The sequence below is a fragment of the Mytilus galloprovincialis genome, chromosome 5, assembly GCF_965363235.1.
Source record: "Mytilus galloprovincialis chromosome 5, xbMytGall1.hap1.1, whole genome shotgun sequence".
NCBI lineage: Eukaryota > Metazoa > Mollusca > Bivalvia > Mytilida > Mytilidae > Mytilus > Mytilus galloprovincialis.
In genome coordinates, this window is record NC_134842.1 from 33,553,235 (window position 1) to 33,625,323 (window position 72,089).

Below are 72,089 nucleotides of genomic sequence, written 5' to 3' on the forward strand. Positions count from 1 at the left end.
GTACTCATATATATATTCTTTATTCTGCGTTTTCCCCCGTTTAATTTGGTAAAGTAGATTGTTAACTGACTGAACAAGGTTTGGGAGTTTTTTACCTCTCAGATTGCCGTATTTTTGCAGCATACGAAACTATGTGACGTTATCTTTTTGATGGCTACGCAATGTGTTAAATAAAGGAAACAGTAGTATACGGCCGGTGTTCAAAAGTCAAAAATCGATTGAGAGAAAACAAATTCGGATTACAAACTTAAACCGAGGGAACACATCAACTATAAGAGGAAAACAAAGGACCAACAGGAACACTGAAGTGCAACAAAAAAAATCCAACATATATAGAAACGAACTACTAGGGGTTGTCTATAAAACTCGTAGGCACAACAACGAACATCTTCCTTCAAATATAGGCACCACAGATAATCACAAACATTGACGCATTTACGTAACGAACTTGTAATCTCGTTTTTTATATGATTATTTTCACAATACCAGTCCAAACAATTTTTATGACAATGATGGTATTGAAAGGTAATTTTATAATAAATTGGACTACAGACGATAAGACATAACACATTATCCGACCGAAAAATAATAACAGAAACATCAAAAATAAAGTGATTGTTGGATGTACTAAATATCGAGTAACGTCGTATAGCAATGCAACTCCACACTCGGTATAACAGTCATATTCGGGAATAGGTCACGTTTGGCAATTTTCAGCCACTGAAGTGCGATTGACAACATAAATTATATTTGCAATGCTTTTAAATTCGATGTAGAAGCAAATGACTCTTATCCAGTCATATACATAACAACATAAAAATATTTTACAGAAGATGAATAATTAAGAGTTTTATATAGAGATGTGATCTTTATAGAATAACTAATCAAAGCATTCAAATATCGAAAACTATTTAACGAGTGACCGGACAACACATTTTTTTAAGAATGCTCATATGACGCCAGAAGAGTGAAATTATCGAGTTTATTTCACATGTATGTGGAATTATCGTTTTGTTTTCACTGGGATACCGGTAATTCATTGCAACCAATGTAATAAAAAGCGTTACTGCGTCAATCGTCTAAATGGGTATCTGCATTAAAATTAACAATTTGGGAATACACTTATATTAAACATATGAAGCAAACTCTCATATTAAAAATCTACACGTGCATGCTCTGTTTCAAGTGACAGAAAAAGATGCAAATTTTTCGCATTTTGCATTTGTAATAGGTAATATTATGGCCATTTAATAACTTAAGTCTTATGTGATACGTATTTAATTTTACAAGATAATAATATATGAATGGAATAAGGGTTTGTTTTGGTTTTAAAGACATTTTATCCATTCACAAATAGTTTATACATAGAACGGTAGGCATAGGAAGTGTACTGTACAAATATTTGATGGGATATCAGATACGACATAGTAATATTAAAATCTGTTTGTTTATATGCTCTTTCACTTCCATTTATAATAACCTTTATTTGAACTATTTTATTGCACAATCATTAAACACGTGACTTTAGTTTTATTAAATTGTTATGTAATAATAAAATCATGCACGTGACAAAAGAGAGGAGAAAGATACATAAGGGAATTTAAGTCGAAAACAAATTGACAAAGACCTGACGAAAAACAAAAACGAACAAAACGACACCAAAATCAGCATAGAAAACTGAAGACTGGGCAACAAGGCAAACCCTACAAAACCAGAGAGTGATTTAATAAGCTCCGGAACGATGAGCATATCCATCCTGCTTCTCATTTGGCACCCGTCGTATAAATCAATACATTGACAAATTAATAAATAAGCAAGCTGGTTCTTATAAACAATGCATGTAGCTAAAAATGGCCATCCCTGGAATATCGTATTAGGAAATTTGAATTTTGGTTCCTACTTAAAATGTAAATTATATACAAATCTGCATTTCAAAAGTCTCAAGACCACATTTCTTGTAGAACTTTTAAAACTTTATATTAGGCTTATATCAATAATGTCTTAGATGAGATGGGAATTCAGCGAGGTTTGACTATTATTACAGGAATCAAATTTACAAAAATATATTTTGAAAGACAAATTATATGGTAAAATGGAATAGACAATTCAATTTGACGGGGGATGAGGAAATATAGCACTAATTTATATATATCAACTTTAGGTCACACCATGATGAAATCGTTTAGCATGTTTTAAATCACACATAACTCGAAATAATATATCTCATTATAAATTATAAAACAAAAACTCATGCTGTAAGATAGTCTTGGTACACATATGTTATATCTACATTACATATGTATCCAATCCATTCTGTTCCAATGGAAAAGATAATGAAACACTTTGAATTATAAACTCAAAATTCTTCAAGTAATAGATAATAGCTTTTAAATATAAATTAAAATTAGATCAAACTAGATATATATATACAAAGAAAAGTAATACGAGCTGATATTGTAAATACAATATGAGATAAACTTGAATTGAAAGCCGCATTTTAAATGGGGAATTTTGAGCGTTTGTTGGTCTGTAAATAGATGTTTTGGAATGTAAAAAGATGTGACAACTTACATGCAAACATGAAAACGCCTACAATTACAAAGCCCTGATTTCATTCCCGATTTAGGCAGGAGTTTGTTTTGTCTAAGATTGAGTTAAGTGCATGTTTTATTTTCTTGTCATTATCATTTGGTGTATCTTCTTTCGTGGGAGCATCAAATGTTTTAATTCAAAGAATGACGGATAGCTGACCTTGGTTTATCTGCATATTAAACAAAGGACACACATGGATTCATGACAAAATTGTGTTTGGTGATGGTGATGTGTTGGTAAATCTTACTTCATTGAACATTCTTGCTGCTTACAATTACCTCTATCTATAATGTACATTGTCCAGTAGGTTCAGAGGAAAATATTTTGTGAAAGGAGTAGGTTCAGTAAGACCCCTTTTTGGCCCCAAAATATAGCAGGTTTTCAAAATTGTTAAAATGTAAACTATTAGTTATTTATTTGACAGTAGAATGCTTCTGCTACATAAATATGGGCTGTTTTTTACAATACAATGCACTTATATCGGGTACTAGCACCATTAAGTCATGCTAAATTACTGAAATCTTCACAATTCTAGCATTTTTGTTAAATTTTAGACGGTTTCCGTGTAAAACGAAAGTGGCCGCATTCGTGTTCATCCTTGATATTGAAATGTAAGTTGTATTTGATGATAATACATAACATATATAAAGGTTGAGGATGAACACGGATGCGGCCACTTTTATGTTTGACAAAAAACATCTGAAAAGTAACACTTTTCGGCATATTTGGTACATTTTTCATATTTGAGCTTGAATCGGGTCGTTTTAATGACTTATTCAGTTAAAATATTTCACATAAACTAATTGAATCAAATAAAATAGAAATTTACGTGTTTAAAAAGTGGTCAAAATCTTTCGTCAGATGGACCTGAAATTTGAGGCCAGAATCGGTCCTAACCGGACCTACTCCTTTACAAAAGATTCTGAAAATTGCTATAAATGACTATAAAGGGCAATAGCTCCAAAAGGGGTCAATTGACCAGTTTTGTCATCAGACTTATTCGTAGATCTTACTTTGCTGTACATTATTGCTGTTTACAGTTTATCTCTATCTATGATAATATTGAAGATAATAACCAACAAGACTGTGACACTGTTGCAAACACTTGACAAAACTAAAATTCATATTCCATCATCAGTGTTATAAAAATAATGTTCAGTCTTGTTACATTCTACACTAACTAGCTTTGTTAAAAAAATGCAATATTAAAAACTTGGATAGACAATTCTTTGAGACAAGGAAATCGCTTCAAGAGAACTAGAAGTGTCCAAGCGACACGATTGGCCCAGTCTCAAAAAAATGAAAAATCTGCAATTTCAATAACACATGGGAACACAAACATGATGATAGTCTCGCACACTAAAAATCATCCCAATATCTGAAAGCGTTTAGAAAAAAAGTCCGTATAACTGTAATTTTCAACAAGTTATCAAAGTCCATAGTCCGAAATTTCGGCAAAAATTAGCCGAGCGGAATAAAAAATAAACTTGATCTGTAACTCATCTTGGTTAACTCACATGCCAAAAATCATCCCAATATCTGAACGCGTTTAGAAAAAAGACCGTATAAAAGTCCAAAGCCCGTTTTTTCTCGACAAAAATTAGCGGAGCGGAACGAAACATAAACTTGATCTGTAACTCATCATGGTTAACTCACATACCAAAAATCATCCCAATTTCGGAAGGCGTTTAGAAGAAATCTGTATAATGATTTGTTGCAGAATGACGGAATTTTTCGAAAAACTAAGGATTTTCTTATCCCAGGAGTAGATTACCTTAGCCGTATTTGGCACAACTTTTTGGAATTTTGGATCCTCATTGAATGCTCTTCAACTTTGTATTTGTTTGGTTTACAACTATTTTGATATGAGCGTCACTGATGAGTCTTATGTAGCCGAAACGCGCGTCTGGCGTACTAAATTATAATCTTGGTACCTTTGATAACTATTTACGGACAAGGGTAAAACTATATGGCACCGAAAACTTCGTTGCGGGGCCATAAAAACTGCAAAATTTTCTTAAAATTACCAATTCAGTGGTAGAGACCCAACAACAGGTTATCTGATTGGCCTGTTAATTTTAGGGCAGATAAATTTTGCCCTAATGAACAATCAAACCCTCATCAGTTTGCTTTAAATGTTTGGTTTCAGAGATAAAAGAACCAAAAACTGCATTTTACCCCTATGTACAATTTTTAGCCATTTCTGTCATATCTAGGCATCGGACACACTTTTCAAACAATTTACCCTAATGATGATTGTGGCCAAGTTTGGTTAAATTTGTCTTATTTGTTTCAGAGTGGAAGATTTTTGTAAAGGATTACAAAAATTTTCGGAAAATTGTTAAAAATTGACTATAAAGGGCAATAACTCCTAAAGGGGTCAACTGACATTTTTTTTCATGTCGACTTATTTGTAGATCTAAGTTTGCTGAACATTATTGCTGTCTATCTCTATCTAAAATAGTATTCATAATGCGGCGTAAAGCAACCAACAATCAATCAATCAATCAATAATAGTATTCAAGATAATAACCAAACACGGCAAAATTTCCTTAAAATTGCCAAATCAGGGGCAGCAACCCAACAACAGGTTGTCTGATTCATTTGAAAATTTCAGTGCATATATATTTTAACCTGATAAGCATTTTACTCCGTCATATTTGCTCTAAATGCTTCGATTTCAGAGATATTAGCGAAAAACTGCATTTGACCCCAATGTTCTATTTTAGGCATGTTGGGGCAGGGTCGTCCGACACATTTTTATAACTAGATATCCTAGTGATGATTTTGTCCAGGTTTGGTTAAATTTTGCTAAGTAGAGTCAGAGGAGAATATGTTTTTGTAAAAGTTATCGGACGACGGACACAAAGTGATGAGAAAAGCTCACTTGGTCCTTTGGGGAAGGTGAGCTAAAAAGATGAGCTATGATTTATGATTTATGTACAAAAAAATAACGAAAAAGAAATATGTAACACATTAACAAACTACAACAACTGAATAGCAGGTTCCTGACCCGAGACAGTCACATACATACAAAATGTGTCAGGGTTAAACATGTTAGCGGGATCCCAACCCTCCCATAACCGGATACACTATGTGTAACATTGCAACATAAAAGTAGTAAGTCTAGACAAGACAATAAGGGCAATTAAAGATTTATTAATTTTCTAATAAGATAACTATAAATATCTAAAAACACCTAATTTTCTCAAGGACAAGGAAAATAATAATAAAGTACCCACCCACTCATAAATAAAATAGGTGAAGTTGCTCAAAGGATGAGTTGATCTTTTATTACATATACTTCCGAGAAAGATAATGTATTATATAATAAGTAAATCATTTCAGTTAGTCTTCATATCAGAAAATCGGGGAAAACCCACATCGGTAAATATAAGATTAACAATTTCAATATAGAGATGACATAATACAATTAACGAAGAACCTTATGAACTCTACGACTCGTATATCAAGAGTCTAAATTCGTTTACTAAAATGTTTTTCTTTTGCATCTACTGTGAGTTGTAATGGAAAATATAGTTACAAAGACACGACGATTCGTCTTGAAAACAATTTTCATTTTGTACTGTAACATGAATAAACTGTTATCACAGAGATATGTCTCGCCTTTTTGTAATTTTGATTATGCAAATGTTGAAATCAAAATAGCAATACTTTAACATCTAACACAAGTTATGAAAATGTTCAAAGTCAATATATAATCTCCATGGAAACTATACTTGCAAATGCCAATAAATTTGCATACCATATATTATTGACTTAACATTTATTAGCAGTTCATCTTAGGTAGCACAATACAAAGATTTTGTCACTCCCAATCAGACAACTTAAAACTGATGTAATTCATTGCATCCTTCTTTATATTTTATAAATGAGGTACCAAAAGAAAGAAGAAAGATTAATCTTTTAAATTGTGATAATTTCATTATGATTAATTAATTATTATGCAATTAGTTGCTATATTGTGATGTCCATACTTGAATGAATTTAGCTTCTTTGTTCTTCATAGCATCCAAAAATATTTTATATATTCTTGTACCTGGTTAACCTGGGACCAATGGTTAAAGAGACTTAATACTTAATCCTTTACTTTATCTCCCAAAATAAACCTGTGAATGGTAGTTTTGTGGGCATGTTCTCGATTCTGTGTTTATACATTGCTAAGTATAGCTTATTAATTTTGATTAATACAAAAATATATAGCATTAAAGATAAAACTGAGAATGAAAATAGGTAATGTGTCAAAGAGACAACAATCCGATAAAAGAGCGGAAAACAGCCGAATGCCACCAATGGGTCTTCAATACAGCTAGAAAATTCCTCATCCGGAGGATGCATAGTTGACAAAGGCTAATTTTCACATTAATAAACTTAATGTTTCTATTTTGTCAACTTTCTGTTTGGGAGGCAGGTGCCTTCGTAAAAAATTGGAATAATTTTTAATCTGTTCAAAAAACGTAATGCATGTTGGCTAATATTAAAATATTTATTCATAGGCAGTATATTTATCACTTTTGCCGTACACCTTTTTGGCGGGATATTTCTGTCTATTCTGCTTAAACTTTTGTAAAACAGCTGCCGGGAGGTCAATTTTACACCTGTCAGCTAATCGGACAAGGTAAATCAAAACATCACTCATTTCTTGGCCCACATGCTTCTTTTCTTCTTCCGTAAATTCTGAAAATGGTCATTCAAACAGATAACATCTTTATATGCATTTAGTATATTGTAAACAGTCCTTGGAATAATACTGTTTACATATTATTCAATTATAATCTATACAATAGTGCAGACTTAATATTTTTAGATAATAAAAGTTTCGTTAACAGAATCTTAACGTTAAAATTCTTTTTCTTGAAAGAAAAATCCAGTTTGTCCTCAAGATTTTCCTCCAAAATGTATCTACTTCCAAGGATGAAATCAGAAGACTTAGATGAAAAACTTAATTTGTATGTCTGTAAGTAATGTTATATGTATACTGGCAGCAATGTATGGATTGGATAGTCTTTTGTCTACATCGTCAGGACAAACACGTATTTATGCGACATAGATTTTACTCAATACCAACTTTTGATACCAATATTTGTGAATAAAATATCGCAATCAGTCAAAGAAGAAAAACAATGAAGAGGGTTTTTCAATAAAAATGAAAGTGATAAGATAGGAACCTCGAAATTTTATTTTTGGACAAGAGTTGAGGGTCATTAATATTTGTATGTCGATTTATTGCATGTACAGGTTTGTTTCGCGTATTGGGTGTATGGGTAATTTGGGAGAACCTTCCTATCCAGTTGCTATCAATTTAATTTGCTCTATAGCTATTTGTAAGAGAGTTTAAATATGCCGTAAATGTCGTAAATTGAATGTATATGTAAAATACATCACTCAATTGAGTAGAATATTTAACTTACCAGGAAGACCAACTTTAACTTCTCCTTTCCACTGACTGAAAACAAATCAATAAATATGTTACTTTTATTTTTAAACAATTTAAAAGACAGAAATCGTCACTGACAGAGTTTCTATCTGTATGATTACCTATATGATGTATATAGCTAGCATTGTAGATTTCTCACTTTCGTAAATTTTTGGTCACAAGTGAGTAGTGATTTATTTTATAAGAGGTCCTATAGCTACATAAACGTTTTTGGGGTACTATCAAATGCTACTTTTTTTTCTTATTTATAAATATTGACATTCAACAATCTTACCTGAAAAACTTTATCTCATGAACTGTTATTGAAAAACAGAATTAACACTAAGAAAAATGCCGACCAAAGGCCGTCATGTAATTGGTCACATCTTGTTCTATAGTTTATGTAAAGTTGTCTGATTGGCAATCTTATCTCATCTCCTAATTTTAAATACTTGTATTAAACTGCTCTCAAAGCAGCAAATTCAACTTTCCAACATTGATGATGGGTGCCACTGGCAGAGCAGGATCTGCTGAATTCCCTTCCATAGCCTGAGACAATTCTTATTTTTCTTTTTGGGGCTTTGTGTTTCTTAGTCTTTAGTTTTCTGTATGATATTTTGTATATAAACATTTTTTTTGCTACGGTATTAACTGATAAGACATAATCAATGGATTTTTTCGTTTAGATGTCTTACAAAATTTCAGATAGCTCTCCAACTTCTCCAACTAAAGCAAGAAGTATATTTCTAGGAGTATGATACTGGTTCCAGTTTCTTTCTGCTGAAAATTCTTCCTGGAGTGACCTTCTGCAAACAAACAAACAATACTTACAATATGAACCATGTACTTCAGACTAACTACAAAAATAACAAAATACAATTGCTTACATTAATTAGATATAAGAAGATGACATGAGTGCCAATGAGACAACTCTCCACAGTGGCGGATCCAGCCATTTTAAAAAAGGGGGGGGGGGTTTCCCAACCCAGAGTAAAGGGGGGGGGGGGTTTCCAACTATATGCTCCCATTCAAATGCATTGATCGGCAAAAAAAGGGGGGTTCCAACTATATGCTCCCATTCAAATGCATTGATCGGCAAAAAAAGGGGGTTCCAACCCCCGGAACCCCCCTCCCCCTGGATCCGCCACTGCTTCACCCAACTGGCAATTTATAAAAACTTAAAAAGTAAAACATTCAAGGCCAAAGTACGGCAATCAACACGGAGCGTTGGCTCACACAGAACCGCAAGCTATAAAGGCACCAAGATGATTGGTGTTAAACCATTCAAACAGAAAAACCAACGGTCTAATCTATAAAAAAACGAGAAACGAGAACCTTTATAATGCTTATGAACCACATCAACAAATAACAACTACTGAACAACAGGTTCCTGTCTTAGTACAGATGCAAACAAATGATGCGGGTTAAAAACGTTTTAACAGTCGCCAACTTTCACCCTTAATAGTAGTATCATAATAGTAAAACAAAAAAAAGACAAGCTTTAAAATATCGAAATGATGATGTAACTCGATCAAAAAGAAGTAAATATCATGATCATACACTGAACGAATACATTTGATCGATGGCACACAATCAATATAAAACCATTATAGTTCAAATGAGGAACCAAATACGAAGATTTATAAAATGACCTCCAATAATCCTACTTTACAAAGCTATTAACTTTCAGCATTAACCAGATGATATTTCAGTCATGATGGTGTATCTAGGGAAAACGTTGTCCTTTACCTGAATGCTTGCTCCATGACAGCAAATTTCTTGATAACAAAACTTTGTATTTTAATTTACTGAAAATTGGTATATGTTTTGGTATGTTTCCCTAAACTGGGATAATTTTACATAGAAATAAATAAAACCCCGGTGACGATGTGAAATGCGTGCCAATGAGACAACCCTCCATCCAAGACACAATATGTATCTGTATCTGCATATATGTTACACAGTGCAGGATCCGATCGTCGATATACATGATATATATGCACACTGTCCAGAAGGAGATCTGCTTTGTTAGTCCAACTGTTAGAGGACAGCCGTGGAACGATGCATCTACTGTCGTTTTTTGAATGCCGCGTTTATCTCTTCCAGATGGTCAATTAGGATATCGTTTTAGGAAAAGGGGAGTTCTTGCGGATGCCTGTTTTGCAGTCTGTCATCATTATCATTTAGAATGCTCTGCTATTTCGTGTGTCTTGTCTTTCTAAGATGTTCGTGTACTAAAAATCACTAAAGTTTGGCGTTTGTTTCTGATTTCTTGCAAGTAGTTTCATGGTTCAATACATGGCATCAATCCCTCAACCACTTTGTAGAACATAGTCAGCCTCTGATATTTCCTTCTTTCTTGGAGGGGTGGTATTTCCAGGTTTAAAATCATATTTTTTACGCATCCTGTTTCTCTGTATCTGTAGTCGTGCAGGATGAAACGTGCACCTCTTTTCTGTATGCTTTCTAACATTTTTATTTCCCATGTCCATGGTGAATTGGTCCCAAATGTCAGCACCATATTCTAGTACAGATCTAACCATGGCTTAGAATTTAGTAGGCTTGTTTTTCTGCGCTATTCACGCAGTGGAGTTATTAAGCAAAACTAGAGGCTCTAAAGAGCCTGTGTCGCTCACCTTGGTCTATGTGACTATTAAACAAAGGAAGCAGATGGATTCATGACAAAATTGTATTTTGGTGATGGTGATGTGTTTGTACATCTTACTTTACTGAACATCCTTGCTGCTTACAATTATCTCTATCTATAATGAACTTGGCCCAGTAGTTTCAGTGGAAAATGTTAGTAAAAATTTACAAATTTTATAAAAATTGTTGAAAATTGACTATAAAGGACAATAACTCCTTAGGGGGTCAATTGACCATTTCGGTCATGTTGACTTATTTGTAAATCTTACTTTGCTGAACATTATTGCTGTCTACAGTTTATCTCTATCTATAATAATATTCAAGACAATAACCAAAAACAGCAAAATTTCCTTAAAATTATTAATTCAGGGGCAGCAACCCAACAACGGGTTGTCCGATTCATCTGAAAATTTCGGGGCAGATAGATTTTGACCTGATAAACATTTTAACCCCATGTCAGATTTGCTCTAAACGCTTTGGTTTTTGAGTTATAAGCCAAAAACTGCATTTTACCCCTATGTTCTATTTTTAGCCATGGCGGCCATCTAAGTTGGATGGCCGGATCATCAGACACATTTTTTAAACTAGATACCCCAAAGATGATTGTGGATAAGTTTGGATTAATTTGGCCGAGTAGTTTCAGAGGAGAAGATTTTTGTAAAAGACTACTAAGATTTACGAAAAATGGTTAAAAATTGACTATAAAGGGCAATAACTCCTATATGGGTCAACTAACCATTTCGGTCATGTTGACTTATTTGTAAATCTTACTTTGCTGAACATTATTGCTGTTTACAGTTTATCTCTATCTATAATAATATTCAAGATAATAACCATATAACGGCAAAATTTCCTTAAAAATGCCAATTCAGGGGCAGCAACCCAACAACCGGTTGTCCGATTCGTCTGAAAATTTCAGGGCAGATAGATCTTGACTTAATAAACAATTTTATATCATGTCAGATTTGCTCTAAATGCTTTAGTTTTTGAGTTATAAGCAAAAAACTGCATTTTACCCCTATGTTCTATTTTTAGCCATGGCACCCATCTTGGTTGGATGGCCGGGTAACCGAACACATTTTTTAAACTAGATACCCCAAAGAAGATTTTGGCCAAGTTTGGATAAATTTGGCCCAGTAGTTTCAGAGGAGAAGACTTTTGTAAAAGATAACTAAGATTTACGAAAAATGGTTAAAAATTGACTATAAAGAGCAATAACTCATAATGGGATCAACTGACCATTTTGGTCATGCAACCTTATTTGTAAATCTTACTTTGCTGAACATTATTGCTTTTTACAGTTTATCTCTATCTATAATAATCTTCAAGATAATAACCAAAAACAGCAAAATTTCCCTAAAATTACCAATTCAGGGGCAGCAACCCAACAACGGGTTGTCCAATTCATCTGAAAGTTTCAGGGCAGATAGATCTTGACCTGATAAACAATTTTGTCAGATTTGCTCTAAATGCTTTGGTTTTTGAGTTATAAGCCAAAAACTGCATTTTACCCCAATGTTCTATTTTTAGCCATGGCGGCCATCTTGGTTGGTAAGCGGGGTCACCGGACACATTTTTTAAACTAGATACCCCAATGATGATTGTGGCCAAGTTTGGTTAAATTTGGCCCAGTAGTTTCAGAGAAGATTTTTGTAAAAGTTAACGATGGACGACGATGGACGACGACGCCGGACGCCGGACGCCAAGTGATGAGAAAAGCTCCAGGTGAGCTAAAAAACGTGAAAAAAGACATAATTTCACGTTGAACGTGAAATAATTTCTGTAATGAACGTTGCACGAAAAATACCGAGCACGCTAAATAAGACTTTGAAAATCACGATGTACTAGTAAAATTAAATAAGCAGAACACGTTGAACGAGGCACCCGTCTTGCACGACTGAACGTCAAATAAAAAAGTAAAAACACGTCACAAGTGAACGTGAAATAAAAAACGGTGATCACATTGCACAAAAATAACCCTTTACCACCCTCTTTTGTGAATATCTAAATATGTTTAATTTGTTGAAAGACGTGCATAGTATCAAATCATAAAAATACAAATTGTTTCATGTAAGTCTCTTTATAGGTGCAATTTGGGTACTTGGTGCAATTTGGGTACTGTTACGTTAACCTGATAACATATATGACTTCGCATTCTTAAATAATCATGTAATTTTGAACCTTTTTATACTGATATTTTCATTTTTGATCTCGGGTGGCACATTAATTGATAGTAAAAAACAAATATCAGAAACCGTAAATAGAAATAGTAAATAATGCCCCCGAGGTCATATATGTTATAGGACAACGTGGATATGTTCCCTAGTCCAAATAATTATGTCGTCTGGCAAGGCTATTTCAATTTTTTTCTAGGACGCCTTCCTACATGTATTTGGACTGCCCAGCGGACGCTAGTCGGCTCGCTACATAAATAAATCATTATCTTTGATTTGAGTACTTACATATCTTCTAGTGTTGGTTTTTCACTAAACATGTTTTCAGAAGACACGATTTTTTCTGTTGATCTTTCATTTTCAAATGGTCCCCCCGAGTTTTTACTTTCTTCAGTCATATCGAAAGTTACCGGAAACACATGTTAGACGTCATGTGTACGCATGTTGTAGAAAACATTGTTTACTTCCTGTCAAAACGAAATTAGATTGTGTCAATGACGACATAGGTTTAAAGTCCAAACTATTTATTGTTGTTGAACATCAGCTGAGCGAATCCTATCCAAACAGAATCTAGATGTTGTATGTTACCATGTGACACCGGAAACATACACTGTATCAATAAGTGTCATTAATCATCATCCTGCAAAATGTACATCTATCACGAATTCGTTTCATTATTGACAATATCAGTTTTCTTTGTTTTGCTGCTTGTGTTTGTAGAAGGGTAAGAATTTTCAGTGATTCACATATGAAAGAAAATTGCTTTTTTAAAAGAATATTAGAAAACTAGAAACTAATAGATTCCCTTTGTTTACAGGATGTATCCTTAATTAATTTTTCAACTCAGACCTAGTCCAAATAATTTTGACTCTTAAAAGACTATTCTATTTTGATGTAGAGAAAATGTAAGACGTCATCGAAAATAGTATAATAGCCTTTCAAGAGTCATAATTATTTGGACTAACTCTGGCAGAATGGTAAGGGTTCATAAATAAAAGATTGTACAAAAATATTGAGTTTTCAGATTTTTCATCACATGAGAGACAAATAAATTTTAGTGCATACATTTGTACCTGATTAAAATTGAGTAACACAACAAACAGGCTTTGATTGGCTGGAGAAGCAGGTAATGAATTCCTATCAAATGTAAAAGTTAATTCAATACCTGCTCTTGATTTTTACATCAAGATTACTGTGAGGTCATTCCGATTTATTGGCATTGCTGTCGCCGAAAGTTACATTATGCAAATTAGTTTTGGGTTTTCAACCGATCTATAAATATTATAGATAGATCCGCAGACATTATCTAGTGCAAAATAACATTCCTTATCGCTTGTTTTAAATTCATTTTTTCAATGGATACTCCTATCATGATAAATATTTTTTTTAAAACAGAAATTAATAATATGAAAATGTTTTGTTGTAAGATATAAATATAAAAGTAAAAAATCATTGATAATATCTATGTACGTACCGAAAATTTTTGTTAAAGCTTGCAGAAGAATATCTCAAAAACGTATTGCGACACTCCCGGCAAGGATCAGTAACTCTGTAATTGTTTTTGGCAATTTGCAGGAAAATATGAATGGATTCTCATATTTAATCTTTTTGAAAAACTGACTTTTTACACAAGAGTGTTCACCATGCACTTGCACTGCACTATTATTTATAGAATATTAGAATAGAATGATATACAAATGGATGAAAATCATATATACATTACATGCAACTGTTATATTAATATACATTTTTTTTATATATAACAACAAACCAGTGTATACTCTGGGACAATCATTATATTAGTATAATAGTCCCAGGACTGAGGTACATTGTATACTGATTTGTATCACTACATTATAATAGTTATTACGGTGCGGTTGAATTTTCTCTCATTAATGCGTCATCCACTCACTCACTTGTTTCAGAAAAAAATATATATCTCTGTACATTAACCTCAATTTCAGGTATAGAGATGTGATCTTTTTCTGTAACATGTGCTTTTGACCATCCACAAGAACTTGCAGTCATCCGATGTTCAGTACTTCAGTACTTTGATTTATTTTTATTTCAGCAAATCTTTAATGACAATAAATTGCATTTTAGAAATGAAATTGAAGAAAGTTCATCAAATCACAGATGTAATAAAGTCAAGAGGACAGAAAAAATAGCTCAAATGTATGAAAGTGGACCATGTGTTCAAGCTTATAAGGCTCGTTGTGGATGGTTTAGTTTAGATCTGTGTACTTTTTACAAGTAAGTAATGATCATCATATTTGATTTTATTTGTTTTGAAAAATTAATTTATGTACATTGCATGTCACCATGATCAACCGACCAATTCAGAAATGGTGTTATATTAACAGTTCATCTATATTTTGGACATCTTATTAGTCTATTTGTCATTCAGAATCATTTGTAGCAAGCCTATCCAATTTTATCAACCACAATTATAAATCTTTTTATAAATTTTAATTTATCTGTTCAAAAACATACACTCATTATGCGTTTACTTTTCTGCATTGGCTAGAGGTATAGGGGGAGGGTTGAGATCTCACAAACATGTTTAACCCCGCCGCATTTTTGCACCTGTCCCAAGTCAGGAGCCTCTGGCCTTTGTTAGTCTTGTATTATTTTAACTTTAAGTTTCTTGTGTACAGTTTGGAGTTTAGTATGGCGTTCATTATCACTGAACTAGTATATATTTGTTTAGGGGCCAGCTGAAGGACGCCTCCGGGTGCGAGAATTTCTCGTTGCATTGAAGACCTGTTGGTGACCTTCTCATACCTGTCAACCTGTGACGATGAAAATGCAGGTCATGACCTGCATTGAAGAATGAAATCTCAGGTCATAACGCGTACGAACTTTTTCGAGCTGAATTTCAGTAATTAGGGAACATTTTTTTTATAATTCAAATAAAAGTTTCCAAAACATGTTCACTTTATTAATCATTATTTCATTGCATTTTGAAAAGCTTTTGATAACTTTGTGACACTTTCTCCTCTTCTTTGGTTAATGTTATTTTTAATATTTCTACATTGTTCTATATGTATAATATTTCACCCTCAAGTTGTGACTGGCTTTTTATTAATTATTTTTAGAAAGTTGTGACTGGCTATTCAGTCTTTGCTCATCAGCTGATCCAATTTCCTTCTTAATTAGAGTATAGTAAAATAAAGTTAAACAGTTAAAGGAAGTATAGATGAAAAAATAATGAATTAAATGAAAAGTCATATTTCAATATGTATTTAAATTCTATTTGTAGTAGATTTGATCTTTTTTACCCCAAAAAACGTAAATATAAGGAACAATTTTGAATGGTGACAAAAAAGGGGAAGTAACTCAGTTGAAAAATGTTTGTAAAACGTGACAACAGTGAAATTTTTATACGACCTGAAGCTAAGGTAATTGGTGTTAATTAACAGTGTGTTTGACACCAAAGCTGTCAAGTGAAGCCATGCACTTGATGGGTCACTTAATTTGACAGTTTACACAGGTAACTGAACTTCTGTTGATGGAAGAATTACGAATTTGCCGGTATTTCAAAGAAAAATCACTAATGAAATCATTCTCTAGGCTTAGAAATCAAGGTGAAAACGGGTCATTTTCGGAATTCCTGGGTTATTCAGTGACCCGGTGGGTGTCGCGGGCGATCTCTCAGAATTGTTAAAATCTCGGGTCACACCCGCAAAATACGGGTCAGTTGACAGGTATGATATATATATGTATATATAAAGTAACTTTTGCCTTCTGCTGTTGTCTGCTCTATTGTCGGATTGTTGTCTCTTTGGCATATTCCCCATTTCCATTCTCAATTTTACTCAAACTACTACTATTCAAATAGAGAACAGAATTAAATAACTGTTTTACAATTTAAATCAGAGCAGTAAGTCAGTATGTTAAATGCAATTAGAATAAACAACATTCATTTATCAACAGTTTTTTAATGTGGAAATTGAGAAAAATGATTTATTTTATAAATCTTTTTATAAGTGAATATATCAAGAAAATCTAATACAGTATGAACATGTAGATATATGTATATATAAAGTAACTTTAGCGTGTTATGTGTTACATATTTTTTTTCGTTCATTTCTTTATATGAATAAGGCCGTTAGTTTTCTCGTTTGAATTGTTTTACATTGTCATATCAGGGTCTTTTATAGCTGACTATGCAGTATGGGATTTGCTCATTGTTGAAGGCCGTACAGTGACCTATAGTTATTAATGTCTGTGTCATTTTGGTCTCTTGTGGACAGTTGTCTCATTGGCAAAAATACCATATCTTCTTTTTTTCATATTAGGTAAAAAAATATAGCTTTTTCTGAGCAGATATTCTGATTTTAACATTTTTTATTTCAGAAAAGAAATTTGTGATAAAAATAGCAACAGAACACAGTATTATTATTCCACTGTGAGTGTGTGTTGTGATGACTATATTGAGGCTCCCAATGGGACCTGTATAAGTAAGTATAGTGAACTAAAAAATCAGAAAGAGAAAGTTTTAAATTTTAAATGCACTAAAAGGAACATGTTGTTTTTAACTAGATTTTCAGAAGAAAAATAGGTTATTGATTTTGAGATGTACAGCGGGCAGGTGTATTTTCATCTGCCAAACAGTGTCCATTCTGATTAATTAACATGAAAAAGGTTTGATGATTTTTTTTCAAATTTGGATATGTTGTTTCTTGTGACTAAATAAAGTTGAAATTAAATTTTCACGATTTTAGCTTTTCTCGCTGTTGAGTTGTAAACCTTTCAATAGCCAAAAGTTATACTTATTATATGAATTTGAGTTATTTCCCTTTAACAGAAATGGTGAAAAGTGATTTCAATTATAGGAATTTGAGTTACATGTATTTCCCCTACACATAGGGAGTTTGCTTGTCAAGTTTTGGATATTTTGTCAGATTTTCCGAATCCTCTGTTTTTGTCTATTTCAATGACTTAAAAAAATTTGCCTATTGACAACCATTTTTCTTTTTGTAAATCTTTTACATGTATAATGATGAGCCATCTGTGAAAGTATTGTAAAATTTTAATTATTTTTTAATAGTTTTTGAGAAAAACTTGTCAATGATAAAGCTATGAAAAGTCAAGAGAGAATATTTTCTAGCCAAAATTTCAATGGCTAATATCTCAAAAACAGGCACATTGATATTTTTATTTATCCCCTATCAATATAAACTAGTGTTTTGAAAAGTTAATTATTTTGAAACTGAGAAGAGAACCATAACAGAAATAGAGTTATTTATATGTATTTACAAAAAAATAATTCTTCAGGTTCTTTGATATGCTACATGTAATTCTAACAATGTACTCAGATTTTGAATATTTGACCATACATGTAAAAGGTAAATGTTCAATTTCAAATTATTGAATTCTTTGACCACATTCTTGTTTGTGTCACAAATCTATGCTGGTCAAATATTCAATCACAAACCAAGTTCAAAGCTGCTTTAAGCTTTAAAGTTTTCCATACTTGCACAACTGTTCAGGGTCTTTACCTCTGCAAGAAAATTCAGTATACTCTGAGAGCCTCTTGTTTCTTTTATCATATAAAGCACTAACAGTTTCTAGTAGCGCTATCTACAGCATGCAATAATTTGACTAAATTTTGCAGGTGTGAAATCCGCTGATCCAATATGGGTTTTAGACAAAGAAAATAAAACAGGTAAATAATATTAAAATTATTTTTGTATTTATACATGTATGATGAATGCTGTCTGCATATTATTTCAGTTTTCGATAAAAACTAGTCTGTAGTTCCAAATAATGATATCTGTTTCCTAACTTAAGTTTGCCATATCTTAATGTAACGAAACTTATATACAATGTGAATTACCACAAAACTCAGATCCAGTTCAAATTTGGAAAGCGTCAGTGTTACCATTTTGGAATAGGAAGATGTGGTATGAGTGCCAATGAGACAACGCTCCATCCAAATAACAATTTATAAAAGTAAACCATTATAGGTCAATGAAAGGCCTTCAACACAGAGCCTTGGCTCACACCGAACAACAAGCTATAAAGGGCACCAAAATTACTAGTGTAAAACCATTCAAACGGGAAAACCAACGGTCTAATCTATATAAAAAAACAAGAAATGAGAAACATGTATAAATTACATAAACAAACAACAACTACTGTACATCAGATTCCTGACTTAGGACAGGTGCAAACATTTGCAGCGGGATTAAAAGTTTTAATGGTACCAAACCTTCTCCTTTTTTATGAAACAATAGTATAACATCACAACATAGAAAAACACAAGATAAAATATCAATTGAAAGGCTTAACTCAATCAAAAAACAACTGACTGTCCAAGGAGGGGGCCCACTCTAGTCATGCTTCAGTAATTCCCTATATAGTCGACCAAACTTTTCTCACAACAGAGGAGGGGGTCTGAATCTACCTATGGTAAACATGCTTCCAGATAGAATCAGGTTTTCATATAATATGTCATTATGAAACACAACACCATGTTACAGCACCATTATACATATGATTTATTAAAAAAAACCAGATGTGATCATCATGTGAAGAACAGACGTACTGTTTCCCATCTTCACAGAGACTATTTTGAAATTTTATTAAGTTCTTGATGTATTAATTAAAAACAATGCAACTTATTTTACAAGTACAGACATGAATGAATGATCTTTATTCTCATAAACCAAATATCGATAAATAGTAACAGAGAAGATAGTAAAATTTTAAAATAGCATGTGTGAAATACAAATTATTGGTATTCAATATTATTTATTACATACAACTTATATTCACAATATTTTTCTATCCCAAAAAGTTGCTCAAGGGAAGTAAGTTCGTTTTAATACAGTATTCATGCAGCAAACATGGTGCCAAATCTTAAATTCAAATATTTCAGATATTGTTTATTTTTCTTTGTACTTTTTTATGAAAAAATATAAACCCTTGTACACATGTATATTTTCTGTTATACTTTTTAGATGTAGTTTATGTAAATATTGAAGATATACCAACAACAACAACACGTGCCAATCGTCAGGCTCAGAAAGGTCAACAAATAGTGCATTCTAATGAGGAAGAATCGGTTCTATCTAAAGGAGCAATAGCAGGTGCTGGCTGTGCAGTAGTATTCTTGATAATTGTGATAGCTTTTACAGTCATAGGTATACGTAAAAGGTTAGTATTATTATCAGTATTTTGATTATCCCATTTATAGGAGGCTCTGACAATAGAAAGAAGAAGTCAATTATATATATTTCCTAATAGCATTAAATAGACGAAATTTCATGTGAACGTTTAAAGTCTGATATCTTAGAGCTGTTACAGAATTAAATGCATGGGGGATGGGAGGTACGTTTTTATGTCCCAACCACCATTAATATAAAATTTTGATTTAACATACAATTCTTACAAAATTCTTAAGGAAACCCAACCCTTCACAATCAATTAAATAAAATGCCTCTTATCCCCCTAATATGATCAAGTGAATTTTTGAACAGCCCTTATAAAGATTTATGATAAAATCTTAATTGAAGGAAAAAATATGATGCCTTATCATAACTTCCTTCTGTTAGTTACTGCAAATACTTTATAAGAAGTATATATGTTTTGGAATTTAGTATAATGTCCATATTCATTAAACTAGTACACATTTTTTTTTAGAGGCTAGCTGAAGCCCGCCTTCTGGCACAGGATGTTCTCGCTGTGTAAGAGACCCATTGGTGGCCTTCAGTTGTTTTCTGCTCGTCAGTCAAGTTGTTGTCTCTTTGACATATTCCCAATTCACATGTTAAATTTTATTTATCTTATTACAGAAGATTAAGAAGACCCAAGAAGAAGCCAGAATTAGATAATGAAGGAGAAACTATGCTGACAAGTTCAACGTGATAATGAGAGATAGTTACTAATTTTGTCTACAGAAACTTTCTAGAGAAGCACATCAGGGCTTAAGCAGCAAGCAATTTCACACATGATGTATTCCTAAATTATATATATGTGATAGTTAGATTATCTTTCACTTTGAAAGCAGCATCCTATCTTATGTTTATCTTAATATTGTGCACCAAGTATTTTAACACCAAATCCCAATTTGGGATATAGAAAAAAAATTTGAAACAAACAAACAAAGAAAAGAATTAATGTTATAATACTCACTGTAGTGCAATTTAGATCTTTTGAAAACTTAGTCATTTTCTAGAAACAATGGTCTGTAGCTCCACATTTACGTATTGCATTCCCTAAATGGCAAAGATAATGTGCTCATACACCATACCTTATAAATAACAGATCAAGCTTGAGTTACAATTCTCATTTTATAATTTAAACATTTTTTGGTTGTATGTTGGTATCTTGTCATTGTCTTCCTTGTCCGAAGACGGATGATTTCCGGATAATAACTGTAGTATAAGTAAATAGAAATCAATTAAATTTTAACACAAAGTTTATAACCACTTAAGAAAGTTGGGATTGATTTTGGGTGTTTTGGTCCCAAAGTTTGGGAATGAGAGGCCAAAAAGGTGCACAAATAAGCATATTTCTTGGTTTTCCTACAATAGCTTTGTATAAGTAAATAGAAATCTTTGAAATTTAAATACAAGGTTTATGACCTCAAAAGGAAGGTTGGATTGATTTTGGGAGTTTTGGTCCAAACAGTTTAGGGCTGAAAGGGTCCAAAATTAAACTTGATTTCATCAAATATTTAATTATTGGGGATCTTTGATATGCTGAATTTAACTGTGTATTTAGATACTCAATTTCTGGTCCCGTTTTCAAATTGGTCTACAAAGGTCCAAAATTAAACTTAGTTTGATTTTAACAAAAATTGAATTCTTGGGGTTCTTTGATATGTTGAATCTAAACATGTACTTAGATTTTTGTTATGGGCCCAGTTTTCAAGTTGTTCCAAATGGGGGTTCAAAATAAAACTTTGTTTGATTTCAACAAAAAATGAATAAATGGGGTTCTTTGATATGCTAAATCTAACCTTCTTTGATATGCTAAATCTATCCATGTATTTAGATTTTTGATATTTGGGCCCCTTTATCAAATTGGTCCACACTGAGTTCTAAAGGGTCCAAAATTGAACTTTAAACAGGCTATTATTTGAACTTTGAATTATTTTTAATTATGGAATTTGCATAATTTCTTGTGCTTGAAATTTTTTATAAATTCCATGTTTTTTTCTGTACTTTAATTTTCTGTGCTGCGCACAACACTTTTCTATTAAAAAGAAGATAGTACATTTTCAATAGAATGAACTGTGCCGCACACAACACTATCTATACAAAATACATTGTATGAAAATTTATATGAACTGCTCAAAACACTATAATACCAAATCAACATGGAATTAATTAAAAATTTCAAGCACAAGAAGTTATGCAAATTCCATAATTAAAAATAATTCCAAGTTCAAATAATAGACTGTTTTTAATTGATTTCATCAAAAATTTAATCCTTGGGGTTCTTTGATATGCTGAATCTAACCATGTATTTAGATTTTGGATATTGGACCATAATAGGTAAATGTCCAATTTAGTTTTTTTTGTGGCCTTATGTCCCACAGGGGATGAAGAGGATAAGTAAGTAAGTAAGTATCAAGCTTCAATGTTTTGTCCATACTTGCCTCAACTGTTCAGGGTTTAACCTCTGCGGTCATATCAAGCTGCGTTTTGCCGAGCATCTGGTTCTAACATGTTTCTTAAAGTGTGAATACTTTTTCAAAAGCATTCTGATCTGTTTATTTATTAAGACTGACATTCTAATCTAAAATGCTTATTTTTATGAACAAACAATCTTGCTGTAATCAATACCCATTAGAATAAATGTTTTACATAGTATACATGTGTATATATTGGTTGGAAATATGTCAGTAATTTATTTTAAGTTTTTGATAGAATGTATTATTAAAATTTGTAATTTAAATGAAAACAAGGTGTTTGTCATATATTTTTTAAAACCCTGCACAATTTCGTTTGATTACAGCTACTTCGGTATTAGATGTTATATCTTTTTCTGCAATATACAATTTGATGATGGAGAAGTAATGGTTGGCTGAAACGAGAACATTTCCCATCATTTAAAACTATAATTCATAACTTAAAAATAGTGAATTACATATACAATATCCATTTGTTGATTTCAGGAGAAAGGTTGACCTTGAATTAAAGTGTTGGACTTTATAGCTAAAGGTTTGTATTCAGAATTTGTAAAAGTCAATAAATCTAGTATCCATGAATATGCAAATTTTCCTCAAACCATGAAAATAAATGATTTACACAGTATAAATATTGGTTGTTGATATGTCAGTATTTATTGTTTTTGTGCAATAATTTAAATTGTTGATATTTTGTAATGAGTGTTTGTGTAGTCATTTTGTAATTGTTTATATTTTATTTACTCTGAAGCAATGATAGTGAATTAATTCATATCTTTTTTTTAAGATTTGGGTCTGTTTTGGTTTTGCCACAGTAATTACATGTATTTGAAGATAAAGTCTATTCAAATGGTTCTTGTTCAAGATGCTACTGTAAATTCAGAAATTATTGTGTGTGTCACACCAACATATGAGGGGTATTTCCCAATAATAAAAACATTGCAATAATTTCTGAATTTATAGTGCTATAATTAAAATAAGGTAACCTGTGCCTAGAATTCAAGATTAGGATTGATAGGAAAGGGGAGATAATTTACTCATTTCTCTAAGTTTTATCCTGAGATCACAGAGATGTGTTCACAGTAATAAGATGTCAGCACAATGCATTGTAATCTGACATCAAATTTAGATGTATAGCAGGGGGTGGGGTAGGTCTTGTTGTAAACAGTATTCAAAATCTACCAAAAGGTTGTAAAATATAAAATTCTAAACAGACAGGTGAACTGTTGCTTTGCCCTTGCACCATACAACATAAAGATTGTGTCAGGACCACAGGCTACAAATGTTTATATTTGATATTCAGAGTGAACAACCAATTAAGAACAAAGTATTATAGGTGGTTAATTTTTGATGATTTTTGTACTGATAACTTATATTTATTTTGTAATTGTGCTTTAAAAATTTTTGATAATCACATGATTCAGCCAAACTGTGAACAAATAAAATTGAGAATGGAAATGGGGAATGTGTCAAAGAGACAACAACCTGACCAAAGAAAAAACAACAGCAGAGGGTCACCAACAGGTCTTCAATGTAGCGAGAAATTCCCGCACCCGGAGGCGTCCTTCAGCTGGCCCCTAAACAAATATATACTAGTCCAGTGATAATGAACGCCATACTAATTTCCAAATTGTACACAAGAAACTAAAATTAAAATAATACAAGACTAACAAAGGCCAGAGGCTCCTGACTTGGGACAGGCGCAAAAATGTGGCGGGGTTAAACATGTTTGTGAGATCTCAACCCTCCCCCTATACCTCTAACCAATGTAGAAAAGTAAATGTATATATTAGTTTGACACTTAAGAAGTTGTGTATTTGTTAATGAGTAAGAAGCTACATATTTGTTATATATGTATAGATTATCGGGTTTTCTACACATTGGTATTTACAATATCTCTACTAAGAAACCCTGATTATCTGTTTATCTTTATATTACTGGTCTTTTCCCTCTTCCTAAGACAGTTTTACGCTTGACGAAAGCAAGCTTGATAACTTCTCCTCTCGCATTGTGATGTCGCTGATAACTTCTCCTCTCGCATTGTGACATCGCTGATAATGCCTGGTCTCGTTTGGAAGTCTTGATACGAGAATTATATAGCGACAGAGCAGGGTGATATAGGCATAGGGAAGGACAATAAGTACCTATAGGTATGCACTGTCCATTGACTCTTTTAAAGATATTCTACCAATTGCAACCTAAACCCCAAAACTGAAAAAATGCATGAATTCAAAACACAAAGGTCTGTCATCAACAATGAATGTTATAGTGGACAAACCAGCCTTGGGAAAGGCACCTGCACATGTGTTCAGAGTAATAGTTGTATATGAATTCTAATGTATTAGATTTATTGCTTTCTTTAGTATGACTTATTAATACTTAAAAAGCTTACAGTTTCTGTGTTTCAGTTCATGTTTTAATTAAATGTAAAATGTTAATAAAATGGTTTAATCCTTGTATTTCTAAAAATTAGAAAGACCATGTCATAGGCAACATGTGTACTAAGTTTCAAGTTCAAGTTCAACTTCATCAAAAACTACCTTGACCAAAAAGTTTAACCTGAAGCAGGACGGATGGATGAACAGACACACAGACCAGAAAACATAATGTCCATAAATGGGGCATAAAAACTTCCTGTACATACAACAAGCAAAAGAAAAAAAAAACTGTTTAATGTTTCACTGTCATCAAGTCATAAATATTTTTTCACTTTGAAGGCACACATTTTGTATGGTCATTATAGCGGAAACAAAGTGTTATCCTTGTTCATCTGAACGCTGTTAAATGTACTTCTGTATGTCCCAACCAAGTGCATGAAACTTATACAAAATGCTTATTACCACAAAACACAAATCAAATTTACTTTTCTAGAGTTATGCTCCTTTACAAAGAAGAATGCATCACTTCTGTTCCTGTGTTGAAAACTTGCTGATTTTTTCCTTTCCTTTCTATAGCTCCAGTTTGCCTCAACCAAATGTAATGATTCTAATATACAATGCTTATTACCACATAACACAGATCAAGTTTGAATTTTGGTGGTGTCACTATTACCGTTTTTGAGTTATGTCCCTTTATAACATCATATGCAAGCAGGGGCATCATTGTCCTATGGACAAATTTTCAAATATTTACAATGGATTTTTGTCAGCAATGATTTCTTAATTTTGAAGGTTGATCATCAATAGACAACTTTTGAGTTCGATGCATTTCTGTCAAAAACTTTGGTTTTAGTGAACATTATTTGTGCGTTATGGACATCGTCACTTCTGTTCCTGTGTTGAGCAAGAAGTGGTAGGAAAACTATGCTGTTATATTGCACAAATTATTCGGCAAATTGAACTCTCTTGTCATTAGGTAGATGTGATTAAGTACTTTCAGAACAAACATTATTTCAAGTTTATCTTGCACAATGATGATCACTAAGACGCTGGATGAATGTTAAAAGTGCAGGGACAATAGTAACTACTTGGCCATTCTGGCTACACTGTAAAATAGGTTATTTTTGCAGAAAGACTGAGTAAATCCGCTTGAGTGCAGGGATACAGGTGATCCCCTCTATCTGGTAAATAACGTCCTAAAGGCGCTAATATAAATTGACGAGTTTTATTCTGGTGAAGGACAAACTTGAAAGTGGTCTACTGAGAGATTTACACAATTTATGAAGTTTAACTTCAAAGAGGGACAAAATATACCAGAGAGATTTTCAAACTCATAAGTCGAAAATAAGTTGTCATGCCAGGGATAAAAAAGGGCAATCAATAGTACGCAAAGTACAAAGACTAGGCACATGAACCCCCGACCTAAAAATGGGGGTGATCTCGGGTGTTCTAGAAGATACTGCTTCATATGTTAAACTTGACGTGTTTTACATATTGGTGAATGCTTGTTTTGTTTTCATGAAAAATTCGTAAGGGTCCCGCGGAACCCAGTGTCTCACCTACTCTTTCTGATAATCGCAGGCTCAACAAAATTGAGGAAATAAATCAATAAAATATTCCTGTTGATACTATCTTTTGATTGTAAGAAGCTTCTGTCCATGTTGGGTAAAAATCCAGGATAGTTTATGAATCTAATAAATGTTTAAAAACTTTACAGACTGAATGTAATGTTAACCGAAAGAAAACAAAATTTTCTTCTAGATACTAGCTTTTGATCATAAACAAGCTTCTGTCCAAGTTTGCTACAAATCCACAATAGTTTGACGTTACGCATGATATTGGTGTCACTTTTGGTAACGTCGTATGTTTTAGCACATGGGTTGGTAAATGCCGTCAAAATGTAGTTTTGCATAAAATTTTAATGATTTTTTTATTGGCTAACCGATTTATTTGTATGTTGAGAAAACCACTATTAAAAATATATGTATATGAGCATTGGAGAGGATGGGTATATCTTAAAGGCAGTAGGAACGTTCTTCGTGTATTGAGCCCGAACACCAACAATTCTGGAACTATCATGTAGCTACAAAATGTATAATGATTGATAAAATGTACATCACACCAAAGTTTTCGGTATCACATTCAGAGTTAATTTTTTATATTGTTTTGTAGAGTTTTGAAAAGGTTAAATGGAAGACTAGTATGACGTTTTGAACTTAACTTTTACGAATTATATAATTTTAGGAAATTTTTATGTTCTTTTTTAATACAATTTTATTGGTTATTAAAGAACAAATTTAGCGTTATGTGATTTTATCGTTTTGGTTGAAATTGTAAGCTTTACAAAAATGAAATAGATCAACACGAAACAGTAATTGCTTTTCTGTTTCCTTAAATAGTAAATGAATGAGAAAATGACGAAAACATCTCGTGTTTTCAAAACCAATAAACGTTAAGTATAGGAACAAGTATAGGTTTAGCTAGCTATAAAATCGGGTTTAATCCACAATCTTCTGCATAAGAGAATGTCTGTACCAAGTCAGGAATATGACACTTGTTATCCATTCGTTTGATGAGTGTTAGCTTTTGATTTTTTCATCTGATTTTTCGTTTTGAATTTTTCTCAGAGTTCAGTATTTTTAACTTGACCCACGCTTTAACCGAAAATTAATTGATTAAGTGTTGGTGATTTACTCAATTTCAGCAGTTCACTTAAGGGGAAGCATATGTTTATTTCTATCCAATGGGCCAACAAAGAGCTGATAACATGTACAATAAAAGATATTATTTAAGACACCAACAGAAAAAAACAAAAGAATTGCGTCCAAAATTTGTTTTGTTTGGAGAGGAAGCCGCAGTGCACAGAGAAAGCAACCGATCTTCGCCCGGAAACCGACACTTCCTAGTAAATAAGGTTCATCGAATATATTTACAACCTCGATGTTGACATCCTAGTGATCAGTATAGATATACTTCTTAGATCGCTCGGAATACAAGGCCTCGGAAATTCTTTAAATAATAGAAAAAATATGGATACGATTGCTGACAATTCTCTACCAAAGAATTTAACTATTATACAAATCACAGAACGGCTGTCAACAATGAGCAAACTTGATACCGCACAGTAAGCTATAAAAGGCCCAGAAATAAAATAAGGTAAAACAATTCAAACGAGAAAAGTAACGGCCTGATTTAAATACATAACAATAAACGGGAAACAATTGATATAAAGCAACAAACGACAGCCAATGAATTTACAAGCACCTGACTTGGGACAGGCACACACAGAATGTGGCGAAGTTAAACATGTTTGCTGGCGCCAAAACCTCCCATTACCTGAAAGTGAAACAGCACAACGCATACACTCGCACATTCAAAACTAGTATCTTTTCTTCTTTAATTAAATTCAATGTGTCCCAAGTCGGATATTTTCTTGTCAAATAAATTGAATCGACTTTGCAATAATGTAAGTCTCCTTTGTAATTACTTAGATCGGTAATGAGACAATTAGCAGGCAAGTTTGGGACAGAGTTTGGTGTTGTCTCACATAATTTGTCCATTCGCTCAACTCGTAAAATATTACTGTTTGATTTAAAAAAAAACATAATGAGCAAAAAGACTTTACCGATGTTTGCTGGGTTTGTACCGTAAGACAGGAAATATACGTGTACTTATTTTAATTAAGAAACGTGAAATAAAATATATGGCAACGTATTGCATTTATCATTTATGATGTCACTTGTTGCAGATATAAAAAAAAAAAAAAAAAAAAAAAACACCGAATTTGAGTCATTGCTGTTGTGCCGAAGTTTGCATTAAATTATTCTAATTGATACGAATATTATTCAATTGATATTTAAATTTCCTCTTTGGTCTCCGGAGGATTTGTGTAAGTATGTTAAATATTTGTTGTTGAGTTGCTGTCTCATTGAAATGTACTCAAATTAGATTTTATTGAAATATTATGGTATATTAAAAAGAGAAACGCATTTCAACGAGGTGAAATCAATTATAAATTATAAATTCATTTTTTATATATATTCTCTTAGTAAAATAAATACGTTACAAAAAAGTTACACATTAACGCATACATACGTCGCCTTACAAGAAAACGTCAAAAACGTCAAATTAGCGATGCTGTGACATATTGGTAGACCACCATGCGACCGCTTCGTTTTGATGATTTTTCGATTTCTCTTTACTTTATATACATCAATATGTTCCTTTTGCAAAGGAATTTGACTTTATATATATATATATATATATATATATATATATATATATATATATATATATATATATAGTGATGTTTTTCGAAACACTTATGTTGTTTATACTCTTTTTTGAAGATTAGTAACAACATGTCCTTAATAATTTTAAGAAAAAATGAAAACGCTTTCATTGTGACATTTTGGTAGACACCCTTTCAACACATCGATATTCGATACTAATCGATTAAAATATTATTTAAAGCATCGAATATTTTCTTTTTTATTTGGAATTTATCATGCTGGCTTCAATTCTCCGATCTAAAATGCAAAACACATTATTTTTCTTGTTTTCTACAAACAACACCGGAATTACTAACGTAAAACGTTGGTTAAAAGTTTTGTGACGGGAGACCTTTGAGGATTCATATTCTAAATATTGTTTTGTTTAATGCTATAAATGAGATTACTGTCCGAACAAATGCCGTTCAGATGTAATAGATAAGGAGGCATGTTACATTTCATGACTAGTTAAAAAGTTTTCACACATTTTTAATCAATTTTGATAATTTCTTTATAGAACAAGTTTTTTAAAACGTTGTTGTGACAATGTACTTTAGGCTAGGTTTTTGGAAATGATGTCGAAGTTTTCACGGGATTCGCTCATTTACATTGAATTTCTTTGCTTTCATATAATTTTCCAAACTTGTTTTACAAAAGGATATGCGCTATCATGAATTTGAGAATATACTCTTCTCGCTATAAATGTATAAACTGTTGTGCCGTAAGAAAGTGATATTTTCCCTTGGTGTCTACAATCAAAAAAGACTTCTTTCAAGGCCTACTCGGTCCAAAAATTGTGTTATTTACGTTTTAGACACATGTCACCAAAAGCCCTAAAGCTCCTCTTCCCAATGGTGTAGCAATATTATATTTTATATACCTATAAGTACCCGAAAAAAGAAGAAATACTCGAAGAACAACATTATGATGTCACCCGTCTACACGAAAAATACAAGATTTTTCTTGTTAGTATTAGGTAAATAGATTGACAAAACTGAATAAAAACCGATTAGCCATCTGTAACTTAATTTTTGTAGTGCTTTAAATGTTTTTTTACACAAAATAACACTTGATCTTTCCTTTATTTTTCTTGTTTAAGGCCAATTTTTAGTGTCCGGTAACTTAATCTGAAAACGTCACCAACATTGTGCGTAACGTCTATAAGAAAGTTATTAAAATTTCAAAAAGTTTAACCACACAGTGAATGTGTTGTTTTCCTGGCAGAAAATCTAAGTCCATCTATAAGTAAAATACGAAAATATGGAACTTTATTTTTACAAAATTTACTTTTGGATACTATCTTATGATCATAATCAAGCTTCTGTCTAAGTTTGGTAGAAATCCAGGATAGTTTAAGAAAGTTATTAAAATTTCAAAAACTTTAACCACAGAGTTAATATTTGTGGCCGCCGCCGCCGCCGCCGCCGACGACGACGGAATGTCGGATCGCTTAGTCTCGCTTTTTCGACTAAAGTCGAAGGCTCGACAAAAACAAGTTAACAAGTAACTTGGACCTGAGACTACATATGTGTTATAGTAGTCTCAGCCTGGACATACAATAGTTAAAAATCAAGACATTATGGAAAGTTACACAATGGATTGTACGGGAGTAAATTAATAAAGGAAAATTAAGTAAGTAGTGTAAACAAAATTATATGTTTAGTGAATCGGTCTATGGAAGAAGCGATTCGATAAAAACTTTTCTTATATCAACGAGCGATATTGTCTTATATCAACGAGTTGCATTGTGGGAAATTTCAGACGAATGTTAGCATTTGTACGAAGAAAGGCAGATTTCTAGGTATAAAGAAATGATTCTTTTCTTAAAACAGGGCGACATTTAACACGACATACGTCTGGTGTATAATTTCCATGAATTATTTTATGTAATAACAAGCAAGGTGTATTTAAACGAGAAAATTGAATTGTGGAATAAATGAAACATAAATGCACGATTATTCATTTGTAGATGTACATATTCTATAAATATCATGTAAATATCATGTAGCAAATTCAGTGGCATGCAATTGAGATGAATTCAATTGTTTGCTAAGCCAAAATCACCTATAAGTCAAAGATACTGCTATATTTTATTATATCAATGCGATATGTGTGTAATATCATAGCGATGATTTTTTAACATCAAAAATTTATGAACGCGATACTTTTCTAATATAACTGCAGCTATAGTTTTCTAATATAAAATGAATACGATGACACGTCACAATGCATGTCAAGAAAACTGCAAACATAATTCACAAACTTAGATCATGACCGGTTTAATGTTTTAGGATCAATATCACAAAAATTTCGTAACTGTAACAAAATTTACGCTTACACGAACTTATCATTTCGAAAATGTTGCTTGACCCTATTGATTATTTGATAGTTGAAGGTGTTAACAACCTGTTCAGTCTATTGTTTTCAATCCCATTGTTTAACCAACTAATTCTATTTGAAGTGATGATGCAATGGCGGAATTTAAATGCGGTTGCAAATAGTCTACCGACCTATTAGATTCTAATATACTGGTCACATTGCTATTGCCTATCCACCTTGGTAATATCGAAATAGACAAAAATATCATTACTTAAAAGAAACATCCATTCAAACAATCCAATCCAATACAGCTCCAAATTACTATGAATATTCAAATGGTAAAATAAATAATCCAAACAAATTAAAATGTACAAATGCTGATGTCCCGAACTTTGAAGATACCAACTGAGTAGCCTCAGACTATAAATTGGACAACTTCAGATACAACGAAAATCAAAAATCTTGTCAAACAGAAAATGTATTTATTATTAACATAGAAAAAAATATTGAGAAGGAAAACAGTTCTTTTTGGATATCAAAGACTTTTCCCGTTGGTAAATCGATATCTCTATGAACATAATCAGCTCCCCGTGTGGACGATCTTTTACATCGCGATGTCCGTGAGGGCATTCCGATGTATTGTTGCCACAGAAATTTGACTTTTGTTTTTGACTAGTAACCGATCGTATAAATACGCGAACATTTCTTAGTGCAAACTAACAATCCGTATCGCTTGTTATAAATTCATTTCTTCAATGAGTACTAATAAAAAATGTTTAGAACACAAATAAATAAGATGTATATGTCTTTTGACGTTAGAAATGTGTATATATCTTTTCTATATTTATAAACTTAGATCGTTCAGTTGGAGGACTGGAAAGCATTTATTTATAAGGGGAAATTTTAAAGATTTATAGATATAAGAAGATGGTGCATGAGTTCGAATTAGACAACTGTCCATCAAAGTAATAATTTGTTTAAAGTAAACCATTATAGATCAACGTAGGGCCTTAAACACGGAGCCTTGGGTCACAGCGAACACCACGCTATATAAGAAGAAAAATATTACTAGTGTTAAACCATTCAAACAGGAAAACCAACGATCTAATTTACTAGTATCTAATTTGTATAAAAAAGGAGATTCAAAAGAACAGGTCAGATTTTGTTGAATCAATCTGAACGAGAACAGTATGATTCGTCTTTGTCACAAGTTAGTTTCATTGTTATCAATAAAGAAAGTCTTCCATGCGTGCGTTGCGAGCATATCTATATTATTTCGGTGCGTTCATTATAAAATTATCTAAATGTTATATATGTGAACAATCATTTTGATACTTAGCTATTTGATAACGACGTTGTTTATTAAACCCTTATTTGATTAGTTTTGCTTCCAAAACCAATCGAGAAATTTGTAAGATGTTACCAAAAACAATTTGAATTGAAGCAATGGTCATAAAACTGCTTATTTACATACAATACTACTAAGAAGTAAAATCATAAAAATACTGAACTCCGCGGAAAATTCAAAACAGAAAATCCCTTAGTAAAATCAAATGATAAAACACACCAAACGAATGGATAACAACTGTCTATTTCTGACTCGGTACTGGCATTTTTAAAAATTTGAAAATGGTGGATTGAACCTGGTTTTATAGCACTTGATAACCTCTCACGTGTATCAAATTCTGTCATATTTACAACGATGCGTGAACAAAACAGACATAATAGGTAAAATTGTCAAAATATGGGTACAGCAGTCTAATACTAATACTAATTAGTACTAATATTGATATAACAAAAACACCGCTATGATATTTTAAAAGTATCGCTATGGTATATTTAAAGTATCGTATTGATATATAAGAACTGATAGCATTTGTTTATTTATGTATATAAGAAAAACACAGCACTTCAAGTTTTACACGGACATAAATTTAGCTTCTAACCAACTTCTGAATTTATATTTAGACTCAGTTGTTGTTCATATTTGAACAATAAGTTTTTAAGTTAGTTTTTTCTTAATTTTTCGTTGCCGAAAACAACATTTTCCGCATAGAATGTCTGCATATTTACAATTGATATTGTCTCATATTATTAATTCGTATATTTTAACAAATTTGATTCGTTTAGGGATAGTCACATGTTAAACTATATTTTCGAAGGTAGAGAGAAAACGGCGGATAGCAAAAACCATATTGACCGGCAAAAAGCATATTGCATGGTTATTTTTAGAATATCTAAAAACCGATATACTTTGTGACGTCATGTCCAAAAAAAGTAAATGAAATAACAACTAATATGTTGTTATTGTCAAGGAGACAATGTTATATCTATAAAATTCCAACAAACCTAAATGACGATTTTCATACAAACATGGTCGGAAATTAATAATATAACAAATATAGCCTTTGTGTGAGGTCAATACAGGATTTATCGACCTAAAGAAGTATATCGATCTCGAACTTCGTCCTCAGTCAATATACTTCTTTCAGGTCAATATATCCTTGTATCGACCTCATGCAAAGGCTATATTTGTATAATATCGCTATGTGATATAAGAAAAGTTTTTATCGATACGCTTCTTCCATAGACTGTGAATACAATATTGATATCCATTACTGATCACTCTTGTGGGTGTAACTTCTACACCATAACGTAAAATGTTTATTTTAGTGCACACACCAAAGACTTTTATTCATATAGTAGGGAAATAAAATAAGTATTTAAATAAAATAATGTTGTTGTTTTAAAATAACCTAGCTATCAGTCTTTGAATTTAAAAATTAAATGAAGGATAAGAACTTGGGACCAAGAGACATTATTATTCATGTGAGTCCTAATGATGGTCCCAGATGCAACAAATTGTAATTAAATAAGTTAACCGTAAACTTGTTTTTGACTGATGAAATGTTATTCATGTAAGTGTAGTCCCAGATGTAACAAATTGGCATTAAATAAATTAACTGTAAACTTGTTTTTTTTTACCGATAAAAGTATTATAGATTTGCAAAAAACTGTTAGTGGAAATAGATCAGCCATATATGACCAAGAAATAAGTTAATTAAGATAATCTAATTAGAAATCAACTCTGAAACATTAATTGTCCTTAAAAAATGATTTTTCTCCCATTTTGCGTTTTTTGGTTTTATTTTAAGAAATATATGAGTGTGGACACAGATCAGTGTGGTTAATATGTTTGGATGTTTGACAGTGTTTTCTGACAAAAAGGAGTTCTTTGTTTTCCCCCAATAAGTCCTATGTAAAACTGTAGCACAATGACAGCAAACCTGCACTAAACATAATGTTGTCAAAGAATTTCTTCTGAAGTTCATTATTTACCCAAAAACAAAACATGTACGTAATTTTATGTAAATATGAATTATGTATATAAACATGTATGTAAATTGTCGCTTCTATGTTAGTCGGACTCCCAAATTAGTTTTGACGGCTTGGTCAGTGAAATCAGGTATGCAAATATACTTTGTTTGCATTTTGAGATATTACAGTAAATCTAAGAAGGACTGATGATCTTCAACTCTACTGTGTTTGTTACGTTTTTTTAAATTACCACATGTATACATTTTTGGCTTTCCAAACTTCTGGTACTGAGCATAAACCACATGGAACAAAGCACGCCTGTTGCTTTTTGATTGTCTTTTACACTAAACATTTAGGGTGTTTACGTAGTGTTTCCGTTGATATTTAGCCATTCTAACTTATTGGTACATTTATGTATTTAATAGTAAAAGAATAATTTGCAACCTGTGATGCTAGCCCCGAAACAAAATCGCAAACGACAGTAACATTTATTTCAAAATTTGTAAGGATATAAAATATTCCAAGTATGAATCAATTTTTTAGAATCAACGAGTCGAATCATATGATCTAATCAGTATGATTGTTTGATTGGTTATTCATTATGATTGTTAGATTGGTTATTAATAATAATGATTGTTAGATTGGTTATTAATAATAATGAGTGTTTGATTTTTTATTCATTATTCATTATGATTGTTTGATTGGTTATTCATTAACGTCTAGTGACAAATATTTCGTACATTTCAGGAAGAGCTCTCTCAATAAATTCTGTTTTTTTTTTGTTTTTTGTTTGTTTTTTTTTCTATTGTTGGGTTGTTGTCTCTTTGGCACATTCCCCATTTCCATTCTCAATTTTAATGATTAAATAGGTCTCGGCAAAGGCCTCTACGGACCCTTCAGTCAGGTGGTACATTAAGTTTCTTTGATATGCAGGTAGCATAAAACTCGCTATACGAGGTATAATGGGTTTAACGGTCTAATCCCGATTGGGCCCGACTGCTTATTTATAAATCCAGCACAGCCAAACGGACGCCCATATACATGTAGCACAGGTTTCACAGCCGATAGTATACGTGCATACCATATTTCTATACCCGTCAACCTTTATGAATGTCTCTATCTGGCCATTATTTAATTTAGATAAAAATAACACATTTGAAAATAAGGTCATAGATATAAGAAGATCAAGAGACAACTCTCCATCCAAGTCAAAATTTATAAAAGTTAACCATTATAGGTCAAAGTACGGTCTTCAACACGGAGCCTTGGCTCACGCCAAACAGCAAGCTATAAAGCCCCCCCCCCCCCCCCCCCCAAAAAAAAATAAATAAAAAAATCCTAGTATTACTCATTTATACATGCAAAATACTGTTTTATTGAAAAACTAATGATAACGTTTTTAAGGTAAGTATATATAGTCCAGTCGATTTGTGCAGATTTTTGACAAAATTGCTCAGATTGTGGTAAAAGCATGAAATTTGGAATAGTGGTAGTATATGTCATGGACAACATTTTAAGCTATGAACCCACTCTGAAAGTCGAAATTTGCGGAAGAGGCGGCCATTTTAAAATAGCGGCCGTTTGATCTCTATAGATTAATAAAAAAAATTATGAAAATAATATGAGAGAAGATATTGACATGAAACCTGGGTAACAGAATAACAGTGCTGATTCCAATTGTCTTGTTGAACAAAGTTTTTTGAAATATTACCCATATTGAATGGCGGCCATTTTGAAAATCTTTGTTTTTTTTAAGCCAAAAAAGGTAGTCATTATTCGATGAAAATTAAAAAAAAAACAATGTCGAAGATATACAAATGTATTTGTTTGAGCTATATAAACAGGACGAAAAGCGAGCCTATGAACCCCTCCCCCCGAGTTATTCTTCTGTTTCGTTGAGGGTACAAATTACTTTATATTTTCCGACAATGTACATGTCTCTAATGTTCAAAAGTAATCGACATAGTTAAAACGCGACCACGAAGAAGATCATAAAATGAACTGTTACTCTAAAAGCAATATTCGTGCCACCGCTTGTTCAACATAGAATAACAGGATAATTTTATTTAACAAGTATAAATAAAGCAAGAAAATATTTTTATACCTGTCATTTATAATAGTTGGCTGATTACAGGATAATTCGCTTTGTTGATATTGTTCATTTGAAACAACTTTCAAAAACTTTGATTGCAGACATAATGAATTTCATATCATACAAGTAATTAATGTTATAGGAACATCAACTGCTCAAATGTTCTCAATTGACGTTAACAATATCTAACAAAAATGAAATGTACATGATTTGTCAAATCTCACGTTGTCTATCATGTTCTATCACATTGTCCTCCACATTTACATAGAGTAGTACAACTTAATACTGCCTTTACACATTTGCATTTCCTTAGTAACCGTGCTCACTTTGACTTATCAGTTAAGCGCTTGCTGCAGGAAGTTATTATAAAGTCATATCGTATATTCATCACAGATGACAAGGACTGTCATCTGAGGACTTCATATGTATTGATTTTTTGGTAGTCATTTTGAATGATGGCTATTTTGAAAACATGAATCCAATATAACATTATTCGCTAATCTTATTTATTCACACTGTTTGCATTCACACTTTTTTTACTAATATGCATTGGATATTTATAAAATGGTCAGATAAGGCATGCACATGTTTACAAAATAAAGATATCAGTATAAGAATTTCTAACTGTTACTTACACGTTTGCCAAAGTAACTTTTTAAAACAGAAATTACGTATATATGATATAATTTATGACCGAACGTTGTTGTTGGAAAAGATCAAAATTGTAGATTTCTAAAACACTGGAGCTAGATATCAGAAGAACATAATTGGCGTTTAGACTAGAAGGAATGTGTGAAACGGCAAGAGAGGACATGTGAGGGTTTGCATGCAATGCCAAGCAGATCCAAACAGAACAGACATAGACATTTGAGCTGGCAATCACTCTTTTTGATGCAGGCATACAACGATGTTGGTTCTTGAATTGGTTTTCCTTTAGCTCAATTTGAAACAGTTAAATGAGGGTTATGGAACTGCAGAAGCACTCCAGACCGCACAAATCCTGTCAAACAAATTTTCAGACCTCAAAATATTTCATCAGTAAAAGGGAAAACATACTTCTGATGTTGAAGATAAATTGCCAGTTGAAAGAAAACAAGAAGTAACTAGACACTGTTAAGTAATACTGAATCAACACAAACAATGACTGCAATGTATTTTTTTCTGTGGTGATATATCTGAAGATCTCCATGATACTTCGAAATTTAAAAATCGACAAAAATGGGACATGACTGTGCGCCTGTACTACAAGACATATTTCCTTAGCCAAAGTTAGAGCTGGAGATGTCAAATTACCAGTATCCTGCGTGATGATTGATAAAACTTGACAACATAGCAAATAGGCAGAATAAAAGACACAGAAAGAAAGCCAAGAATCTTTTATCCTTGGAGTTGTGCTTGCCAAAATAATAAAATAGATTGACGGCACACGGTCTGGCAGAAGTATTGTACCAATCTCCAAGCTTGCAGATCACGCTAAATTGTACAATAAACGCCTGGAACAACTTGTAATTATCATGAAAGGAAGGACTGATACAACGCATCTAACAAAATAGGAATGTAGCTAACAAAGGATATCTGCAAGCATACAAGCAAGATAAATTAGTTCTCTTGATTTTCAACAAAGGTATTCTTGAAGCTCTGAAACAGACCTGATAATTAAAGGGTATCACCATAGCCATAGCAGGCAAACTATATATGCTTGATACTTAGAAAAGCTTTACAGGGACACTCAACAACAGCTATTAACACGAATCAGTTCACCAGACATAAGTTTCCTTAGTATGAATGATACAGGATGGCTAAACATCGAGACACAATCCAGTAATATCGATGAGTGGAAGAGAACACTCACCATTTCTCAGCTATAATAGTTCAATGGTGCAACTCGTCATCGAGAGGATACAACTGCAACTTTTCAGTCCTCCGATAGAGAGTAAGATGTCTAAAAGATTGTGGAACGGATTCATTTTGAAAGCCTACAATGAATGTCCCTGTAAACCTTTCGATAGTAGCAAGCCGAACTCTTCAAACTATTCTAGTGACTTTGACTATGAAGAGGCCTTCCCCATCACGATGTTAACAATTTGTAAAAGACATGGCCTGTTTCAGAACTTCCCTAACATAGTCATTGAGAATCCAGAGAAAGACGCAACCTTTCATGTGTGCTTGCATATCATCTATGATAGCTATTATTTAATTTTTCATAAATGTTGTATTAATCATTCCTTCCATGACAACTAATATTCACTAAGGACGTTTACTGTACCATTTTTCCATATCATCAATTTCAAATATTAAAACAATATCTGTTCCAGACTGTGAGCCGTCACAGTTTTCTATTATTTTGGCAATCCCCGTTGCAATGGATAACAGATTCTTGACTTTCTTTCTGTGTCTCGAATTCTGTCTAATTGCCTTGTCGTGCAGTTTTAACAAACATTTAGCATGAGATCGGCTCCTGAAATATTGTAGATCTTGTAATCTTCAGCACTGCATGAGTCTGGCTAAAAGAACAATGGTTAGTAGGTCAAGTGACAGTCACATACTCTATTGTCGATCACAATTGTTGATGCTTCATGATGATAGTCAGATACCTCATCACAAAGAAAGAAAGAAATATCTGCAATCATTGTTCTTATTGATTCATCACAACTGTGGCTGGTTATTCTACTGTTTTTTTTTCAATCCGTGACTCATTGTGTTTTTTCCTGACTATATATATTAAGATTTGCTTTGACAGGATTAGTACCTTTTGTCTTGTGATTCTCCCATTGCATGGCCTTCATCAACGTGGAACAGTTGTATGCTTACAAAAAATGACTGATTACCAGCTCTAATGTCTATGTCTGCTCTTTTTGTATTTGTTTGGCATTATCTATTTATTAGATTTTTTCAGCTCTAGTGATTTTGATACCTACGTATTTTTCCTGTTCAACATACAGTGCTCATATTGTATATACGCATTTTTTGTTATGGTAAAAAAGTACCTAAACCCTACATGCTAAACTGCAATTAAAAGAATTTACGTATTTCTTTAATTACATTTATTTGTTAACATATGCATACCTTATTTGAGCACTTGGTGAATATATCTTATATGAAAAGCAGCAGTCATAAATAAATGATTAGCAAAACTAGTTGTAAATGCATATAAAACTTAGTATTAATTCAAAAAAAAAACAATTTAGGATAGCGAATAATAATATATTGCAAATTTACGTTTCCAAAATGGCCACCATTCAAGGTGGCCACTAAATACTTCAATAGTCCTCAGTTTATATTCTTTGTCATAAGAAATACGAAAGTTTATCAAAATTAGTTTAGTAACATATTTTTCATATTTTTTCTAAAAACAATTATTGATTTTTTGGACATGATTTCAAAATGGCCGCCCAGAACCGCCATTTTGATTTTCTGAATTGAGTCCATAGCTATAAATGTTAGTTATGACCTCAACTAACACTCTGCAAAGTTTGATGCTTTTACCACAATCTGAGCAATTGTTTCACATTTCGACTGGACTAATACAGACATGACGCTTGCAATGTTTCATAATTTTGCAAGAGATAAGATTCGGTATGGGAACTTCCTGGGTCATTTACAGATAAGACGTTAACATATTGTCGTACTCCCAGACAGCCATGTTGTATACGATTTTTCTTCTGATTATTCCAGTGTCTGGTAAGCGAAGTTTTATGGTTTAAATACTAGTAGTCAGTAGCTTAATAATTACGGTTATTTTATTTGTTTTTTCATGCCTTTGTCGATATAAAAATACGCTTTTGATGTTCATGATTACGACCAGAGATAAACAATGCTTGAGATTGGCAACTCTATAAACGGAATCTGAAGTTCAGTGGTTGTCGTCTGGTTATGTAGTTCATAAGTGTTTCTCGTTTTTTATATAGATTATACCTAGACTGTTGATTTTCCCGTTTGAAGGGTTTTACGCTAGTAATTTGTTGGGCCCTTTATAGCTTGCTGTTCGGTGTGAGCCAAGGCTGCGTGTTGAAGGACGTACCTTGTCCTATAATGGTTTACTTTTATAAATGTTACTTGGATGGAGAGTTGTCTCATTGGCACTAATACTACATCTTCATATATCTATATATTATATATTTGACTACTTTTTGCAATCGGATTGTTTGAATTAAAAATTAATGAATAAAACTATAGTTTTGATATGTTCCGAAATACTAGAATATTATTTCCTACACAGCCATCCCAAGTCATATAGTTTTCAAATGAAATCGTTCGCTGTGTCGTAGCCAAGATGTGTTAACGTGATGCTTAACTTGAATCAATCAATCAATCAATCAATCAATCAATCAATCAATCAATCAATCAATTCCTTGCATTCGATTTTAATCAATATGACATTTAATGTTTTTAAATACTGTAAATTGTTAAATTCTTTTCAGTTTTTGCCGGAGACTGTGTAGGTAAAGGTGATGGAGTGTTTGAGATAGGCTGCAGGTCATATCTGACATGTACAGGTGGTGTTGCCAAGGTAACCAATTGTCCAAACCCACCGGACCCTAATACAGTGTACAACAACCGAACAAAATCTTGTGATACGTAAGTACATTGTAACTAATTAGGTGAAACCTATCTAATGCTTAATCTTTACACCAACCAGAGACATATATACACATGTGTATATATGTCTCTGCATCAACCGAACAAAAGTTTGGTATTCATGTGTACATTGTACCAATAATGTAAACCTATCTAATAATAAAACTATACAATTACCGAACAAAAAATTGCGTAAGTAATAATTATTCACAAAGTCCTGTATCAGGTTTAAAGAGAAAACAGTTTCGAGCAGACCGCTTGAAATTTACATGATTTTTCTCGGGGGGGGGGGGGGGGGGGGGGGGGGGGCACTTGCTATAAAGTTAGTGGTAGGGATGAGCCGCTGGAATAGGTCACGTTTTCATGCTCTATGATATTTGAAAAGGGTGAGAAATTCAGATTAAATATATCAATAGGTTGACATTATCATTTGCTTGATTATATCATAAGTATCTGAAACTAATCAAATGTCCGTATTTATTCTTGATGCGGTTAAACCACAGTTGTAAATGCATCAGTTATTTGTCAAACCAATTAAACTCTATTTATTCTGATGTGGTATTTCCACTGATGCCAGTGATAGATGCAATAAATCCAACTATTTTGACATTTGCACCTAATTAACATTCAAGGGTTTGTATACATAAAACATGATAACAATTATTTAAAGAAATTCCATTGTGACAGCGTCCTTTAGGAGGGAACGGCAATGAAACTTATTATCAGTTTTTAATCAATATTTAAACATGTTAAAGTCAGTGAAGGTGTTACACTCTGGGGTGATATTACATTTATCTGACCATAGATGTAATACCATCTGTGATCTGACCAAACGTCTTTTATATGTATTGTATTTTGGAATTGAAATATCTTTATAATGAAAGATGTAAAATGGGCAATAAGAAAAAAGTGTTTTAAGATGTGATAAATTTATTGCAAAAGAAAATGATATTATTGCGACTATTTTGCTTCTTAACAAGAACATGATGATGAGCGGGAAAAATATTGAAATATATCTATAGGTCTGTTTTTTGTTAACTAATATATGACAAGGTATATATTTTTTATTAACAAAATATATGAAAAGGGTGGGGTACTTGATGTCTCAGCTGCTCACCCCTACCAAAAAAAGTTTGAAGTGGCCCCCCCGAGTGATTTTTTTACAAGATTTTTTTGGGACTAAATACAAAATGATTGCAAACTTTATTAAGTATGAGAATACAAAAATTGCTTTAATATTTACTCAATTATCAATGAAATAATATCTATAGACCAGCAAGTCTTGTAGGGAGTATGTAACTAAAGGTCAAAATACACAGACTATGATATTAACGTAAAATGCTTAATAATAATTATAGGCCGGCACATGTAGGACCACCATGTGGAAAGTTAGAAGACTGTACAAACAAACCGGATGCCAGATATCCTGACTTATTTAATACTTGTCATACCTACTACACATGTCAGTTTGGAACATACTTTGGTCACAATTCCTGTACTCCAGGTATGTCAGAATATTTTTTTCGTTGATTATAGTATACGAAACAGACACAAATCATTATCTAATGAGCCAAACACGTGCATGCATGTTGGTGTTTCTTAATGATATACATGATATAGAATAATTATTCTAGTTTATGAAGTATTTTAAGGAGTACATGATGTGGTTCATGCATGAAGAATTTCCAGAACAATCAAGAAAAGATTGACTGAATTCGTGATAGTTACGACTACCATATTTTATTACTGAAGTTTTTCTAAATGATTTCAAAATTAACTTACTGTTTTTACACTTGTAAGATACACAACCGTCAATCTTGTGTATAAGATGTATAAATTAAAGAGGTAGGGATATTTTCCTCTCTAATTGTTTCACTCACATCTTAAAAATCGGAAAGTTGTTAAAACAAACACGAACTCTTATATAAAGAGTCCATTTTACATACTTCCAAAAAGTCAAAATGTTCAATGGCGATACAATTTGCAGTTAAAGGAAATCTTATAAGGCAAATAGAGTTCAGCCGTTGGTCTCCAAAGGAAGACAAGTGCCTACCATGTATCGCCTTTGTTTAGAAAAATTTTAATAGACTCAACCATTATTATTTTCTTGTGTACTATTATTTGTTTGTTTTTTTCTCTTTTTTTTTGTGTCCATGGCGTTGTCATTTTATTTTCGATTAGTATTCAATGTGCTGTGGATTCATTTATTTTCGTGGGAACCCATTTTCATTTTATGAATATTTGTTTCGTGGTTTTGCCAAAGTCCGCATATACAATATGATACAGTCTTATCGAACATTTGGGTTCCTTTGAACTTTTAAATTCGTGGTTCCCCTATACCTACGAAATCAACGAAAACTGGTATCCAACGAATAATAATGAATCTACAGAATTAATGAAAATCATCTTAATATTAAAAACATATTGTATTATTGTAGGATTGGTATTTGATTTTAAGCTTCAGACTTGCAATTGGCCTCAAAATGTACTTCCTCCATGTGGGCATTACATTCCAACGACTGTCTCAGGATGAAATTTCGGCAAACAAGAAATACAACGAAAGGAAGCAGTGAAAAAACCATGACAATTCTTGAATAAATACATCAGTGACTGCTTTTTGATTTCAGTTTGTAATAAATCTTTTAGTGTTGTTTGTTTTGTCTCCATTAAACAGAAACGTATTTAAATCATTAAATCGCAATAACTTTACTTGTATAATATAATTTATGAAGTTGAAATTGCCTAGTTTTTATGTTTTCTAGTCTGCGCGTCCGTTGATCTGTTGGTCCATCAGTTCGTCCGTCCGTTCGTCCGTTCGTCCGTCCGTCTGAACTTATAAAACCTGTAAGATTTTATTTGGTTTGATTGCCAATGAGACAGCTCTATAACATAAAATATGTAAAGTGGGTAAAAAAGGATTGAGAGACCGAAAACGGAAATAATGTTGATTCTTGCAATTAAACCTTAGAAATGAAATCAACGATCAGTTACTAAAGTATAGGAAAACACAAGTTACAGATTTTGAAAACAAACACATCTTTCAATCACAAGTTTCCGGACTCCATTGTTTAGGAGATAACTGTATTGTATTTTAAGCTCCGACGGCATCAATTGGGGATTTGATGGTCGCAAATTAAGTTTACTGGCGACGCGTTAGCGTCCGATAGCATCAATTGTCAATTGATGTCATGTAAAAAAGTGACGTTATCCAATCAAAATGAACCTTACTAACGTCGTTGCTTTAGAATATTTGGTAGGTCGTTGTGGTTTATTTGTTTAACGCCGGATGACGACGGATATGTTAATTTCCATAGCCATAATCCGCTCCTGTTTTTCTCCGATTGTGCCATTACCAAATGTGACTTATCATCGAATATTTACATGCAATGATGAACACGAGTCCCACTAGTGAAACAGGTGTAACATTAACCAGAAATTATCATAAAAATTTAACGAAGCATTCGAATGTAGCAAGAAATTGAAGCATTTGAATGTACCTAGAATACATAAATATAAATTGAGGAAATAGGAGGTAGAAAAGCTTTATTTGACTATTACAAGACAACTTTTTAAAGATAAGATTTTGGATAATACATGAGTATTAGTTACTGTTTCAAATAAAAGCAATGTAGTTAAACCGTACATTCATGTCCAGTGAAGGATGTTTATTCAATATTGTCGACATCGCGATATCTACAATGTTAACACGATATAGTGTCAACATTGTTTACATTGTTTGAACCCTTATATAACGTATACATCGTTGACATCGCGATGTATACAATGTTAAAACGATATTGTGTCAACATCGTTTACATTGTTTGAACCCTTATATATTGTTTATATCGTTGACATCGTTAACATTGCGATGTATGCAATGTAAACACGATGTCGTGTCAACATCGTTGACATTGTTTGAACTCTAATATATTGTTTACATCGTTGACATCGTTAACATCGAGATGTTTACAATGTTAACACGATGTCGTGTCAACATCGTTTACATTGTTTGATCCCTTATATATTGTTTACATCGTTGACATCGTTAACATAGCGATGTATACATATAAGAAGATGCGGTATAAGTTCAAATGAGACAACTTCTTATTTAAGTTACATCTTTTATAAGTAAACCCCTATAGGTTTGTCATTAATACGGAGTTTTGGTTTTTTATCGAGTAGCAAGCTATGAAAGGCACAAAAAAAAAAACACTAGTGTAAAACTATTTGAACAGGAAAAATAAAGGTCTAATGTAAAAAACATGAAACCAGAAACACGTATGAACAATTCAACAAACGACAACTACTGAACGACAGATTCCTGACTAAGGACAGGTGCAAACAAATGCAGTTTGTTTAACGTTTATATACGTACCATAGACTCAATATAAAATATAAACACGATTTTGACACAATATTGTTAGCATTGTTATGTGAACAATTTAAACAGAAAGGTATTTATAAAAAAAGAAGTGGTATGATTGCAAATAAGTAAAATTTCCAGTACATACATACTAACTGGCACATCTATAGATAACCGTATGGCCTTTAACATTGAGCAAAGTTTATATGGCATAGTTAACAATAAAAGACGCCGACATGAAAAATGGAAAACAATTTTAACTATATAACTAACTACTTAACCATGTTAACTTATTTAAAAAAAAAAAGAACGAAAAAAAAAAATGTATATACAACAACAACAAGATTTTGACACTATATTGTTAACATTACGATGTATACGATGTGAACGATGTAAACAGAAAGGTGTAGACACTATATATACAATATAAACACGATGTTGACACAATATTGTCAACATCGCGATGTATACGATGTGAACGATGTAAACAGAAAGGTATAGACTTTATATATATAAATACAATATAAACACGATGTTGACACGATATTGTCAACATCGCGATGTATACGATGTGAACGATGTAAACAGAAAGGTATAGACTCTATATATACACGATGTTGACACAATATTGTCAACATCGCGATGTATACGATGTGAACGATGTAAACAGAAAGGTATAGACTCTATATATACAATATAAATACGATGTTGACACACTATTGTCAACATCGCGATGTATACGATGTGAACGATGTAAACAGAAAGGTATAGACTTTATATATATATATACAATATAAACACGATGTTGACACGTTATTGTCAACATCGCGATGCATACCATGTGAACGATGTAAACAGAAAGCTATAGACTCTATATATATACAATATAACACGATGTCGACACGATATTGTCAACATCCCGATGTATACGATGTAAACAGAAAGGTATAGAACATATTGATAGGATACAATGTAAACACAATAACGACACTATAAAGTTGACATTGCGATGTTGACAATATCGACAAAACATCGTGCACTGGACATAGTTCATACCGTATAGCGGGTTATTTTCGCTGGTTTAAAATTTCGCGATTTTCATTGAAAAAGGTATACGAAATGTTTTGGCGGCTATTATTTTGACGGATTCAAATCTTTGCATGTACACTTTTAAATTGGCGGAATTCATTTTGGCGTTTTTTTTCTATCCGCGAGGTAAGCGAAAATAACTCGCTATACGGTAGTCTGCCAAATCTACAATTGTAACAGACCTTCGAATTTATATAACTATTAAAATTATTTATGATAAAATTGGATGGGGGAACTTTTGCTGAATGAAGAAAATCACATCTTTTTCTTCATATCATGAATAATAAACCAGCTCTTTTATTTGTCTCTATGTATATTACTTTTACTATTTAGTCTGTTTTTGGTTATATCCATTTTACGTGATTCTTTTCTTATACGTCCCGTCATTGTGTGTGTGCGTGGGGGGGATAAGAGGGGGTCCTGATCCCGAAATCACGGGCTTAAAAACACGAAATCCCGTATCCCGAAGTCCCGAAGTCCCGATTGTAAATAAATTTAAATCCCGACATCTCGAAATTCAAAAAATGAATTCCCGGATCCCAAAAGGGTAAATCCCGAAATCCAGAGCTTAAAAACACCCGATCCCGGAGTTCCGATAAAGGTCCTATCCCCCCTCATTGTGTTATTATTCTATGATAATTTTTGTATTCTTGTTTTTCATTTTTTGCCAATGTGATTTGTTAATATGCTTTTTTGTGTTTCTTTGATACATACGAAGTGGCTCTGTACTAATACATCCCGTCATTGTGTTATTGTTCTATGATCATTTTTGAAATCTTATCTTAGTCTGCTTGGTCTATATTTCTTGTTGTGATTCTTTGTTACATATTTGTTTGTTTTTATGGTGAATAAGATTATAACACAATGTTGACTGCTGGTACTTCGTTTTGGTCACACATCGTTGTCAATATAATGGAATTTGATGCGACTGTCATATAAGTGAGAGGTTTAGACATTAGACATTAGAAAACGCCTGTACCAACTCAGGAATATGACAGTTGCTATCGATTCGTTTGATGTGTTTGAGCTTTTGATTTTGTCAGTTTCCGTTTTGAATTTTCCTCGGTGTTCAGTATTTTTGTGATTTTACTTTTTTGCAATCTAATTCCCCTAACAATTTTAAGTACAACTGCAGACCTTACACAACAGAAATGATTTATACACCGATATTGCAGAATTTTACTGAACAAAAAAATCTTTTATGTACTTCCGACCATCCCATCCGAATATGGGAAAAAAATATGTAAAGTTTATCGTGTTTCTTTTCAATATAAATTGTTATGGTAAATTTAAACCAAACTATTCTCTTAATTGGCTCACATGGTTCACGAAAAAAAAAAACCAACAGAAAGATAAAATTAAACGAAATAAATTAAAAAAATTATTATGGAACAAAGTTATCTGTTTATGCATTTGGTATTTCCGTATGAATGTAAAGTTGTTTCTGGAAGAAACCAACATCATCAAACGGTGTATTTTATAGCTGACTATGCGGTATGGGCTTTGCTCATTGTTGAAGGCCGTACGGTGACCTATAGTTGTTAGTTTCTGTATCATTTGGTCTCTTGTGGAGAGCTGTCTCATTGTCAATCATACCACATCTTTCTATATTAAATAATCCTAAGGTATATATGTATTATCGTTATGTTACGAAATTTGATCTTACTTTCTGATAGTTTCCTTTCTCAGATTCTTTAAATATTGTTTATCTCAACTCAGTTGCTTTACTCACTTTCGCAGTACCGACAGGTCCATGGATTTTTTTGTATGAAAATTTGGTTCATTCCGACCTGAAAGTATGTGGTTTCATATTAGTTTTGAACTCTGTGACATTCTTTTAATCGTGTGGGATTACTTTTGATTAAAACCCTATGACATGCCTTTACATTCAAGTTGCCATGACAGAATAAGGACTGAAATCGGTCATTGGTTTGAACTCTGTGTCATTCACTTATATTCAATTGTGGCCTTTTCGATATGAGAACGGGAAATCCCAGGACAGTAATCTGTCATTACTTTGATAATTCCAGACGAAGTTCGTGCACGTGAACTTGTTATCGTCTGCCCTTTTACTTATCTTAAATTTCAATTTAGAATAAACAATGGAGTACAAACCAGCTGTTTTGTTCCTAATCTTCTTGTGTTATGGTAAGGATTGAGTTTATTATGTAATGTAATTTCTAAATATTACTTATATACACTATTTCATTATTTCTTCTTTTGTTAGGATAAATTTCTACATTAAAGGAAGCCACTTCAACCATTCTACGTTAGGCCAGTACTCAGTCACCGAGAATTATAGAACTGGCAATATCAAGTTTTGTCTCTAATATTTTGTATCTTTTGCAACGAATATAAGTCTCAGAAATGATTTGTTTTTAATGAATTGGTGAACTTACAACTGTACTTAAATGTAATTTGATGACCTGCATTTATCAAGCTTTACCACAAAAAAGATGAAATTTCTCACAGATCCTTCCTAAATGATAAACCAGAATGTGTCCATATTACACGGATGCCCCTCTCGCTGTATCAATCTCTAAGTTAAAAAATACCTTGACCAAAAACTTTAACCTGAAGCAGGACAGACGGACGGATTGTCAGTAGGAACCTGATATTCAGTGATTGTCGTTAACTTTGTTTATGTGGATCATAAGTGTTTTTCGTTTTTCGTTTTTTATATAAATTAGACCATTAGTTTTTCTTTTTGAATGATTTTGCATTAGTTATTTTTGGGACATTGAAAGAAGCCACTACAATCATTGGATGTGAGGTCAGTACAGTTTTAACGGACTGTCACCGAGAATTATAGGACTGTGAATTTCAATTGTTTTACCCAATATTTTGTGTCTTTTGTAATGAATATAAAAGATTTTTTTTTTAATGACCTAGTGAAATTAAAATAGTTCTTAAATGTAATCCTACTTGCCATTCATCAAGCTTTACCACAAAATAAGATGCAATTGCTCAAAGATCTTTCCTGATAAACAAGAATGTGTCCATAGTACACGAATGCCCCACTCGAACTATCATTTTCTATGTTTAGTTGAGCGTCAAATTTAGGTCAAATCTCTAGTTTGGTATTCAAATTTGAAAAATCATATAATAGGGAACATATGCTCTAAGTTTCAAGTTGATTTAACTTCAACTTCTTAAAAAAATTAAGGCAACAGTAGTATACCGCTGTTCAAACGTCATAAATCGATTGAGAGAACACATACCCGGGTTACAAACTAAAAACCGAGGGAAACACATAAACTGTAAGAGGAAAACAAGGAAACAACAGAACACTGGACACTGAAAAGTACCTTGACCAAACACTTTGCCCTGAAGCGGGACAGACGAACTGATGGACATTAGGAACCTGATTTTCAGTGCTTGTCGCTTGTTGATGTGGATCATAAGTGTTTTTCGTTTTTCGTTTTTTTATATAGATTAGACCGTTAGTTTTTCTATTTGAATGATTCAAATCAACATACTATGCATAAACATGATAAATATCGTTTAATGAGGCAATACACAAAATAAAACGATTTTTAATATCGTTTTCCTCGTGTTTGATTTCATTCTATTTCACAAATTATGTCTGTATTTTCTGGACAACTGTGCATAAATACTTTTTTTGCATGCAGTTTAGTATATATATTATACAAATAGAACGCCAAACAAATTTTAAGGGGGCTATGGTTTTTTTTCTGTGCAAACTTTTTTTTCGCCTTCGGCGAAGAACAATCTATCTTTTTAGCGACAAACCGAAAACAAGTTTTTTCTTTCAATTTTAGCATTACATATAGTGGGAGCTGAGGGTGAAACAAACATTTTTTTTTTCTCAGGGTCCAAAACAAATTATTTTTTTCACCAAAACCTGGAAACAAACTTTTTTTTCCAAAAAAAACCATAGCACTGACTACATTGTTGATGATTAAGTACAGCTCTTTATAAGAACCAGGCCAGATTTTATCTATAATTGGCCTAGTAGAAGAAATAAATAAAAACTGCTCAAAAATAATTTTGACTGGGAAAATATGAGTGGTTGCCATGGTAATGGACACACTATTTTTTGGTTGATAAGCGTGGGAAAATCTTTCAAAAATCAGCTAAATCACCACAATTCAGAGCCTGATTATGAATAGAATCATGCATTTTTCATTAATGTTCATATGTAACATTGATACAACTTGGTTTAAGCTTCATTTTAGTGAAGATTGCATGTCAACCAAATTTGTAAATTTTTTGAAAATTTTTGCCAAAAATGTATATTTTCAACTTTTCTGAAATTGGGATTTTTGCGAAATTATCAAATTTTCTCTGGTGTTTTTCAGAAAAGTGCAAATGTGTACAGAATAGTTAGCACTGTAGTTATGAAGTTACCAAATTAAATAAACAAATGCGTGGGATTTTTTTTAGTTTTATCACCATAGCAACCAATTTTTTCATTAGAAACGGAGTTTTTATTTGCAGAATATTGCAGTTTAAGAGCTCAAATGTCCTGAATTGTTTTATAATCGATAAGAAACTACATAAAAGCTAACGAAAACTTAAAATTACTATCGTTAAGTGTTTTTGACTTCAATTGTTACCACGGAATCACATAATATCCATAGCAACATCCCCTTAAAAACTGCATAAATAGAAATTTATGTAAAAAAACATAAATAGAGGCTGTTTATTTTCAAATTGGAATATGAGTTCATTCTTTGCTTCACTCTCAGTCTTTTCTGGGTTTTTTTCTTTAGATTGTTCAATAAATATAATATATAATGTAACATTTGGGTTGGGGGATGAGGGGGTGGCGTGGAAAAAGGGGGAGGGAGGTATGTTGATTTTTTTAAATGTTGCATACCAGTAGATACTTGTAAAGATAACTGGGTTTGGTCGGACTTTGTTCCGAGTTCATCATCTTATAATCAAATTTTTGAAAGTTAACAGATGATGAACTTCATGGGATTGCAATAGCCGGGCCAACCTGGCTTATGGCAATGCAAGGTAGATATGGCCCAAATAATTGTAAGAACATTCTTAATTTCTTATGGCACACACCCGCCTGAGATGTTTTTCCACCAGCATAAATCACAAAATTGACCTGTAACATAATATTAAGCTGTACAAACCAATAATAGAATCATTTGGTCAAAGCATTTCTAAACTGAAACTGAAGTGTGATGGACAGACGGATAGACGGACAGGCAAATTGAACACATTTTAAGTTGGTGGTGACTTAAAAATAATATTAGTCAATTGGTGTTCACTAATATCAGAAGTCCAGTATAATGGAATCCTCTTAATATATACATGTAGCTACTAACATTTCATTAATAACTCCTTTGTTGTACTACTATCCCGCAATTGGAATTTAGGATATCCGAGATAGACAAATAGAATACATCTGCTAAGTTGGAATTGTGCTAATCCCGGTAAAATAATTATACTATTACCCGCAAAATTATCAAATCAAAATTTTCAAGCAAAATAATTGAATCAATATATCTCATAAGTTCAAGCTCTATCTCAATTACAATGCCTAGGCAAACATGAATACAAACCAAGCAAGCAAGTCTTACGTATCTGCTGTATATTTAGACCGAAATCGTAGACTGCTTTTCCGGTAGCAATCATTTAATTTTCGGGGGGGGGGGGGGGGGGGGGTAAGTTACTTGAAATGGCACATTAGTTTACAATCTCCGGGGAAGAGATCACATATCCGTTCCGTTCAATACAACGGATTTCTTTTTGGAAAAAGAACTATATTAATGTGTTATTGAAGAAAATGAGTATAGTCTTATTTTCAAAATTGTCCTAGGGGCGGGAGGGAGGACCCAAACCCTCCTAGCAGGTTCGGATCACTACGTGAAAAAAAATTGTTTTTGATTGGCCCCGGTAAAAAATACAAGTTACATTGCCTGGAAAAAATTACAGGTTATTTACATGGAAAAACATTACAAGTTACTTTGGGTTAATGTAAAAAAAAAGTCAAAGACCTCCACCCCCCCATCAGAAAATCACATGGTTGCTACTTTAGCTGTCCAAGATATATGTATACAATGATGGCGTTTAATAGGAAAGGATATATTTAATCTTACATATAAAAGTCCTGATTCACAACACCAAAATTTATTTAAAAATGCATATAACTATTCAGTAATGTGACAGTAATTATTCATTTGTCTGTCCGTTAAATTGTTAAAAGTAAAATAACTAAAATACCGACCTCCGAGGAAAATTCAAAATGGAAAAACTCAAAAACAAATGGCAAAATCAAAAGTTCAAACTCATCAAACGAATGGATAACAACTGATATATTCCTGACTTGGCACAGTCATATTTTAATGTAGAAATTGTGAATTAAACCGGGTTGAATAACTAGCCAAACCTCTCTGGTTTACATAAAAGATAGTCTTTCATAAGCACAAGAGTTTTCTCCAGTTGTTGACGAGGATCGCGAAGACTTTTTGTTTAGTGCTGTGTAATGTTTTGTTTGAATTAAATTTTGTCTTTTGGTCATGATGTTGTTTGATTTTCATCGACTTATGGTTTTAATGGCCAATTGTTATCTACATTCTTGTTGAAATGTTTTACGGTTCTGTAGTTCTGTCGTGTTTTAAATGCGTGGCATTATTCCCTATTTTTTTTCAGAAGTTAAATTTATCTATTGATCTCGTTAATATGTTTTTCTAAACTCGTTATATTCTAGTGTGAAAGCAGTGTATAATATCATGCTTTTTACCTATTTGATATAAAGTGATCATTTTGTAGATGTGTCCTTTTCTGCGGATTGTATTGGACTACAAGATGGTAATTACCAGTTAAACTGCCAGACGTATAAAGCATGTATCAACGGTACTGCAGCAGTCCACAACTGTCCTACACCTCCAGCTTTAGAAATTGTTTTCAACAATGTGACGCGGAAATGTGACATGTATGTACGCAACAATCGTGTTACTGACTAAACATAACAGAAATCAACATTGTGTCCCAAGTCAGGAGCCTGCAATTCAGTGGTTGTCGTTTGTTTATGTGCTACATATTTGTTTTTCGTTCATTTTTTTTTTACACAAATAAGGCCGTTAGTTTTCTCGTTTGAATTGTTTTACATTGTCTTATCGGGGCCTTTTATAGCTGACTATGCGGTATGGGCTTTGCTCATTGTTGAAGGCCGTACGGTGACCTATAGTTGTTAATGTCTGTGTCATTTTGGTCTTTTGTGGATAGTTGTCTCATTGGCAATCATACCACATCTTCTTTTTTATATATTGTGTTTTTATTAAATTTATTTGCCACTTTTTCATGTGATCTTCACTTATAAAATTGAGAATGGAAATGGGGAATGTGTCAAAGAGACAACAACCCGACCATAGAACAGACAACAGCACTTATGTTTATATTTTAAGATACATATGTCAAATCTTTCGATAAATTTAACAATTTACTGTTCTATTTTTCATCATAACCATAGCAATGGAGAAGAGCTACATGTAAATAACATAAATGTATGAGAGAGTCGTGGTGTAGTGGTTAGTGCATCGGACTACTAACACAAAGGTTCCTGGTTCGATTCCCGTTCCGGGATGAACATTTCAGGAACTGAATTTTCGGCTCTCTCTTGAAACCATTTGCGAGTATGGTCTTGAGGAAACGATGATAGTCCGTCGGAAGGGGACGATAAATGGCTGATCCGTGTTAAGAGAGAGCCATATCTCTTGCACGTTAAAGACACCCTTGTAGATTTTGAAAAAGAGCAGGCTAATGCCGCTACAAGGCAACACGCGCACCCGCAAAGTGGAAAGGGATTAATAAAAGTTGCAAAACTTGTTTCCCAATCTACTTTAAATAAATATGTTTAAATAAATATGTTTAAACTAACATAAATATATAATAGTTTACTTCAATTTTATTTTGTTTTCAATTTAGACAGAGGCGACCAATGAATTCAACCGATCTTTTTTTATTTTTTCTACAAATAATCTTCATTTCACTAGAAGACAAGTGCAACATATATATATTTGTAGACCAAGTAATGTCGCTTTACCATGTGGTGGATACCATTATGACTGTTCAAGTAAAGCAGATGGTGATTATGCTGATTTAGTAACCAATTGTACTTCGTTTGCTGTTTGTTATAGCGGGAAACTAGCAGGATATCAACATTGTGCAGCAAGTGAGTTGTTTCTGGCGGTTTATATACATTATACCAGGAAAAAACACACTACTGTCCAATAAAGGCAACAGTAGTATACTGCTGTTCGAAATTCATAAATCGACTGAGAGAAAAAAAAATCCGGGTTACAAACTGAAACGAAGAAACTATAAGATTAGGCATACTTTATATTACGTTAAACATACCTGTGTGAAAAATTACCCTGATCTTTTCAATGACTTTTTAAAGGATTGCAGGGTATAGCTGTATATAAATAAGCAACCTAGTTATAGCATACCAATGTGATATTTTCATCTTTCATCAATGATTTTTTTTACCAAAAGGGGCTCAATAGACAGAAAAAAATCCAGACCACGCGCACGTTACATATACAATAGAGATATCAGTGACGCTAGAATGAAAGTTAAATGGCTCCCAAAAAAAAAAAAAAAATCTTTACAACATTCAAACAGATGACGACACAGTTGTCAATAACTGAGATAACTTTGACGACAACAACGTCAACGAAAGAAAACACACATTGTAGTTCCGCAAAATAAAAGTTAGATACGTTGTGAGCCTTTTAATTGTTTCTTGGATAATCCTTGGATATCTTTATGTTATAACAAAAGTTTGAAATATTTTTTACAGATTTGGTATTTGATGCAGCAATACAGACTTGTAATTGGGTCGGGAGAGTCCCGCCACCTTGTGGTACCAAAATTTGACCATATGTTTTCATATAATCACTTGAAGTTCCTCCATTTTAGCTAATAAAACACTTCTAAATATTTGAGTATTTATGTTATCCAATTTTGATAGTTTCTACATATCATATGCAGTAATGAGTGTTTAAAATAATTACTAATCCAAAAGCGTATTCATAAATTCATAGTTTTAATGATGTTTCCTTGTTTATAAGTTTCTCCTGACTTTTGTATGTCCACATCTTTAAACCCGTTCCAATCCGCTACATGAAAGGTATGGAAATGATTTTTGCTGATTTTTTTATGACATACAAAAGATGTCTCATAGTATACCTGGCAGATTAAAGTGTTTCGCCTCATTTCTAAAGGAGAACAATAAGAAGAAAGGGCATGATTGCCAATAAGAAAACAAGAGACCAACATGACGGTGAAATTCACAACTATTGGTGACTGTATTATATCGCCAATAATTTTGGTTACTGTTTGTACACATATCAGGTCATTAACTTTCTGATGTAATTGTTTAAAATTAATTTTCTGATTTTAGACCCTCTATAGCCTGGTATGTGGGATTGTTTTTTTCATAATGTTGGAGTCCCTACGGGGATATACGGTTGCTTACTTCTCCGTCATTTGGTTATAGGTGTAAATTTGTATCATTGGCAAGCATAACACATCTTTATTTTTATATAGTCGCCCGATTGGTTATTCGACTGAACGTTCCCAATTGTGTAACTTTGACTGAGTGTGGATTCGAATTGCATGTGATGCATGAATAGCGGATGACCTGTGGATACACCTTATTATGATACCTTTGGAGTTCCATAAGTTTTTGCTTGTCATCTTGATCGAGTTCTGAAATGTTTACGTCGAAAAACTGTTGCCTTATGTTATAAAAATATTATCATTTAGTGTGTAAATGATAGGCAAATATAACATAGGTGACGATATCTTGATCAAGTTCTGAAATATGTACGTCGATAAACTGTTACCTTTTTTTTTTTATCAAAATATTATCATCAAGTGTGTAAAAAATGAGCAAATATAACAGATAACGTTAATGGTATGGTTATAGTAGAGGGCTGTTGCTGTTTACAAAAATTTAATGTTGCCAAACCTAAAGTTGCATGCTATCAGAAGCGGCTTAGTTACCTTGTCGATACATCCGGTTAAGTGATTGATACGATTTCGTTATTTGTTCTTACTTTAATTTTTGTGTCATTTGGTCTCTTGTTAAGAGTTGTCACATAGGCAATCACCCTAAATATTCTTTTTTATTATATATCTCAAAATGAAGTTACAAAGTTTGAGCATCGGTAAACTATTATCACCTAGAATTGATTACATTATATAATGAATAAGGGCAATGAACTTGCATTTGATTTTGAGGGACTTTCCGTTTTGATTTTTCCTCGGAGTTCAGTATTTTTGTGATTTTACTTTTTGCATCAAAGAGCATTTTCGTGATAAATAACGAAAAGCGGATACGTCTTAAAATAGTTATCAAAGGTCGATCATTGATAGGTCATGACATCATTTGATTACATTTATCAATGTTAACTGCACTTCTCAACCATCTTAAGTCCAAAACAAATAAATGAATTAAGATTAAATAGCATACAAGACTGACTTGGGACAGGCGCAAAAATGCCGCGGGGTTAAACATGTTTTGTGTGATCTCAACCTTCCCCTAACCTCAACCCCGTGTAGAAAAAAAACAAACACACAGCAATACGCACAGTAAAACTCAGTTTAACAATTCAAAGTTTTATTTTTGCCATATAAACTATACAGTTTGTGACATATGACAACAACAAAAACAAATAAAGACAATAACTAAGTAACTCAATATATATACACAAATTCAGGTAAATATTAAAGGGTCCACTGTCCTCAGTTCCATTGACTTTTTTATAAAGGATCCTAGTTTATTCACTTGTGTTGGTGTTGATGGGTTAAGTATATATATAACTTTGTCATTGTCAGTGTTAACATTTGTATGTATATATTTGTCCCGAGAGATTGTCTCAAGTGAAAACATATGGAGTTCGTACTACACATGCATGCTATAGTCTTAGTTGAGTTGGGGAGAATGTACTATTACATTTTAAAGTCGGATGCCACTATGATATATACATAAAAAAACTCTGATGTTTTGACAGTGTATATAACAGTCTCTCATAGTTATTTAAAAAATGGCACATGTATTCTAAATTTCAATATTGTGTATTAAATGTCATATAGTGTTTAATATTATTTATATTAAATATTTGTTATAAATATTTATGTATGTGGTGAGACTATAATAAACTATTCAATTTGAACTTGAACTTACATACAGTAGTCTAATATATTTATTTTGTTATGTAACAACACATGTTGCCTTTATCACTAAATTAATTCAGGATATAATGTATATTATGATAAACTCAAATAAAATGTCGTGTTTATACAAGCGTTAACGATCTATTAAAACATGAAATCGAAATTGGTGAAAAAAGTTACCAAAGGTAACAGGCTTATAATTTAATACGCCAGACGCGCGTTTCGTCAAAATAAGACACATCGGTGACGATCAGATCAAAATATTTAGAAAGCCAAACAAGTTTAAAGTTGAAAAGCCTGAAATGCATGTCACAACATTTAGGATACCTTAAATATCCTTTACAACCTTTGTTTGAATATTCTTATCTAGATGTTTTGTAAGATCCATCACGTAAAACTGATTTCAGAGCGCAAAGCTTAACTTCGCTAAAATTGTCACACGGAAACAATTCTTCCAAAATTATCTCTTATGTTCCTATGAACAAACATGTGTGCAAAGACTTGTTAAAAACATTTAAGGAACGACTGTAATTTATTTGTTTTCGGTCTATGAAGAAATAACATAAAAGTATGGTTCACACTGAATAACACGCGTTGCGGATTATTTTAAAGTGTGCACAACATTTTTTATGTTATTTCGAATAGACAGAAAACAAATTTAGAGTCATTCCTTATAATTTAATTCTAAATTGCATTTTAAACCGAAATAAATCATGAAAAATCGTTGATGACATCACAGCCACATGACAAAAATATGTCTATAAGCTGGTAGACAAAACACTGTCCGCCATTCAGAAGACGCGTAACATCCAAAATTAGATTATTTAGTTATTGATAAATAATATTCATAATAATTACTATCTCGTTTTTAAGATATGTCCTTTTTCAAGCTGTATTTCTAATAAAATATTAACTGGTAAAACAGAAAGTTAGAGATGAGAAACTTAAAGAAAAAATCCTGATGTTAATAAAAACCTAGTTTGAATATCTTATATATCACATAATATGTGTAAATTTTTTGCACACTACCTTTTATATGTGACAAAAAGTTAAACATAAAAAATACCATACTCCATGGAATATTCTAGACAGAAAGTATCTAAGCAGTGGTCAAATCGAATGCTCAAACACACCAAACGAATGAATAGCAACTGTCGTATTCCAGATTTGCTACAAGCAATTTCTTATGTTGAAGTGATCGATATCTATGGACATTAACGTTATATTGTCGTAGCCTCGTTATGATATGATGGATCACAAAATACTAGAACAGACTTTCCGGTCCTTGATAAAGAAACCTTAGAATAAGATATTTCTCTAGATATATATTTCAACATACATTTATCAAATAAGATTTTTCCAAAAACAGCTTTTTATAAATTTTCAACTCATGAATATTCGTTAAAATGAGATTATTTAGCTATACATTTTGAAGGTTTTTTGTGTAGTGTCATGACTAAAGAAAAACGCATGATGTCTAATTGAAATCAAAAGAAATTATTGCTGAAAATTACGTTGTGCTTTCAAGTTCTAGGAACTATATAACTTTAAATATTTTCTGCATTGAGATGGTAGCTAACACTTTTACTAACGTAATTTGGCTCGTTTAATTTTCGTAAGTTTTTGAAAAAATATTCACTTTGACCCTTTGGAAGAAATAGAGATTGTTGTTTTATTTATAATGTAATGAAAATTCTGACAATAAACCCCAAAGTTTTCGTAATTTGATTTTTTATGCATTGCAAAACAATGGATACTTGTTTTAAATGTTAACACCATTATAACTCACAAACAATTAGCGAAATGCTAAAGACTTCATATTCAAATATCTTTACTTACTATACATTTTGTTCTTTGAATAGGTAACAGATGGTTGATCACATTATACATGCATTTGATTTGTATTTTATCTTAAACAATTTAATTACACTATTATCGTTTGCATGTTCACTTATTGTTACTCGATTCAGTTTGATTCATCTAAAGTACATTGGTGACGTTTTACTCTTAAAAGACCGATTTTTTTTTTCATGAATAGAATAAAAGCACGTTTAATGATATACATTTTACCTAGTTTTTTGTACATACACTCGATCACAGAACTATGCCTAAAATTTACAAGGTGTTATTTTTACTTTGACGTTTTTTTCAATTTTGAATCAATATTGCACGTTTAGCATTATCTCCATGGAAACAACAGCAATATTGAAAATTTCAACGGCAATTAATTGTCCAAGGCATACCCTCAAACTAAGGAGGTAGGTTATGGTCGCATCTTTAACGGTTAATTAACTATGAATTAGTTAAGGATTTTATTTACATTTTTTTCACATTTGGACGTTTAAATGACACAGGTTTGAATGACGAGTTACATTTCATGAAAGTTTCCGTAAATTTGAACCACTTTTCGGTTTTTAACATATTTGACGTGTCCATGGTAATGGTGGCCATCTTAAAAATTCAAAATCCGATATGTACATATGCACATGGGGATTGTATCTATGGTACAGTTTTATCAATGTGTGTGTCAAGACATTTCCAAGAACTAAGATGGACAAAAAAAGTTAATTGTAAAAATCGTAACAATAACAATCTGTAGATATGACATTATAAGAACTTTACATGCAAGAAAACAGTTGCACAATGTATTTAAAGTATTATTAACTTAAACGTTCATAGCATTTTGAGTGTATTTTAAAAAGCTATCACAACAATATCGTATCGCTGAACAATTATCCTAAAGAAAAATGACAACGATTTTGCTTATTTGAGTAGTTGTTGACGAGTATTAGCGTTTAAAATGAAATCCAAAATCGCTTTCGGAAGTAACGAGCAGCTTTGTACTATCTTAAGAATATCGGTTTTGTGTACCGAAAGACCGCCCATCACAATAATTGGGTAATGATGCTGTACTAGATACTTGCAGACTTGTACCAAGCAACAAACTTTTCTATACCATCTTTAAGTGCAACTTTAGGATTGTATCCCAGTAGTCTTCGTGCTTTATTGACATCAGCATATGTTTTAAATACGTCCCCTTTAGACATTTCTTTGAAGTTTATGTTTGCTTTTTCGCCTACTTCTTTTTCTATAGCAAGAATAAATGTCATCAAATGCTGTGGCTGGCCACGCCCCAAATTTAAAATTTCGCAATCAAATTGAAAATCTAACGTTTTTACAACTCCATCAACTATATCATCAATGTAAGTAAAATCACGTGACATATCGCCATGATTAAAAACTGTTATAGGATTGCCTTCAGATATATTTTTGGTAAATGAGTAATAAGCCATATCCGGTCTTCCAATAGGTCCATTTACAGTAAAAAAACGTAATCCTACTGATTTTAGTTTGTATATATTCCAGTACACATGCGCTAAAAGTTCGTTTTCACGTTTTGTTGCTGCATAAGGTGATGCCGGTTGATCAACACGATCACTCTCTGAAAAGGGAACTTTTGTGTTGAGTCCATACACGGAGGATGACGAAGCATAAATCAAAGGAATGTTGCGTGTTTTTAATATCTCAAGCAATTCTACAAAACATTCTACATTTGATTTTACGTATGTCTGAGGGTGAGATCGAGAATATCGAACACCAGCCTGTGCTGCCATGTGCACTACGTGCGTGATAGCAGAGTCTTTGATAATTTCTATTAGTTTAACTCTATCACATACATCTATATGACGAACTGATCTAGACAGATTTGAACGTTTGTATTTTAATGTTACGTCATAATAGTGGTTGAAGTTATCTATCCCTATGACACTAATGTTATTTTGTCGTAGTCTCATTATGATATGATGTCCTATAAAACCTGCACCACCAGTTACTAGAACAGATTTTCTTGATCTTGATACAGAAACATGAGTATGAGTATAAAATCTGTCGCTTAGTATATCTCTATATATATATGTACCAAATAATGACAAGAACAAAATTATCCCAACCACTACTTTTATAGATACTGAACTCATTAGTTTTCGTTGTAATTTGACTCAGTCAGAATTTAACTATAAAGTTCGACATATTTACTTGTATGCAGATACTGATATTTCTAAAGACAAACGTATAAGGTCTTACTGATAATATTGCACACTCAAAGCAAAGAATTAACAACACGTGGCATATTAAAGTCATCGGAGTATACTAACTTTAAATGATGTAAGAAATACTTGGTCGATAGGATAATAATTAAGGTGAATAAAACCAATTACACAGATTCATATGCTTCATTACTTCATTTAATATATTTTGATTTATATTATAGTTTCATTTACATTGTGGATAAGTCTTTTTCTCTGCACAAAATCTACAAAGTCAAATCGAATGTCATTTATTTAAATTTATATATAAAAATATAAACATAGTTTTCGTTTCATCTTGAAATACATTTAACTTTTTGCGACTTTCAATTCATTTAACATTTATACAGGTTTTATATAATTTATACATGTTTTTTTATAGAAATTATGTGAAAAGATAGTCTTCTCTTCTGAAGAAACCGTTTTTATCGACACATTTTGTAAAAGTTGTCTATTCGGAAATTTTGCCTTCAACTTCGATACTGAGTTTGTGTTGTGATTCCAAAGCCAATAAGTCATATGCACATTGACGTCCTGGAAAAAGTAAAATTACAAAAAAATACCGAGACCCAAGGAAAATTCTAAACGGAAAGTCTATAAGCAAATGGCAAAAATAAATGATAAAACACATCAAACGAAAATATAACAACGGTTTTCTTATGTAGATAAGGGTTATTGAACCTTATGTGCATTGTGATACGTGAAATATTTGTTCATGGGGTGAAAAGGAAACAAGCCACGACTATACCATGTATAATGAATCTTAACTTCAAATATACAACAAAACACCAGAAGGCATATAAGCTGAAACTTCAGAGCACAAAACGAAGAAAAAATGAATCGCATATACTATACAGTCAAACCTGCTTAAGAGACCACTTGTATTATGCAAAAACCTGACTTAAAAGACCACCAATTTAAGATCCATCTGTAGTACATTTCATACAAATTAAACATGTATTAAAAGACCACATGTTTTAAGAGACCACTTGTTTTCTCTCCCTAGAGTGGTCTCTTAAAACAGGTTTGACTGTATAAAATTTCATTTGATCAGACATTTCGATCTCCCCACCTTTTCTTCCACAGGTGCATTCCGTAAATAATTTTACTTCCATTTACAAAGCGATTGTAAACACATTTTGATCGATTTGACCAATCACATGGGAAAAATGTTATAGAACCCATCACTGGGACCTCTGACTTCTTAAATTCTCTTGTTAACAGGATGGGACCACTCACTCGTTTACCTTTATAGTACGAAAAGTTTGTAGTGTCAATAGTAGGTAAATATTGCTCAGTCAAGTATACACTTTTTTCAAATACCCTTTTCATTAAGGTATTATGTTGCGTGGAAGCTATAACGGCAGTGCCTATAAGCTTGCAGGGACCAACTATCAATAAATTGTTAGTTCGTGGTCTTTCACAGACTACAAATCCTGAAGGAAACTGTTTTAATAAAGGTTGAACCGATCTAATTGCCATTACATCTGTATCTAAATACAAGCCACCGTATTCGTACGAAACTTTATAGCGTACTATATTAGAGATCCATGAGCTAACTGGTATTTTCTGTAGAAGGTTTGCTAATATCGGAAACTTATTTTTTATATTTGAGGCTGTCCACAAAATCACTTCAAAATCTGTGTTTTTGGGTTTCCATTCATTAATTATACTTGTGACATCCTCTGAAATCTCCTCGTTATATTTCAGAAATGGTTCAACGGATATGAAATGAAAAATCCGCGGAACAAACGATAGATTTGTAAGAGGTTTCCAAAAGGTAGTGGAATTACCGTGGTATAGGTGTAAAACATAAACAGAAAATGTAAGTGTAACTATAGACAAAATAATCCAGTGCATATGTGTTCTCCAATACATGTTCCTATACACATTTAAGAAGGAGTACAACCAATGTAAATTAAACGATTATCCACGAAAAACAAATATGTCGTGGATGGATTCACAATACGGTCGTCAACAATATCTATAGGTGCTCTGTGATGTTATTGTAGTAAGAAATGATTCAAGACATATCTCAATACAATCTAGTCGCAAACACTTACAATATGCAGTTTACCTTTTCAGAATCTACTACATTCTGGATGATATTTTCCAAAGCGTACACAAAATCGTTGTAACTGGTTAAAAACGTCGTGTCAAATTGACATTACACCAATGACGGAATGTACTTTATTTTATTTTGGGGTACGACCAATGGACATGATGGAAGTACTCATAGTTGCTTAGATTCTGAAATAATCACCCATTTGAATCACTTGCTTTTGAACGTTGATTTTAAAAAATACACAAATCTGTCCTTACACGTTATAAGTATAAATAAAACTTAAGATATGAAAAATACAAAATAGTTTACAAAGAAAGAAATCAATAGAAAACAACATGTGTTTGTTTCACATCTGAAATATAAGTCCTTCGATATGCATGTAATCAACCATTTGAACTTATTATAAACAACTCTCCCCATCTTTTCCTACGTTATATTTGTAATTGGCAACTACTTTCATGTCAAATTCAAAGATAAGGAGATGTGATATCGTTTCCAATCTTTTGGCTTGATGACCATTGGTTAGTTTCTATGCAAAGTTTTTTATCATTACTCATTTTGTTTGATCAATAGATCGATAGATTTTTTATTTTTGATTTTATAAACTCATATTCATCCCTTTCAACACCTCCAGCTTTTTATATTTATTGTTTGTTAGATGTCAATGTATATATTAGGTCCATTTCATATATAATTTTGTAAATATATCAATTTTAGTTTGTGAGTATCTTCATATTTGAAAGCCTATGTTGCATATGTTACACTAATCATTTTAACATCTTTATATGGCTCAGTTGTCCCCTCCCTAGGTCAAGGATGGTATTCTGTATTATTTATCATCGTTTTATGATTTGAATTCATTATCATCCTGTTGGACAAATGTTTATATATTGTTTATTTTTGTACGAGAACCATATTTAATCTGAATGAGTAAATATTTTGCCATTCAACTGCATTTCCTCTCTTCATTTTTGCATGGTCCAATAGAATGTAAAATACATGAGTTACTCGATGATTCATCAGGCGAATATTTAGTTTCTGCTTTTTTGTTAATCGGGTTGTAGGAGAAAAGATTACAATATTTTTATTTAAACGATTTTCAACTTTACCGTTCGGGAGCTCTGGCCATCGTTTCACCAAAGGTAGCAATATACAGTGAGGAGTAAATTTTTGTTTAAATATCTGAATAATAATATAGATTTCTAAGTAGGTTCATATAAACGCCCAGATTAATTCATATTATATGTTCTGTTTAACAGTTCATATTACCACTTCCGTACCAGCAACATGAGCAATATGCCTATAATTTGTTGTAATGTTTTGGTTTTCCTGTTTGAATGATTTTACACAAGTCATATTTAGGCCCTTAATAGCTTGATTTTCGATGTGAGCAAAGGCTCCGTGTTGAAGGCCGTTCGTTGACCTATATGGGTTAACTTTTACAAACTGTGACCTGGATTGAGAGTTTTCTCACTACATTTTCTTAGACTAGTATCTATTTACGCTCGATCTTTTCAATTCACTTTTATGGAAAAATGAGATGAAATGTATATGAATTTTATTTGACCTTTTTATATATAAATGACAATGGTTTCAGAAAAGGTATCATTCAGATGGATGGAAATTTTACTAATTCTTTAAATTTTGGGGTAATGTTTTTACATTAACACTCTCCTTTTTAGCAATATACGGATTGTTGCCATGGTTACATCAAAAAGAGATTCTGTGTTGTTATATCCGTTTATATCTTCTGTTGACATATTTAAAAAGAAGACACGAAACTGTTAATGGTCAAGTATCTTACGTGTTTTCATCGGAAACTATAATAGATGGCGTTTAGGAAGATTTATGTCCATCCTGATAGAGTCATCATCCACGACGTATATTTCATAATCGTTTTCTTCACTCATTGTTTTGACTCTTTATGTTAATGAATTGATACTGATTTGTTTATGTGAATGAGGTATCTGTCTAAGACAAATAAAGATAAAAAAATTAATGGATGTAGGGTATACGTTAACGAAACACCAATCCAAACATAATTTTTAATTAGTGAATACGCTGAAATGTCCCGCCAGCTTTGCTAACACTTTCGAATTGTTTCTCTTTGTAACATCTATTTCTTTTTCTTTTTCATTTCGATTTTGTTTATTAGTTGATTCAATTATTTTTCGTTTATGTTTGTTTTGTTTTGATTCGTGTTTTGTTTCATTTTGTTTGTTTTCCGCTTCGCATTTAAATTCGATGTTTGTTTCGCCTCTTTTTCTTTTATAGACACCCATAACTTTGTAGTGTCTAGTAAAAGGTCAAAACATGAAATAAGACTATTGTCCTCTGAACAAAGATAATAATTCAAACAGAAGTCAAAACAAAGGAGACGTGGACGATCCATCAATGAGACATGAATCACTTAATTTTGTTTTTATATTTTCTGTATTTGTTTAACTGACAAAGTGAAAATCTGAAAGTTGTTGACACCTACCTGTGAAATATGAATATTTTGTTTATACTCAAAATAAACTTTATTTGGCAGGTCCAATAACTTACATGTAATAATGATATACCAGACATACAATTAGTAGATTCATGACTTCATTACAATAATATTAAAACTGTAAGTTAGTTTAAAAATACTTTTAAATACCACAAAATCAACTGTGCATTGACATTTATCTCGGTCATTAAAATTCCTTGCATATTTGTTAGACTGAAAAAAAGCAGAAATCCTCCAAAAAATAGAAATTAAGAAACAACAGAAACTCCGCCTCATTGTTAGACCTAAAACTCGTATTTGAAATAAATACCAGAATTTTTGCCAAAAAGGACGATTTTAATATTTGAAGTTAAAATTTTCCGCACCTTCGTAACAATAAACACCTGAGTACGGTATATACATTTCCCAACTCATTCGGGATATGAAAGCTTGCAACTGCATCAAAAATGTCACCAGTGTCTGAGCAGAATGTGGATGAACCAGGGTAATGTAAAAAAAACGTCTCGTCCTTTTTTATGAAAAGTTCATTGGAAGATACCAAGATCTTGTTGGTAAATATTCTGTATCAATGTCATGAATAATACACGATGGCCATGAAGTTAATGTTCTAAATACTGACGTTGTTTGTCATATAAATTACGTGTTAAAGTTTTTTTTAATTTGTTCTTGGATACATGCACTATTACCTTTACTGTTTAGTTCACTTTTTGTTACAGTAATATCCTTTGGGTGTGGCTCGGTACTTACGTACTTCGCCATTGTGTTGTTGTTGAGATGTGGTAACTTTTTGTATGCTTGTCTATTACTTTTGCTTATTTGGTTTGTATATATGCCATTTTGTTTTTCTTTGTTAATATATCTGTTTGTGTTTATAAGATTATCACACAATGTTTCATACTGTACCCCCATTTTTACATTTTCACGTATTATGTCTGTTTGTTTTGTTCAGAGATTGTTGTCAATATAATGGAATTTTATGTGACTGTCATACAAGTGAGAGGTTTAGATAGCCACACAACCATCGTTGGATGTGTAAAAAGTTGTACATTTTAATGTTGTCATTTGATAAGGGACTTTCCGATTTGTATTTTTGTTATTCTACTTTTTATAGTACAAGATCGGATTTAAGTTGTTAAAAAGAAATATTTTTACCAACACAAATTTGAAATGATGTTTCATATAAATAAGACTTCGCTGTATAACTATCGATTTTATTTTAATCTGTACATTTGTTGAAAATATAAAGTTATTTGGAATGAGGCTAATTATTTGTGTGTTGCCTCCAAGTACGGTCAATCAATATGGCTATCTACCCAAACCATAGTATGCAAACTATACACTGTAGTTATCACATTGATTTAGTTGAATAATAGTTCGAAAAACAAACAAAAAAAGATCTCATTTTTCTTTTCTCTTTACCATCGGTTACGAATTTTCTGCCTACCACAGTTTATAAAAATCCATTCATTTGTATTGTAGCGCTAAAATTTCTATTACTTCACTACTTTATATAACTTAAAAAATAAACATGATAACATAAAACAAATTGTCGAGCACAAATATATATAGAATAAAATTGAGAAAGGATATGGGGAATGTGTCAAAGCAACAACAACCCGAACATAGAGCTGACAACAGCCGAAGGCCACCAATGGGTCTTCAATATAGCGAGAAACTCCCGCACCCGGAGGCGTCCTTCAGCTGACCCCTTAAAAAATATGTATACTGGTTCAGTGATAATGAACGTCATACTAAACTCCGAATTATACACAAGAAACTAAAATAAAAAATCAAGACTAACAAAGACCAGAGGCTCCTGACTTGGGACATGCGCAAAATTGCGGCGGTGTTAAACATATTTATGAGATCTCATTCCTCCCCTATACCTCTAGCCAATGTAGAAAAGTAAACGCATAACAATACGCACATTAAAATTCAGTTCAAGAGAAGTCCGAGTCCGATGTCAAAAGATGTAACAAAAGAAAATAAAGAAAATAACAATAATACATAAAGCAGTTAACTGACATGCCAGCTCCAACCCTCAATTAATCTGATTGAAAGATTATGTCTTCATCATATGCATATCAGGCACAATCCCTCCCGTTATGAGTTTATTATCATATTATCATAAAATATATGAGAAGAACAAAATGTTGACAAAAGAAAATAAAAAGCTTAAGGATGTTCGCTACTCTGTTAAAAAATAACAAGCTTTTTAAAAAACTAATATGAATTGATAGTATATTAATAAAGAAACTGAAAAAGTAGAAAAAAATGGATGGTCCGTGTGCTCATTTTCGAGATATAAGCCATTGAAAATTTGGCGGGAAATAATTCTCTCTAGACTTTTCATATATTTAACATTGGCACCTTATTTGTTTCAAAAACTATGAAAAAATAACAAGAATTTTATAAAATTTTGAAATATGACTTTTTAAACTTTATGTAATAAAATTATGAAAAGAAAAGTAGGGGTTAGTGGGCAAATTTTTTTTAATGACAATACATGGATAAAACCAGAGGATTCCGAAAATCTGGCAACAAATCAAAAAATGGAGGAGCAAACATCCTTAAGGGTCAATGAAATTAACGATACAACAGTAGATATGCAGACGTTCAGAAATGACTATATTTTGAGGATTCATTTGAAATTCGCTCCAAATAAATATTAATGCTCGTCAAATTTGAGTAGGCGGACATCAGACACGCACACACACATATTGCAGCCAAGTTTGGTAAATACATATTATTGAAAAAAAAATTATCCAATCAATCAATAACACTAAAGAAGTCTTTCAAGAGGAAGAGTAGTTGTAGATACGTGACGGCTAACTTACATTTCGATTACTTTTCAACCCTCCTTTTCCAAAGGTCAAATCAAATGAACATAATATTGGTTTTAATTGCTGATGGTTGAAGACCGGACCTTGACCGACCGTCAATGGTTAAAATCTACGACATGTTGCATTTGGTTTTATGTGGAAAGTTGTTTTTTTGGCAATCATACCAAATCTTCTTTTTTCAAATAAATGATTAATATGGATCGACAAATACATTATAACATACTCGTATAACATACATTGAATTATAAGCTAATATTATTATGATAGTACGATATATTGCATATTTGAGTAATTGTTGAAGAGTATTAGCGTTTAAAATGAAATCCAAAATCGCTTTCGGAAGTAACGAGCATTCTTGTACTATCTTTACATGCTTTAGGAAATCTGTTTTGTGTTCCGAAAGACCACCAATCACAATGATTGGGTAATGATGCTGTATTAAATATTTGCAGACTTGTACCAAGCAACAAACTTTTTTATACCATCTTTAAGTGCAACTTTCGGATTGTCTCCCAGTAGTCCTCATGCTTTATTGACATAAGCATATGTTTTAAATATGTCCCCTTTAGACATTTCTTTTTATGTTTATGTTTGTCTTCTTACTTACTTCTTTTTCTATAACACGAGTAAATGTCATCAAATGCTGTGGCTGGCAGCACCCCAAATTTAAAATTTCGCAATCAAATGGGAAATCTAACGTATTTACAACTCCATCAACTATATCATCAATGTAAGTAAAATCACGTGACATATCGCCATTATTAAAAACTTTTATAGTATTGCCTCCAGATATATTTTTGGTTAATGAGTAATAAATCCGGTCCTACCATAGGTCCATAAACAGTAACGAAACGTAATCCTATTGATCTTAGTTTGTACATATTCCAGTACACATGCGCTAAAGGTTCGGTTTCACGGTTTGTTGCCGCATTTTGTGATGCTGGTTGATCAACACGATCACTCTCTGAAAAGGGATCTTTTTTGTTTATTCCATACACAGAGGATGATGAAGCATAAATCAAAGGAATGTTGCGTGTTTTTAATATCTTAAGCAATTCTACAAACCTTTCTACGTTTGATTTTACGTAGGGTGAGATCGACAATATCAAACAGCAGCCTGTGCTGCCATGTGCACTACATGCGTGATAGCAGAGTCTTTGTTAATTTCTTTCAGTTTAACTCTCTCACATACATTTATATTGCGAACAAATCTAGACAGATTTGAACGTTTGTAATTTAATGTTACGTCATAATAGTGGTTGAAGTTATCTATCCCTATGACCTTAATGTTATTTTGTAGTCGCATTTTTAATTTTAGTTTCTTGTGTCTAATTCGGAGTTAAGTATGACGTCCATTATCCCTGAACTAGTATGTATGTTTGTGTAGGAGTCAGCTGAAGGACGCCTCCGGGTGCGAGGGTTTCTCACTACATTGAAGACCCATTGGTGGCCTTCGGTTGTTATCTGCTCTATGGTCTATAAATATATATGTACCAAATAATAGCAAGAAAAAAATTATTCCATGATTTTATGAATAATGAACTCATTAGTTTTCGTTGAAGTTTGATTCAATCAGATTTTAAATATAAAGTTCGGCAGATTTACTTGTATGCATATACTTACGTTACAAAAGATAAACGTAAAAGATTTTACTGATAATATTGCAAATGAAAAATGAAGAATTAACCACACTAGGTATGTTAAAGTTATCGGAGTGTTGTAACTTTATGGGGTTAACCTCATGTAGAGTGAGAAAAACCGGGTCGATAGGACGATTGTGTACGTGAATTTATCTAATCAACAGATTCATATGCTTCATCACTTAATTTTATTAAAATATTGACAATTTTATTAAGATTAATAGTATAGTTTAATTTACATAGAGGTTAAGTTTTTTTTCTGTACAAAATCTACTGAGTCAATCGGAAGTCATTTACTCAAACTTATCTTTAAACATAGTTTTGGTGTCATCTTGAAATACATTTGACTTTTTGCGACTCTTAGCTTATTAAACAGTTATACTGGGAAAGCGTCAAACCTTTCGATAAAAATCATGTGACTTTACAAAAGATAAAAGTATTCTTTGCTGAAGAAACCGTTTTTATATTAACATTTTGTACAGCTTGTCTATTCGGAAATTTTGCCTTCAACTTCGATACTCAGTTCGTGTTTGATTCCAAAGCCACTTAACAGTATTATTCACATTGACCTACTGAAAAATGTAAATTTACAACAACAAAAAACGAAATCCCAGGAAAAATTCGAAACGGAAAGTCTCTAAGCAAACGGTAAAATCAGAAGCTCAAACACATCAACCGGATGAATAACAACTTTCATATTCCTGACATGGGACATGCAGTTTCTTATGTAGACACTGGTGGATTGTACCTGGTATTATAGCTAGCTAAACCTGCACTTGTATAACAATCGCATGAAATTACCATATATTGACAACAATGTGTGAACAAAACAAACAGACATATTAGGTAAAAATGTGAAAACAACGAAGAAAAAAATTAATTGCATATACGGTTCA

General features: G+C 32.4%; 4 protein-coding genes across 4 annotated transcripts; 3 read left to right on the forward strand and 1 right to left on the reverse strand.

Moving 5' to 3' along the window:
• Window positions 1-7,085: 7,085 nt before the first annotated feature.
• LOC143075659 (dCTP pyrophosphatase 1-like) lies at window positions 7,086-13,296 on the reverse strand. The gene is made up of 4 exons (XM_076251171.1): window positions 13,138-13,296; window positions 8,725-8,835; window positions 8,025-8,059; window positions 7,086-7,290 (listed from the first exon to the last, which is right to left on the reverse strand). Exons 1-4 carry the CDS (start codon window positions 13,245-13,247, stop codon window positions 7,100-7,102), a joined length of 447 nt encoding a protein of 148 aa, XP_076107286.1. The 5' UTR covers window positions 13,248-13,296; the 3' UTR covers window positions 7,086-7,099.
• Window positions 13,297-13,317: 21 nt separating this feature from the next.
• On the forward strand, window positions 13,318-24,951 carry LOC143075658 (uncharacterized). Its single transcript, XM_076251170.1, has 6 exons — window positions 13,318-13,573; window positions 14,953-15,102; window positions 17,209-17,312; window positions 18,470-18,520; window positions 19,818-20,013; window positions 20,652-24,951. Exons 1-6 carry the CDS (start codon window positions 13,497-13,499, stop codon window positions 20,722-20,724), a joined length of 651 nt encoding a protein of 216 aa, XP_076107285.1. The 5' UTR covers window positions 13,318-13,496; the 3' UTR covers window positions 20,725-24,951.
• A 15,469-nt stretch (window positions 24,952-40,420) lies between these two features.
• Window positions 40,421-44,099, forward strand: LOC143075657 (chondroitin proteoglycan 1-like). Its single transcript, XM_076251169.1, has 4 exons — window positions 40,421-40,551; window positions 41,292-41,448; window positions 42,807-42,952; window positions 43,887-44,099. The coding sequence occupies exons 1-4, from the start codon at window positions 40,512-40,514 to the stop codon at window positions 43,979-43,981; spliced, it is 438 nt and encodes a 145-aa protein (XP_076107284.1). The 5' UTR covers window positions 40,421-40,511; the 3' UTR covers window positions 43,982-44,099.
• Window positions 44,100-48,892: 4,793 nt separating this feature from the next.
• Window positions 48,893-55,825, forward strand: LOC143075660 (chitin-binding domain protein cbd-1-like). The gene is made up of 4 exons (XM_076251172.1): window positions 48,893-49,048; window positions 53,654-53,816; window positions 54,907-55,055; window positions 55,686-55,825. The coding sequence occupies exons 1-4, from the start codon at window positions 49,003-49,005 to the stop codon at window positions 55,760-55,762; spliced, it is 435 nt and encodes a 144-aa protein (XP_076107287.1). The 5' UTR covers window positions 48,893-49,002; the 3' UTR covers window positions 55,763-55,825.
• Window positions 55,826-72,089: the final 16,264 nt, after the last annotated feature.

Excerpts from the sequence above, each read along its gene's own strand:
- LOC143075660 (XM_076251172.1), top strand. The coding sequence starts at position 49,003 with ATGGAGTACAAACCAGCTGTTTTGTTCCTAATCTTCTTGTGTTATG. Across the intron at positions 49,049-53,653 it reads CCTAATCTTCTTGTGTTATG|ATGTGTCCTTTTCTGCGGAT; the intron begins GTAAGGATTGAG and ends ATCATTTTGTAG. Across the intron at positions 53,817-54,906 it reads GTGACGCGGAAATGTGACAT|ACCAAGTAATGTCGCTTTAC; the intron begins GTATGTACGCAA and ends ATATATTTGTAG.
- LOC143075659 (XM_076251171.1), bottom strand. The coding sequence starts at position 13,247 with ATGACTGAAGAAAGTAAAAACTCGGGGGGACCATTTGAAAATGAAAGA. Across the intron at positions 8,836-13,137 it reads AAACCAACACTAGAAGATAT|AAGGTCACTCCAGGAAGAAT; the intron begins GTAAGTACTCAA and ends GTTTGTTTGCAG. Across the intron at positions 8,060-8,724 it reads GGAGAGCTATCTGAAATTTT|TCAGTGGAAAGGAGAAGTTA; the intron begins GTAAGACATCTA and ends ATTTGTTTTCAG.
- LOC143075658 (XM_076251170.1), top strand. The coding sequence starts at position 13,497 with ATGTACATCTATCACGAATTCGTTTCATTATTGACAATATCAGTTTTC. Across the intron at positions 17,313-18,469 it reads TCCCAATGGGACCTGTATAA|GTGTGAAATCCGCTGATCCA; the intron begins GTAAGTATAGTG and ends TAAATTTTGCAG. Across the intron at positions 18,521-19,817 it reads AGACAAAGAAAATAAAACAG|ATGTAGTTTATGTAAATATT; the intron begins GTAAATAATATT and ends TATACTTTTTAG.
- LOC143075657 (XM_076251169.1), top strand. The coding sequence starts at position 40,512 with ATGTTGTATACGATTTTTCTTCTGATTATTCCAGTGTCTG. Across the intron at positions 40,552-41,291 it reads TCTGATTATTCCAGTGTCTG|TTTTTGCCGGAGACTGTGTA; the intron begins GTAAGCGAAGTT and ends AATTCTTTTCAG. Across the intron at positions 41,449-42,806 it reads CGAACAAAATCTTGTGATAC|GCCGGCACATGTAGGACCAC; the intron begins GTAAGTACATTG and ends TAATAATTATAG.